General features: G+C 34.3%; 5 protein-coding genes and 1 long non-coding RNA gene across 9 annotated transcripts; 3 read left to right on the top strand and 3 right to left on the bottom strand.

The window, feature by feature from the left end:
* Positions 1-379: 379 nt before the first annotated feature.
* Positions 380-9087, top strand: LOC105157014 (isochorismate synthase, chloroplastic). Of its 3 annotated transcripts, none has more exons than XM_020692576.2 (16): positions 380-654; positions 733-924; positions 3678-3946; positions 4830-4947; positions 5355-5471; positions 5536-5682; positions 5900-5974; positions 6073-6141; positions 6333-6451; positions 6562-6619; positions 6779-6889; positions 7253-7337; positions 7501-7598; positions 7775-7867; positions 7981-8051; positions 8740-9087. In XM_020692576.2, exons 1-15 carry the CDS (start codon positions 541-543, stop codon positions 8041-8043), a joined length of 1728 nt encoding a protein of 575 aa, XP_020548235.1. In that variant the 5' UTR covers positions 380-540; the 3' UTR covers positions 8044-8051; positions 8740-9087. The 3 variants fall into 3 exon arrangements, with proteins under 3 accessions (XP_020548235.1, XP_020548234.1, XP_020548233.1); XM_020692575.2 differs by having other exon boundaries at positions 8735-9087; XM_020692574.2 differs by having other exon boundaries at positions 8245-9087.
* LOC148788568 (uncharacterized) lies at positions 8432-10140 on the bottom strand. The gene is made up of 2 exons (XR_016064596.1): positions 9018-10140; positions 8432-8927 (listed from the first exon to the last, which is right to left on the bottom strand). It is a non-coding gene; the product is annotated as an uncharacterized LOC148788568 (long non-coding RNA).
* A 2924-nt stretch (positions 10141-13064) lies between these two features.
* Positions 13065-17004, top strand: QKY (C2 calcium/lipid-binding plant phosphoribosyltransferase family protein). Of its 2 annotated transcripts, XM_011073306.3 has the most exons (2): positions 13065-16008; positions 16094-16507. In XM_011073306.3, the coding sequence occupies exons 1-2, from the start codon at positions 13429-13431 to the stop codon at positions 16322-16324; spliced, it is 2811 nt and encodes a 936-aa protein (XP_011071608.2). In that variant the 5' UTR covers positions 13065-13428; the 3' UTR covers positions 16325-16507. The 2 variants fall into 2 exon arrangements, with proteins under 2 accessions (XP_011071608.2, XP_011071607.2); XM_011073305.3 differs by having other exon boundaries at positions 13065-17004.
* A 1356-nt stretch (positions 17005-18360) lies between these two features.
* Positions 18361-21004, bottom strand: LOC105157013 (hypersensitive-induced response protein-like protein 1). Its single transcript, XM_011073303.3, has 6 exons — positions 20846-21004; positions 20110-20301; positions 19734-19854; positions 19522-19613; positions 19334-19430; positions 18361-18929 (listed from the first exon to the last, which is right to left on the bottom strand). The coding sequence occupies exons 2-6, from the start codon at positions 20296-20298 to the stop codon at positions 18565-18567; spliced, it is 864 nt and encodes a 287-aa protein (XP_011071605.1). The 5' UTR covers positions 20299-20301; positions 20846-21004; the 3' UTR covers positions 18361-18564.
* Positions 21005-31187: 10183 nt separating this feature from the next.
* LOC105157084 (putative polygalacturonase At3g15720) lies at positions 31188-38453 on the bottom strand. Its single transcript, XM_088878855.1, has 9 exons — positions 38322-38453; positions 36375-36521; positions 36152-36307; positions 34190-34204; positions 33891-34101; positions 33383-33464; positions 33183-33291; positions 31521-31634; positions 31188-31421 (listed from the first exon to the last, which is right to left on the bottom strand). The coding sequence occupies exons 1-9, from the start codon at positions 38451-38453 to the stop codon at positions 31188-31190; spliced, it is 1200 nt and encodes a 399-aa protein (XP_088734981.1).
* An 8316-nt stretch (positions 38454-46769) lies between these two features.
* On the top strand, positions 46770-49148 carry LOC105157011 (FCS-Like Zinc finger 8). The gene is made up of 2 exons (XM_011073302.3): positions 46770-48555; positions 48783-49148. The coding sequence occupies exons 1-2, from the start codon at positions 47789-47791 to the stop codon at positions 48889-48891; spliced, it is 876 nt and encodes a 291-aa protein (XP_011071604.1). The 5' UTR covers positions 46770-47788; the 3' UTR covers positions 48892-49148.
* Positions 49149-57236: the final 8088 nt, after the last annotated feature.

Below are 57236 nucleotides of genomic sequence, written 5' to 3'. Positions count from 1 at the left end.
GAAAATAGTATTTTCCATGTCACCTACATAATTCGTAATTTTAATTTTAGAAAAAAAATAATTGTAATTTATCCATATATGTATCTATTCTATACTATTATAAAAGAAAATTTTTTGTCGTACCAATTTCTAGAAACCCAAATTTAACGTTTATTTTATTTCTTCACTTTAAAAAGAATTGGTCAGATTATTAGTTTTAATATTTTTAATAATCTCGCAATTATATTTTTTTTCTCTTAACTACCCATTACTTCACATTTCTTTCTCCCTTTAGTTCTCCACATATATTATAATTTATTTTTTTTATAAGTTTTTTTTATATAACTAGTATCTATATATATGTGTGAGTACACATCTAGGTGTAGTTATGTTTCTAAAATTAATTAACCATAAATTATTGTCACATCATGGCATGAAGTTCAGGACGCTGTCCTATGTGCATATAAATATACAACAAACTTCCCTCCCTTTGTCGCCCATAACCTTGGGGAGAACCAAGAGAGCAAAAACACACACAATACACAAACACACTAGAGTACAATGGCTACTACACAATATTGCATTAGCCGTTTCATGGACATTGACCCCATCAAATGCTCATTCTCATCCTCCCCGACTCCACTTTCAAAACAGTCACTCCACTTGTCCAATCATGTAAGAACACCAACCCCCTCTTGTCTCTTTTACCTTTTAACGACATTCGTATCGATATTATGCTTTGTTTTGCGATAGAAATGTCATGAACTTGGTTCGTTGTCCATGAATGGCTGCGGAAGTGATCCTAGAGCCCCCCTTGGCGTCATTGAAACTCGAACATTCCCTATTGTTTTGACACCGGCCTTGGCGGCCGACCGCTTGAGCTCAGCCGTTTTCGACCTGAAAACGAACCCGTCGACGTTGGAGTCCGGGATTATCCGAATTGAGGTATGTAGTTCTTGACCTGAAGCCGTTGTCCAAGAATTGATCATGGGGTTTGGATTGTGGTAATCAACGTTCATGTTGTTAGAACTAAGGTATAGCTTGGGGAATGAACTCATTTGTGGGTATATGCCACGTGGTTGGTTGAGATGGGATGGTTGATCCTCCAATCTTGTTCCTTATCCTACCATCACCGCTGGCTTTTACATTGGGATTGAGATGATGGGATTAATGGTGATGATGATATTGCATGTTGGGCAAAGGAGTACATTGAACTGTTGTCAGTGCGTTTTTCGAAATTCTTATTTAAACTATATACTAATTATATAATAAGTGTGATACACTTGCCGTATAATGGGTAGGTATAATTCGGGAGTTTGGCGAGACCTAAACCCGTTTTATGACAAATGTAACACACTTATTATGTGATTGGTGTACAGTTCAAAAAAATGACCAATTACACGGCAAGTGTTATGGTACTTGCTGTGTGATTGATTTGATTCGACCAAATCTGATTTAAATAAGCATTTCCCGTAAGTAACCGGTTCAAGCCCGCCAAACGTAAAATGGACTAAAATTTTTATTTTCTCTGAATCGAATTTAATCAAATTAAATTTTTTTGGGATATAAATATATTAATTTTTGCAAGTAAATAGTAATACTTTTGCATATAAGTTTAAGTGGAATTATTAATCTATAAATTCAACTAAAAAGTTTACTTGTGATCATGCAGCATTTATTTAGCAAAATCACATTCATATGTCTCATAATTAATTCTAGTCTAATTAGGGACCGCTGACATTATTAATTAATTAGGCATAGAGAATTTGTGTCTATGGCATGCAATTTGATTAGGTTAGGAAAAGTTTCAAAGGTCGGGAGCTGTTTGGGTGATCTTATAATTTTTTTTTTTTCTCTTTACATACATATTTCTGAGGTCAGATTTAAAAAAATAATAATAAAATTTTATGAAACGCTGATAAACTTACGAAATTGCTTACTTTTAGTCTTCTGGTAGATTTTCAGATAATTTTACCCATATGAGTGCATATGGACTAAAACTGTCTTTCAAAAGTTGTATAGGGGTAAAATTGTCCGAAAATCTGCCAGGGGACTAAAAGTAAGCAATTTCGTAAGTTACTGGACCTAAACAAAAATGGACATAGTTATTGGACTAAAATTAAAATTAGACATATTTAGCGGACTAAAATAATATTTTTCCCCTAAATTTATTCATAAAATTTAAATAATGTTATCTTGCTTAAATTAATGTACTGCAATTTAGCATCAAAGTATGGGCTCTAAATTAAATATTATTGGCCCTTTATTTAATTATCTTGATTGATTCAAAGAATTAGTACATCTTGATTTGCATATCAAAGTTTGACATTTTTGACCCATTTTTCAATTCAAAGGGAATACCAATAATTAACTAATTTTTTATCTAATATATTTTGATGTAGATCAATAATTGAGTATTTTATATAAGTAATTTGTATATATACTGCAAAAAAATTGAGTTTTTACTACATTATAATTCACAGTTTAAAAATCGTGGTAAATCAATATTATCAACCACGATTAAACATAATTAAAGTAAAAATTTAAATTTTTATCACGATTAATCAATATTCGCCATGATTTTTGGCCATAGAGAAAACATTTGTCATAGCTTTGGCCATAGCTAATGTTTTGGCTACGCTTACAGAAACAACGGCCGATGGTCGTTGCAAAGTCGTGGTTAATTTATATTTTCTATGATTTTCTTCGTTTGACTATTGTAATTAACTATAAAAAAAAATCATATTTTTTCTAATGATTTTTATCTGTCTATATATGTTAGTAATTGAAATACATTTGTGATGTGTGTGCATATAATTTAAATTTTTTATTATACTTTTTAATTAAATGAAATAGAAGAAAAATAAAATAAATAACTGATCAAATATTATAATTAAGATAAATTCACTTTGAGAGTGCATGAATAAAAATCTATTGATATAATTAATTAACTAAACATATAGTTATTTGAGGAAAAAAAATATATATATAAATAAGGGTATATTAGACAATTTATATTAATCGACAACAATTATAATATAATTATTAGTAGTCAAAATATGAATAAAATTCTGATTATATATAATTAGTGACATATATAGAGTTACAATATTTATTTGACTAACAAATATGAGAAGGTTTTTAGATGAAAAGTTTCAATTGAATAATATATACATATGCAATGAAATTACTAAAATACCCTATAAAATAAGCAAATTTTTTTTATACATATACAAAATTAATTTGTTTTATTAATTTGGTCAATTATTTATTTAATTTTTATTCAATTAAATTAATATAATAAAATTTTTAATTATGCTCGTGCACGAGGGTGTTTCAGGAAAAAAATTAATTCAAATGTCAAACCTGATCAATATACACTATAATATATATAGATATTGTATGTTTAATGTTGTATTTTTTGAAGATAAAAATTACTATTCATTAACAAATCATATTTTTTTATATTATATATATATATAAAAGTGTATATATATATAACATAAAAAGTTCAAAAATAATAAACCACACAAAATATAAAAACAAAGAGACAAATATTAGATGTGTTTTGTCGTGTCTCAAAAATTGTCAGAAAATAAAAACAAACATAACGGTGAATGTTTGATTCAATTGATGCACTTACTGTTTCTGTCGGAAAGAAAAAAGGAGAATGATGACAGGAGTGTGGGTTTGTGAAGGTGCCGATACAGCAGCAGATAGAGGCGCTCGACTGGCTTCGTTCGCAGAGCCAGACCACTCTTCCGCGCTGCTATTTCTCCGGCCGCGATTCCGGCAATATTCCTCTTCTTCAACACGCCAATGGCAATGGCAAAGGCAACGGCCACGCTTCTTCTCATGACCATGAGGATCCTCAACAGAAGCTGGTCAGTGTTGCTGGCCTGGGTTCAGCCGTCTTCTTCCGCCATCTGCGGCCATTCTCTTTGGACGATTGGCGTTCGATCAAAAGGTATAATGTATACTCTCTCCCACCCAGTTTCTTCGGCTTTCATCTTTTGTTCTAGTTTGGTGTGATAATATTGTAGCGTTGAGTTTTGACTCAGGAGTTGGTTTTCATGAATTGCGTATTTTAATGGAGTGTGTTTGCTAGTTTAGGAGTTGATAGGTGTAGAATTGGGATTTTGAAGGAGCGATTGCTGTTGTAGCTGTTAATACGTCTTGAATCTGTATGGTCAGAACACTCATTAATATTTTTGTTGGCTTAGTTCTGCTCTGCCAAGCAATGGAAGTTTTTGAAACAGTAGAGCATTTGCCAAGAATTGTAATGTACGCAATAGGTTTATGGGTTCTTGTTAGTGGCTGGGGTGTGTCATCAACATTAAGGCCGGCTCTTGTTTAGTCAACTTACTCTCTAGTATCTTGTAATTCAGGGATATCATATTCAATCCTTATTTGATAGAGTTGCTGGTAAAGTGAAGAACAAAGGAGTAATCTTGGTGTTTTACGAGAATGGTATGCTTTGACAAGATGTCGTGGATATGTTGCAAAAGCAGCTTCTATCCTGCCTTTTTGTGCAAACAAAATTGATGAAGGCAATCTTTAACTGTATGGGTTATCTGAACATCAAATTTTTAGTTTTTGATGAAGGAATGGACTTGAGGGTGGTCGTAACTTACATTTTAAAGCATTCATAACCACGCTCGCTTAAACCACAAAACAAGCCTGATATGTGATGTGAGATGAAATCCTGAGTAATTGACCTGGTTGCAAAATTAAAAATTGTAGTCAGATTATTGAAATGGAATAGAAAATGGCAGAAGATATTAGTTGATGCATTTCATTCTAATGTTATCATAATTCTGAAACCTAATTGTGTCTATACCTCACTGAAGGTTCTTATCCAAAAAGTGTCCTCTAATCCGTGCTTATGGTGGAATCCGCTTTGATGCAAGGTCTAACATAGCCCCCGAGTGGGAGGGTTTTGGTTCTTTTTATTTCATGGTTCCTCAGGTAAATAAATTGTTCGTTTCTTTTCATTTTTTTTGAAGCAAGTTAAAGCTATTAACATATAATTATGAAGGGACAGCTTCTTGTTTGTAGTAAACTAGCCATTGTGATACGCATTATTTGCGAGCATATAATCTGATAGATATGATGCACATTTTAAAAGCAAAGATCAATATTTGATTAAGCAGAGCAAGTGATGAATTGGCAAAACTGGAGGATAAACATGACAGTATAGCGGAGGTTAAAAGATGTGGGCCATTTGAAATGAATATAACTCATTATATTGTTACAAATATTTAAGGGTATAATTTGTATTTAAGATTTGGTGTTGCGTGGTCACAAACCACAAGTTGAGAGTGAGAAGTGGCTTTCATTTTTATATTTGTGTAGATAACATGTTGCTATTGCAGGTTGAATTTGATGAGTTTGAAGGGAGTTCAATGATTGCTGCAACTATTGCATGGGACAATCGCCTATCAAGAACTTATGGACAAGCAGTTGCTGCACTTGAGGCTACAATGTGGCAGGTCTGACTTTCATTTTGTCATTTTGTTTACTCTCGTCAGCCTAATTTATAAATTTGAATTGCAGATTTCATCAGTTGTCCGAAGATTAAATGGTAATGGCCGTCGTGCTGTTATGCTACACCAGACTCATATTCCTAACAAAGCATCGTGGGACTCAGCTGTTAAACGAGCTTTGGACTTGATGACTAGGAAGAATTCAACGCTTGTTAAGGTTGCAGATTATGACGTGCATGGCTTTTCTTCCGAATGCTTCTTACAAAAACATGTCTGATTATAATAGCAAGTAGTGTCAGGGTTAAGAAATACAGATAGGTGCATCAGAAAATTTTCTTATTTCTCTCAAGAGTTCATTTTGGCTAATTCTCTTCTATAGTCATTCTTTATATAGCTCAACTCTGAGTGCATACATTTGGTCTTGAAAAATACAGGTTGTTCTTGCACGCAGCAGCAGAGTACTAACAGCGGTAGAGATCGACCCTTTAGAGTGGTTGACAAACTTACAGGTGTCATTTTGTGTTGAGATTACTTTTTTGGCAACTAATGAGTTATCTTGATCTATAGGATGAAATGATATTCAGTCTACAATCCTTAATCCTTGTAGGTTGAAGGGGATAATGCTTACCAGTTTTGTCTTCAGCCACCTGAATCACCTGCATTCATTGGAAACACAGTAAGTAACTCACAACATTAGTCAGAGCCCTTTACACCTCTCCAAATTTCTTCCATGTTGGTGGAGCTTGTGATGTTACGCAAGGATTTGACCTATTTTTCTTTTAGACATTTAGTATATAGATTTTTATGTCATACCATGATCAAATTTAATGATTTTTTTTTTTTCACTTATGCTCCTCTCATGAATAGCCGGAGCGCCTATTTTATCGAGACCAGCTTAGAGTTTCCAGTGAAGCTTTGGCTGCAACACGAGCTAGAGGTGGAACTCCGTCTCTGGATTTACAGATAGGACATGATTTACTTACCAGGTTATTTCCATTCCACTCTCAAATGAACTGGCTGTTCTTCTGATACTTCAATGTTTTCATTGTCTCAAACTTATTCTGAGCCATAATTATTTTTTTGAATTCGTTTGTAGTGCTAAAGACGACCATGAATTTGCTGTAGTAAGAGAAAGTATACAGAGAAAGTTAGAGGCAAGTGAAGCTTATACCTTTAGCAGATCTCAACATTATATCTCTTCTTTATGACATCTTACTGCACTAGCACCACAGTTGAAGCAATTACATTGTGCTTCTTAGAGTTCCTTTTATGAGCAACAGTCATTACTTTTGTTTCTTGATTTTCCATTTTAGAATATATGTTCCAGCACGATAATTGAACCAAGCAAAGCTCTACGGAAACTTCCACGTGTTCAACATCTTTATGCTAAACTGACAGGCACACTGCAGAAAGAAGATGATGAGGTATGACCAGTATTTGAATTTTATGTTTTCCAAATGAACTAGCTGCCATCTTGGTTGGCCCGGATATATCTTGCTCTAACAATATATTCGATTGTAACAAAAATGAAAAGTAAGAAGAAGAGGACGGATTTTTTTCTGAATGAGATAAACTATCACCCAATCTTTGCCCGGTCCTGCCATTACTTTATATAAATATATAGATGAATTTACTGAGCTTGGGTCCTGACCAGCTAGACATACCACATATTACAACCACAAGATATTTTGAACTATAGATGCATTCTTGTTTTATTTCATAGCTTACATCATAAGTTCATAAAATCACTTGTTCAATTTCCAATAATATAATTTGCCTCTATTCAGTTTAAGATTTTGGCTTCCCTTCATCCTACTCCTGCTGTTTGTGGGCATCCTATGGAAGAGGCACGAATTGTAATATCAGAAACTGGTAAGCGCATTCCGATACATTTCATTAATTGTCAGCCATCAATATCCTTGCTTTTGCTCATTCCTTATTTTCTCCATACCTTTTTTATTCATTCACCATAGCCGCCTCCTAAAGAATCCAATGACAGGACATATATTAGATACTAATGAGCTACACTATGCAGAAATGTTCGACCGAGGAATGTATGCTGGCCCTGTCGGGTGGTTTGGTGGTGCAGAGAGTGAGTTTGCTGTGGGAATAAGATCCGCATTGGTTGGGAAGGTGAGGATACTAGCATCTATTATGGAAGATGTACCCCTATAGTATTTTCTGAATTCTCTGTTCTATAATAAGAAGCTAGCCTTAAACAGAAGATAGAATCAAAATATCTCTTTCAGATATATAGACAACACAATTTAGGCAACTTATTGACGAAATATATTGATTTGAATCACAAGGGTGTTGGCGCATTACTCTATGCTGGAACCGGGATCGTACAAGGAAGCAATCCGGCCCTGGAATGGCAGGAACTGGAGCTGAAGACATCACAGGTTTGTGCTTTCACTCCATGCATCTGCAGTAATAATCAGCCCCATCTTTTATCCACGACGACATAGCAATCACTTTAACAAGAAAAATCCTTATTTTGTTGCCTCTTCTACAGTTCACGAAATTGATGAAACTTGAGGCCCCTCTTTTGGTGATGAGGGAGAAAATTGAACTGTAAATTAAAAGGTAAGGGCCTGAATTCTTTAAACTCGTCTGGGCTCTAGTAGCTTACACCAGGCAGATCTTTTATTCTTTTGATTTTTTGAGTTTATTTTCGTCTACCATTCATTTCTCGTACACAAATATTTCATTGAACGGAACTTCTGTTAGATCTTAGTTCTGAATGATCTTAATTTTCTGGAAAATTTTCGGGTGACAGATAGCCAAAGAAAAGATATGATTTAAGGGGAGGACCGCATTGGTTCCCATGAATGGTAATTTGAAGCATTTACTTGCGATGAGAATCAGCCGTCTATTTTTTTTGCATATATATAGCTGGTTTTTCTGTCAGCCATTATTTGATCAAACTGTATATACACATATAGAGAGACGGAGAGCGTAGGAGATGAGTTCTTGAAACCAAACATTCTGTATATTCTTTGTTCGATTCCTTACAGTAACATATGATGTAGCAATAACAGAAAATAATGTAATAACGCTTGATTAAGCTTTCCTTTTGATACTGCAATTTTGCTGCCATTTTCGTTACTTTCAAGTACTGGAGATAATTTACAAACACTTCTGATAAATTCAGGTTATGTTAACCTGAAATTATTTGAAAATTGTGTCAAGTACTAGGAAATCACCCTCTCGATCATATATACTTCTCTTGCTAACTTACCTTTCTTTTCTTATCGTGCAATGTAAAGGGCAGAACATCAAGTGAGCTTACTTTGCAAACTCCAAGGTTTTGGTGTGATCATATCAGGAATTTCTGCAAATTTGTGTCCAGGATGATCACATTTTCCCGAATAAGTGCTTCATTTCTTCATAAGATCTCTCTCTGCAATCTCCATGTCCGGTTCTTGAGCACGTTCTCCAGTCATGTAGTCTCTTCGTTACCTGCATTACCAGGAAAAAAATAATACTGATCAGCCTACTTACACACACATACACACACACATATATATATGTATATTGTCTTTTTATTACATCCTGTAACCAGGCAAGAATGAGGAGCTGTTCCTCAATCTCAATGTAAAATTCTAATGTTTTCTACCAAGTTATGGTATAGTCAAGGTTTTCTTGAGCAATAGCCCACATGGTTTTCATTGTTATGGATGGGTATACTCTGGAAAATGTTTATCAAACACTAACACTAACCAATGCGTGTCAATTCTGACCCGGCAGGAAAATGTAGCGGGTTGGTTAAATTAGGTGGCAAAGTTGGGTTTGAGTTCAATCATACCGGAATATCTAAGCAGTTCGGTTTTCGGGTTGGCCAATTCGATCAAATAATCCAATGGAGTACCTGATTAACTCGACTAAAAAAACACTTTTAAGCCTCTATCCCTGTTCTTGATGCAAAGGCAAAAGGCTAGAAATCAGAAGCTCACATGCGTATCCAAAGCATATGGTTTCTCTGTTCTTTCAACTCTGTAGTAAAATTAAACACGTAAACAATTATTACTAGGCCATGAAATATTAATGATAATTGACTCTTAATTCAGTGTATCAATTTTCTGTGTATGTTTGGTAGTTTCTTGCAAGTGTACGAACAATTATCCATGTTCCCATTGATTTTTTTCTTCAATTAAAAATCAATTACTCGATTAGTTTGTTTTAAAAAAAAAAAACTTGCATTATTTACAAAAAATTTTAAATCTCTCATATCGATATTTTTTTTTAAAAAAGAGAACTCGATCGGATAGAATTTTACAGTGTTAGATACCTTAAGGTATTTGACCTGATCTACCCGAATCTAATACATCCGACCCAATAACCACCGCTACTATCAACGCGTACCTCACAAATGAAATTACTGCCATAGGGTTTAAGTATAATTATCCTAAAAATGAAGGGGGTCTATAGCAATTAACCCATGAAAGTAGTGAAAAACATAACCAGAAAAGAAAGTAATGGAAAGCATAATCTTTCAATCAATGTGTAATCTTTGGGATTAAGATGCAAAGCAAAGAATAGTCTTTGTCCTTACTTTGGACAAAACCAAGAAGAAAGTTAGGAACAAACACATTTATTATGATCTTGCAAGTAAAGCTAAGCAGCCCATGCAATGTTTCTTCTGCAACATATAAATTTACATGATCTGTTCATCATCAGCTAATACTATTTGCATTGTAGATTCTTACATAAATACAGGAAAATTCTTATTACTGTCAATGGAGAATGTGTGGGGAGTCAACGGGAAGAATGGTAAGAGAAGCACTGGAAATATGGTATTTGAACATGTAGTGCCTTCTTCCTGCTGGACTGAGGATGCTGATTGCCACCGTTTGCTGATTGATCTTCCCGGTACGGGGAAATACTTTGAAAGTATATGTTTTTATTGGAAAGAAGAGGATTTTTGAATAATATTCGTGCGGGATATTCTAGAGTGGTACTTTTGAGGACTTGTGCAGAACAATTTAGTTATAATGTTTGTTTGGTGTTGAATTTATCTGATTTATGTGAGTTTTTGTGATGTGTAAGGATTCAAGAAGGAAGAAGTGATGGTTCGAGCTGATGGTGATGGCTATGTAGTAGTGGTAAGCGGAGAGAGGGAGACGAACTGTAACAAAGTCGTCCGCTTTGTGGAGTCTTTTAAGGTACCTGCAGATTCTAACAGTGAGGAAATCAGTGCCATTTTTGAGGATGAAATCTTTTACATAACTATACCTAAGAAGAAAGATGTCCCGTCTGTTCGTGAAGGAAATCAGAACAGTGTGTCTGATCATTCGGACAACGTTAACAGTGGTAATGCTAATAACAATGCAATTGATCAGAGGCACCAAGGAACAACCCAAGAAGAAGAAGAAGAAGAAGAAGAAGAATTTCATGATGCGGAGTTAGCACATAAGTGGAACGAGAGCAGTCTACATGAGAAACTATTGAAGAAGCTAAAAGAAAACAGAATCGTTGTCTTAACAGCTGTTTTAGCATTTTCACTAGGATTTCTTGCGTCTCGTTTTTGCCAGTCGAATGCACAGGTTGAAAAATCTGAATGAGTTCTGGTTTTCACTGTCCTCCTTTGTTATCAACTTCTACGGATATTGTCAAAACTGCACGTAGCTCAACTATTTTTCCTAACAGAAATCCAGAAATCTTTCTTACAACATTATCCGAAACTTTGTAATGTCTAGAAAAAACACATAAAGAAAAACATTTCATTAGTAGCTACAGAAATATCTCATGCGTCCCATGAGAAATTTACAAGCATCAGTGCAAGAACTTTTTATCTTACAAGGATCAGATTCCAAAACAACTCCACCAATTCGTAAAGGTGAAAATACTGCACTGAGATCCTTTCATTTCTCAAATGTAAATGAGGAAGAAGCTTCTTGTTAATGTGTCTAAAGTGTGTGAAGAAAATATTACATGCCCGAAATGTAGTAAATGTATGCTTCAAGCCAGAAAAGAATCAAAGAATAATAGACACATTATATGTGGTCTGAACAGGAAACTATAAAGGCAGATTAGGTATTATGAGTTTGTATGATTTCTTACTGCTAAACTCGTTGCAAGAACGCACTAATCAGTAGTTTATTCGTGAATGTTCACAAAGGAAGAGTATTAAGACAACATCATTATCCAATCAACTAAACTATATACTTCCCAACTGCAGAAGTCAGACAATTTAGTGGGAATCCAATCACAAAACAAACAAGTTTGTGTAGTTAAGAATTAGGCGATTCGGACATGTCCCAGAAATGGTAAGAAGATATAGAGCCACACAAAGAGACAACTTCATCTGCACAATAATCCTAGTTTTCCACATAATGTGATGAAAATAATGAAAACTGAGTCTTGGCAGTGTTGACAAGGGAGTTGAAGATTAAGAACCTGAATCAATAAAGAAGATGCTTTTGTGCAACTTTTTCCACTGTGCTGCTGGAAACTTTTGACAAAAAGGAGGTAGACGCGTCGGAGGCGGAATCATGTGCTTCTAGGAGCATCTTATTGCTGCAAGATATAAAGGGTCTGGTTTAGTCAATATTTCTACATAGAAAGCTTGATAACGGAGCAGATCTCACTGATGCACAGTAGGGAATAAGCTATTTGGGAAGAATATATGCTCTTCCTTTGAGTTTAAAGAGCAATGTAATCTGTTTGAAAAAAGCATTATATATACAGAAAGTTGATTGGGCCAACACATTTTAACCATATGCCTCATTGTTCTTTTTTCCTAAACCAGGTACGATTGCAGCTAATGCAAGATTAAAGCAGATTGACATTCTTGAAACGGCTAATTCCATCGCTGAAACTGTATAACATGTTGGCTCTGAGATAATATGATACTGATATCAGACTGAATCTGCAGCAACAAGAATGATATGAGCTGCTGTATTTTCCCATCTTCATCCGATGCCCTTGAGGACGGTATTGGTTGCTTTAGCCGTTCAAGTTCCTTGTTTCCATCTTATATGGAATGGTAGCATATACCGTTAGAGAAAAATGTTGATGAAATTTAATGCAAAACAAGATTCCATTTATCTTAACATTCTGCAGGGACATTAAACTTTGTTTTTACTACATTTTCTAACCACAGTAGAACAGAACAAACTACAGAGCAACCTCTAGGTATTACAGGAACAGAGGGCTAACAATCATACTTTGCAGTCTTCTTAATCCAAGAATAAGTAGTGAATAACACAGAAGGCTAGGTAGAATCTAATTGGTGTTTTGGCTGTTCTAGACATTTTATTACTACCATTATCCTAAAAAATACTTAATTATCCCATGAAGTAGATCCAATGTCTCTTTGTTCACATAACAGACTATTGGAGCATAACTTCAGACAAAATCCAACTCTGTACCTGCAGCCTTTCCAATTCAACAAACCAATGACAGCATTATATAATACACTCATGCAAGAAAACCATTCTCCACTACCAAAGAGTAAAGCCAAATAAAAACTATAAAAAGCATTATTATTGAAACTTAAATATTATAATCAAATTGTAGTGTGAACAGGAAGATGTAGCCAAGAAGCTCTATTTGAGGACCCAAAACCATAAAGGAGGTACAAAATGAAAAGTGGGAGTGATAAAATATGGAAAAGCAAGAAAACTTCAGTGGAGAGAATAGAATCCAATCTCCTCTCTCTCTCTCCCTCTCTCCATCTCACACACACAGACACAGTGCACAAACAAATTACTAACATTCTGCTGTCACATTCCGCATCCACATCCCAAGACACTCATACCCACCATTTCTAGTCACAGCTAAAAAGGGGCCTCCCAAGAAAACAAACGAAATCAAGAAAAGAAAACAGCAGAAACAGTTAAACCAAGCATTGCTATTTCCAAAAGAGATCATTTAATACCGAAGAGAAAAGCTTGAAAAAAAAGAAAACCAGAAGAAAGCACCTCCATAACCCACACCAACTCGACATCATGAAACCGTGATGATGTCGTCTGACCATCCTCCGCCGCTCCCCGACCAGCCCAAGCCACCCACCACCGTCCGCAGGCTTATTGTCGAAGTGATTGAGGCGCGAGACCTCCTCCCAAAAGATGGCCAAGGCAGCTCCAGCCCGTATGTTGTGGCAGATTTCGACGGTCAGAAAAGGCGAACATCCACGGTGGAGAGAAATCTTAATCCTGTATGGAACGAGGCCTTACAGTTTGTAGTTTCCGACCCGAAAACCATGGAGTTTGAAGAGCTCAATGTCGAGGTTTTTAATGATAAGAAGCTCAGCAATGGGAATGCAAGAAAGAACCATTTTCTGGGGAGAGTGAAGTTGTATGGATCGCAGTTTGCTAAGAGAGGGGAAGAAGGGTTGGTGTATTTTACATTGGAGAAGAAGAGTGTGTTTAGTTGGATTAGAGGGGATTTAGGTTTGAAGATTTATTACTATGATGAGATGGTAGAGGAGGAGCAGCAGCAGCCGCCGCCACCCCAAGAGCAGCAGCTCCCGCCGCAACCGCCGCAGGAGCAGCCACAGGGGCCGGAGGAAGTGATGAAGAAGCCAGTGTTGGTGGTTATGGAAGAGCCTCCACCTATGCCACTACCGAACCATACACCAATGGAGCCACGAGAGCATTCACCGCCCCTGGTCAGGATTCATGAGCCTCCACCTGAAAATGGGCCTCCGCCGGAGAATGTTCCGCCGCCGGAATTCTCCCCGGATGTGAGAAGAATGCAGATGGGAGGCAACGGCATGAATGGCCCCATGGGCGGAGAGCGGGTGAAGGTAATGCGGCGTCCGTCAAATGGAGACTACTCGCCAAGAATAATCTCAGGGAAGTTCGCCGGTGATGGTTCGGAGAGAATTCCGGCTTTCGATTTAGTCGAACCGATGCAGTACTTATTTGTAAGAATAGTTAAAGCCCGGGGGCTCTCCCAGAACGAAAACCCGCACGTGAAAATCCGCACTTCGGGCCATTTCGTCCGATCGAAGCCCGCGACTGTTCCGCCGGGCAGCGATCCAGCAAACCCAGAGTGGCACCAAGTATTTGCTCTGGGTTACAACAAGGAAACCGCCGCCAATTCCACTCTCGAAATATCCGTTTGGGACGGCCCGTCGGAGAAATTCCTCGGCGGCGTCTGCTTTGATCTCTCCGACGTACCAGTACGGGACCCACCTGACAGCCCACTGGCCCCTCAATGGTACCACCTAGAAGGCGGCGCCGGCGAAGACCAGAACAGAGTTTCCGGCGATCTGCAGCTGTCAGTCTGGATCGGCACACAGGCCGATGACGCATTCCCAGAATCCTGGAGCTCCGACGCGCCACAACCCTTCGTATCTTACACGCGGCCAAAGGTGTACCAGTCGCCTAAACTATGGTACCTTAGAGTCACCGTCATTGAAGCTCAAGATCTTCACATAATTCCCAATTTGCCCCCACTGACGGCTCCTGAGATTCGGGTCAAGGGGCAACTCGGGTTTCAGTCAGTCCGAACCCGGAGAGGGTCCATGAGCCACCACACCTCCGCGTTTCACTGGAACGAGGACTTGATCTTTGTTGCTGGGGAGCCACTCGAGGATAGTCTCATTTTGCTTGTGGAGGATCGCACGGGCAAAGATCCAGTGCTTCTCGGGCATGTCTTGATTCCCGTGGGTTCAATCGAGCAGCGGCTTGATGACCGCCACGTGGCAGCAAAATGGTATGGTTTGGAAGGTGAGCCAGGAGGGGGTGGGTCCTATTGTGGGAGGTTGCATTTGAGGATGTGTTTGGAGGGAGGGTATCATGTGTTGGATGAAGCTGCCCATATTTGTAGTGATTTTAGACCAACAGCCAAGCAGCTTTGGAAGCCTGCAGTTGGAGTGTTGGAGCTAGGAATTCTCGGTGCTAGGGGATTATTGCCTATGAAATCCAAGGGCAATGGAAAAGGCTCTACTGATGCTTATTGTGTGGCCAAGTATGGCAAGAAATGGGTTCGGACTCGAACCGTTACGGATAATTTTGATCCAAGATGGAATGAGCAGTACACATGGCAAGTCTACGACCCATGTACGGTCTTGACGGTGGGGGTGTTTGACAATTGGCGTATGTTTGCCGAGGCCGGTGAGGAGAAGCCAGATTGTCGCATTGGTAAAGTACGGGTACGAGTTTCCACATTGGACAGTAATAAGGTCTACATGAATTCGTACCCTTTGATGGTGTTGTCGCGGAGTGGGTTGAAGAAAATGGGCGAAATTGAGTTGGCTGTCCGATTTGCTTGCCCATCCTTGTTGCCCGACACTTGTGGTATTTATGGGCAACCGTTGCTGCCGCGCATGCACTATATTCGTCCTCTTGGGGTGGCTCAACAAGAGGCATTGCGTGGGGCTGCCACGAGAATGGTGGCTGCGTGGTTGGCTAGGTCCGAGCCGCCATTAGGGCCGGAGGTAGTCCGGTACATGTTGGATGCTGATTCACACAGTTGGAGCATGAGGAAAAGCAAGGCTAATTGGTTTCGGATAGTGGCCGTCCTAGCTTGGGCTGTCGGGTTGGCAAAATGGTTAGACCATATTCGGAGGTGGAGGAATCCAGTTACAACGGTACTAGTTCATGTTCTATACTTGGTCCTTGTTTGGTACCCGGATCTGATTGTTCCGACCGCATTTTTATACATATGTTTGATAGGAATTTGGTACTATCGGTTCAAGCCAAAAATACCAGCAGGCATGGATGTTAAACTCTCTCAAGTGGATACGGTTGATCCAGACGAACTGGACGAGGAATTCGACACGTTCCCAAGTTCAAGACCGCCTGAGGTCGTTCGGATCCGATATGATAGGTTGCGGATATTGGCAGCAAGGGTTCAAACAGTGTTGGGTGATTTTGCAACTCAGGGTGAAAGAATCCAAGCCTTAGTCAGCTGGAGGGACCCCAGGGCAACAAAATTGTTCATAGGAGTGTGCTTTGCAATTACGATAATTTTATATGTCGTGCCACCTAAAATGGTGGCAGTGGCCCTCGGATTCTACTTCCTCCGCCACCCTATGTTTCGGGATCCGATGCCACCGGCTAGTTTGAGTTTTTTCAGGAGGCTTCCTGGCTTGTCCGATAGGTTAGTATAGTGCAATAATTTGGGATGAAAATGTGAAAAACCACAAATTGTGGGAGTGGTGGGGGTAAGGACTTGGAGGTCTGAAAAACTTTTGCTAAGCCCCTTTTTTTAAGGAAAGGGTGGGATGTAATAACCTTGGAGGAAGTGAAAAAAGTGGAGAAAATTGTGGGGTTGTTTTTTTCTTAGGCAATTGAGTTCATTGACCAATTATTGAAAATAAGGAAAAAGTAGAGGGGGTCAGTTGAAATGAGGGGGGGATTTTAGTGTAATTTTGTCGTCAAAAGTACAGACATTGATTTTTGATTCTATCTTATGTGTGTGTGTTTATATATATATCTATAATCATGGGTTTTTACCTGTGCTGAAATAATCATAACTGCTGAAAATAAAAGTGTCAAAGGTGGTATTTGGCACTTGACTGATACTGCACACACAGAGTGCTGATTGTTACTATTGTTGCTAGTGACAATTTTGGCACTACATAGCTAATATTGTCGATCAAATCAAGAGCTTAAAGTCGCATTTTCCAGCTGTGTTTATTCAAGTATCTTTTGTTAACAAGAACTGCCCAAAAAGAGCATCATTAATTGAATAAAACGTCCCATAATGTCTTTAAGTGGACTTGTGAGGTGTTCTCATGTGGATAAATTAAATTCTTGAATTTGGGCATTATAATGTTGAAAAAAGAAATGAGTCCTCCTATTACTTACATCATTTAACAACTACTATATATATATATGGTAAAATTGTAATTTAACCCAATAATATGATAAATGAGTAAAAAAATCTCTACAAAAAATAAAGTAGCAAATTATCTCCTATATTTTAAAAAATGAAGCAAATTACCCCTATCTAAACCATTAATAGGAGGTAATTTGATTCATTTTTTGAAACAAGGGGAGGGGGGTAATTTGCTAATTTTGAAAGCTGACACCAAAAATTCGTGTAATTACTCAAAATAATAGAGGAAGACAGTGTAATTAACCCTTGATAACGTTACTCGTTTCTATTAATATATGTCCTCTGGCCTAAATGGATAATTCATCTTTGCGGACAGGAAATTCCCAAATTTAAGCAAAACAGGAAGTTGGATTACATGCCAAAAATTTCTTGAAAATGCACGAAAATAGGATACTCTCACATTCCCACCAGCCCATCACTTTCTGGTTTGTTTATGTCCAATCTTTCTTGCATTTCAGTTTTAAGTATAAATAATCAGCCGCGTTCCCGTTGAAGCATGAATCATTACCAGAACATCTGGGAATGAAGCAAAAATTCCACGACAGCCCAATGATTGGGAATTCTAGGTTGTGTTGAGTGTCTTCTTCTGATGAACATTTGAATGAAAAAAAAAACAAAATACAAAAAAATGCGGTTTCATATTTGTGTCTGATGGTCAAATTACATTCTGCCCTTTTCACTTCAGGTGTAGGTGAGCTGCGAGCCGAGGGATGGGATGAACGACAGATAGTCAGAGGAACAATGACACGACAGCCAAAACTGACGAGGAGAAGAAGCATGAAACGGAAGAGAAAGATGAGTGCAAAGACGAGGATGAGAAAGGAGAGGAAGATGAAGAGAAAGCTTCTCACAAGGAAAAGGAAGATACGGATCCAGATGAGAAGACGGCGAAGAATCCTTAAGATCAGAAGGATCCAACCACAGTGAAGGTCCAGTACGACAAGATCGAAAGCAAGATGGCAAAATCTTTAAGCAGATTAATAAAGATGATAACTTTCTTTTTTTTCAATGGGTGAAGTAGCTGTAGGGTATGAAAACTAATATGTTCATGTATGTGCTCTATACTTGACAGAGAAACAGAGTAATTTTAAAAAATGTATATGAAAACGTAACGATTTTACTGCCCAAACACTTCTCAGAGCACATGTACAATTTCAGCAAACAGAAGTTAACTAGACAACTAACGTATAGGGCAACGGTATATCCACAATGTAAAGAAAGAAATATTTAAACACTCGAAAGACAGGATGCAACGTCGACAAAGCTTATATAAAACCTCAAGTCCCGAGCAGGAGTGGAGAAGTTAAGACAGGTTAGGCTGGGAAGCCTGGAGAAGTCCATCACGAATCTGAGTTGCCACATCACGAACGGCACCCGGGCCATGAGGAATGAACACAGCCGACGATTTGGAGGTAGCGCCGATTTCTTTCATTGTGTCGAAGTATTGGGTAACAAGGACCATATCCATAACATCTTTTGCAGTGGTGCCAGGGACGTTAACTGAGAAGCCAAGCACGCTGTCTCTTAGTCCGTCCACAATTGCCTGACGTTGGCGAGCAATACCCAAACCTGAGAGGTATTTCGCCTCTGCTTCACCTTCAGCTCTTTTGATTTGCAGAATCTTTTCGGCTTCTGCTTTCTCGTTAGCAGCCACCCTCAGCCTGGCAGCTGTAGTGTTGAAAATTAGTTATAAATTGGAAGCACATGCAGGTCAAAATGAAAAATGATGAATTGAGATCCGTATTTGCACATAATCTTAGTTCTATGGTTCAAAATGTGGCTTATAGCTTACTGCTTGAACAAGAAGATTATGAATTGAACCTAGAAACTCCAAAGCAGTAGAGTACACCAGAAGTAATAGTATATATTCCCCCAATCCCAAAATATTTTTAGTTTACCCGTTATCGTATATAAAGTAATAATTCCATGTATAAAAGATCCTCCGAATTGTTAACGTTGTGTAGAAAATTAGTTTTGAATTATTTTGAAGAAAACAAAGTATGGAAAATCAGAACAGTAACCTGGAGACTGGTCTACCAGAATTGTCTGAAAATGCAAACTCTACACTTTACCTGCGTTGATCTCATTCATAGCTCTCTTAACGTGCTCGTCTGGCTCTATGTCAACAATTAGCGTCTGAACAATTTCATACCCATACGCAGACATGGCCTGCAAACACACATGAAAAGAAAATCAACACTAGATATTCAAGAATGATCTTCATCGACTTCCATTAGCGTCGCTACAGAAGTGTCTTTACCTTTTCAAGTTCATCCTCAACAGCCTTGGCAATTTCATTTTTCTGCTCAAAAGCATCGTCAAGATTGAGCTTTGGAACGCTGGCCCTTATGACTGGATAATCAGAAAACATTTACAGGTCATCAAAGTTGTGCACAATAAACTTAAGTCATTCGTAATTAAATATCTAAGCAATGAACCATAATGGGGTCGACTGGAAGAACAGAAATGTACCGTCAAAGACATAAGCCTGAATCTGACTTCTTGTGTTGCTCAGTTTATAAAACGCATCACTCGCCTTATCTGCAAGCGCTCGGTATTGAATTGAAGCCACTACGTTCACAAATACGTTATCCTGAAGACCAATTGTTGTTCAGGTTTATTAGTATTGGCGTCATCAACTATCCAAAACAACATCAAAACTTATGCCCCGACAGCGTCCAATGACTTTGGACGAAACATTAAATGCAAGAGGACTACAAGAATTTAGCAACATCCAAGCAAAACAACTAGAGATAGACAATCTAAAAAAATCTACCCTTTTCTTGGCCATGAATGAAAATTTGAAATAGTTTCACACTAACAACAAAATTTCCAAGAAGAACCAAACCTTAGTCTTGGTTTCACATCGCACGTCTAATTGCTGCAGGCGAAGCGAGAGATGGCCAGCCAACTGGCTTCCTAGGAACCAAGGCAAACAGTGGCACCCTGGCTCTAGGACTTCATCAAATTTGCCAAACCGCTCCTTAATGGCGACGGTGGATTGGTCCACTTGAACACAGCAGAATAAGTTCCCCATATCCTACAGAATTGCGGACAAACACTGAATCTCAATACTTATGTATGACCTCAAAAGGTGGCACGCTGCTACTCCAGCCCAGAATGTTATTTATCAAAAATACCTCGTTAAAGACATTTATGAGTTGGATTCAGACATATAGACCAATACATAAGCCCTATAAATCAAGACAAGTTCTTGCTTATACAGAGAAACACAGACAAATAGTTTGAAGAAAAGGGTTTATTAACATGGGATCAGCGGTTTCATACAGCATGATTATCACCCATCCCGGCTCTAAATCTCTCAAAATTGAGCCCATCAAACATGCAATAATCGAGTGGAGAAAACGCATACAAGCAAAATTGAAGTGGCCGAACAGAACAAGCGTATCTATGGATTGACAAAACAACCAAACACATAGAAGAGTTCAAACAAGAAATTCAGCTCCTACAACTATGTTCTTGATTCCAAGAACCCAATTCTCCATGAATTTCCACAATTCCCACAGACCCCAGAATCATTCTTGAATCAAGATTCATCATCCAGAGAGAGAGAGAGGACTTACAGTTTGGCTAGGGATGAAATTGATTCAGAAGGCGCTTTCACAGTGTGTGTTTTTTCTCGCCAAGATATGTGTTTTGGTCGTGAATTTGCAATTATTATATATAGGGTACCAACACAAGGAATCCAAACATAGTGAACTTCTATCATAAGAAACATCACCTGTAATTTACCAATTTACAGAAATTTAAATACTAAAATAACTCAAAGTTTGGATTTTTGCATTTGTCACTATTTGGGGATATCGGCATTTGTCACAACCATGTAAGGATGGATATTTTTTTGTCCGTATGTTATATCCAAAACTAATTAGCTCATCAAATCAAAATAAGGAAAGGAAAAATGCAAGTAAATTTTCTTATGATATCGTAAATGAGCAAATTATTCTCTTATGAAAAAATAAATAGCGGTTTGTCTCCCTATATTTTTTAAAATACAACAATTTATCCCCCTATAATTTTTGAAATGAAGCAATTTACCTTCATTTTAAAAAATATAAGGGAGTAAATTGCTATATTTTTTTTATAAGGGGCTAATATGCTCATTTTCAATATCACAGGGAGTAAATTACTATTCACCCAATAAGGAAATATATACATTATCTAAGAGTTGTTTGAAATAGTTCAATTTAAGTGTTTATCAGCTTTCTTTTATTGAAATTTAACTGAATAAAGTATTTTTATTTACAGTTTTATGTTTTTTAGCCTCTTAAATTGAGCTTTTTCCATTTAACTGAGAAATTTTTGCAAAGTACTCAAATTTCATTTTTTTTTTAGGGTAGCTACTTCCCTCGAGATTTGACATAATTATAAATACCCTTTTATTTATTGATAAAGTATAAATATACCCGTCAATTGCAAAAAGACTATGTAGCCCCTAGACGATGAAGCGAAAATTACTATTTTACCCTTGTTGATTTAAAAAACATTTGCAAAAAAAAATGAGAGTTAGTAAAGGAAATAATTTATAGGATATATTAGTCTACAAGAATATTTTAGGAAAAATGAAAAAACTATAAAATTATGATTTCTAATACAAAAGAGCATTTATGTCAGTTCACCACATAATTGGTTGGAACCCTAATAGATGTTAATGAAATGAGCTCGTTGTTAGATGAATGCTAAATTGATTCAGGTACTTCTAATTTCCCAACAAAAAAATATATTTGTAATTATGTCAAATTTTATGATAACGAGATAATATTTATAAAGAAAAGAATCTTTATTTGCAAATAAAATTTTATTTTTAATATATTTAAAAAAAAATAGATTTCTAAATTTAGAAAAAAAAGATTAGAAAGAGTAGGGTTCATGAGATGAGAAAAGTTCAATTTAAAAGTCAAGTAGACAAAAAAGTCATCTTAAATCATAAAAGATGTCTATGATCTTATCCTTACAATGAATGGAGTTGGAAAATATCAAAGTTGACCAATGAGCGTTCAGGAATTAACTAGGGGAAAACTTTAAGAAACCGTGTGAAGATATTAATGTATCATAAAATTCTCAAATCAAATTTAGTCGAATCAAATTAATTATATAGCAAATGTATTATAATTATCATGTGATTATTAATTTTTTTTAATTATATATCAATAATACGACAAATATATTATATTTAATATATAATTAATTCAAACACGATGACACCCAATCTCGGTTAAAATTTCCGACATGATTGTTCTTAATTTCCTTGTCAATGTTTAAGGAATTTCGTGGAATTTCTTGCACATTGTTGTGACAATGACCTCTTCTTGGAAGTCATATATATGTTTGGATCAATACTCGAAATTTAATTTAATTTATTGGTAGAATCGCATTTTATACTTATTTCATGTAATATTTTGATCTATTTTGCGACCAAATGCTCCTAATTAAATATTATTTTGTTGCATTAGGACAAATGAAATGGAAAATGAAGAAAAGCACCAAAATAAAAATTCGGACAAGACTCAAACTCAATTTTGACAAGAATTTGGAGCTGCTTGGACTACCTTTTGATAAATGAGGAGTTTAACTAGGATTATAATTTTATTTCCATAAGTCTTTTAGTTCAATTAAGAATTTACTTTTAATCCTAGTAGAATTAGGTATCTAGCTATTATAAATAGGTGATGTAATTCACTTTAAGATACAACTTTTGAACTCTTCTATTTCTCTTTATTTTTATAATATTTTTTTGTTTTGTTTTTCGTGCGTTCTTTCATTAGCATGTCTAGCTAGTTCTCTTATTCCAGTTGAAGACTTGGTGAATGTTTAAATTCAACGAGTTGTGAAATCTAATTTATGCTTTCTACTTTTATTTATATTGGTATTTGTGTTGTTCTCTGTGCTTTTATTACAAATAATCTGATTCATTGTGAAAAATATTTGTCTAGCCAATTGAACTTGCAAATCCGTAATTGTTTGTTTAGTTCGATAACTAGTGGTAACATAGCATAATTGATTATGTAGAAGTTTTCGATTATGTTGTGGGGAATCCACAATCTAACTTAAATAAATCCTCGTAGGAATTTATTGGTTAGAATTGGGCCTTTCTAGTTTTTAATACTGTCTGTAAATTAAATCTTGGGGACGTTCCCAAAGTTGTTTACTGATTAGGGATTTAGTCAACGGACGTTCCTTAACTATCCACAAGGTAAGGAAATATGAGGTTGTTAGGTCGTACCAATGGCCATAACCAATTTATCTATCATGAATGATTGTAATCTTTGCATCTATGATCGACCGTGGAATTAAGCATGATCCTATCTTTAACTGGAATACTCTTATCTTATATTTATTTCTTCTAATTTTATTAGCTTTTTAGTTTAATTTAGTTTTTAATTTTTATTCTTCTTCACAATCATAAACCCCCTAATTATTCTTACTTTTGAAGGAATTAATTTAAAACCAATACCTGTGGATTCGACCCTACTCACACTTCTACAAAAGTGTTCGTAGGAATTATTTTTGGTGGATTCGACACCCATCATTTATATTTATTATTATTATGGTCATTATTCGCTAAGCTATTAGTATTATGTCATGACACTAAATAAAAATTAAATTTTTATTATATTATAAAAGGACTACAGTTTAAAAATTGTAGTAATTTCATACTATTAACCACAATTAAATATAATCAAAGTAAAAACTTAAAATTTTACCATGATTGATTAATATTCACATGATTTTTAGCTATATCCAAATCATTTGTCATAGTTTTAGTCATGTTTTGACCACACCTATAAAAACAACAATAATTAATGACTATTGCGAAGCCGTGATTAATTTGTATTTACTATGATTTTTTTAATTATAATAATTAATAGCGAAAAATTATATTTTTTCTAATGCGTGCAAGGAAGAATAGATGATACATGCACCATATATAACTTAATTAATTTGAATAGTACATAATTAATTAGACCAAGTCTAAATTTATTGATGGACTGAGGCTCCAAGACTAAAACCCAGAAATAATTAAAGTATCTAGCTAGTGTTCATTGGAGAAATGAACAACTAGTTTTAATTCTATATGTTTGTCAACCCATATATATAATAATTGTATTTTCATTTTTTTCACAATAAATTATTGTTACGTAAGTATCATAGTTTATAGGGTTAATTATATTTTGTCATTCAAATATGATTATTTTTATATCTAATATTTTTTTCGTGTCAATTTATTATATCAACTTTTTAAAATTTTGCACATATTCATTTAGGGAAAAATCCAGAAATCCTTTTGTGATAATAGGAATGATAAAAAAACTCCCTATTAAAATTAAAGTATCAAAATCCCCCTATAATATAAAATAAAGTTAAAAAAAAATCCCTCCGTACAAAAATTGGCCACACGCGCTTTAACTGTAATTTTCTATATGAAAGTACCTTTTTTTTAATATTCTTACCCTTCTCTCACATTTAATATATATTATATTATATATGTATTAATAATAAAATATTATTTTATATAATAATCAAGTAATTATTTATATAATAAAATATTATTTTAATTAAATTAATTAAAAATTAATTATATATATACAAAAAGGCAACAACGTCTTTGCCGCTGCTGTTGCTGAAGAGGAGGGCGCGACGCCCTCCTCACCGACCTGTCGCCCAATGCAGCGAGGGCAATTGCCGTTGCTGGGCGACACGGTCTCCCTTCACTTCTGGGCAACCAACGTCACCCAAATGGACGTTGGGGAGAGGGGAGGGGAAGGGAAGGTCGCCCAAATGGGCGGTGGGGGGAGGGAAAGGGGGGTTGGAGGTGAGAGGGGTGGGTGCGAAGCAGGTGGGGATTGGGGGGAAAGAAGATGGGGTGGGGTTGGGGAGGTGGGGTGTGGGGTTATAATTGTTATTTTGAATTTTTTTATAAATTATAATTATATATATTATAAATATATTTTAATAGTTATTAATTAAAATAATTATATATTAATAAGCCTAGTTTGACCGGTTGACTAGAATGAGTATTTTAGTCATTGTTTCTAAAAAAATAAACTCAAATTGACTAGGGGCAGTGTGATTATTTATTTATAATATAAGGGTAATTTTTTATATTAAAAATTTATAGGGGAATTTTTGATATTTTGATATATCATAGAGGGTCAAAATAGATTTAACCCTATTAATTTATAATTATTTTTCAATCATGGTTTTTGTTGAAAATAAATCACATACAATGCATATATGATATTTTATATATATACACAATATGTGATGCTTTTTTGGTAGAAAAATCAATTAAAAAAAATTCATATATGATAAAGAGCAAATTTCGCAAAGTTGAGATGGTAAATTGACATCAAAGAAAGTTTCGACGACAAAGTATAAAAATGGGTATGATTTGAATACCAAAATATAATTTACTTTAATTTATATATACTTTACAATATATTTAAATCTTTTTTCTGAAAAATAAAAGTAGACAAATAATATGCACAATTTGTATAGATAAATTGCAATATCAATTTGTAATGAAAATTTCGAATTATTTGTCCGAGGCATGCAAAGCAAGTGAAAATCTACAAAATTTACGAACATTCCGAAAGTTATTCATTAGCAACTCACTCCAAAAAAAATTACTATCGACTACAATATTAATAATTATGATTAAAAATCAAAATAAATAATAATATTAATCACAATTAAATAAAATTAATATAAAAAGTCAACTTTTCTATCATAAAAAAAAAAATTATTTACCACAACTAAAAGCTATAGTAAAAGTATTTGAGCCATGATAAATATTTTAGTCACCTTCGCAAAAAAATCACGACCAGCCGTCGTTGCATGACTGTGGTCAACTGCTATTTATTATTAATTATGACAATTAATTATGGTTAAAAATGTAATATTTCTTGTAGGGCCAACATATTTTGAGGAAGATTAGTATTTTTCTTTATTTCCAAAATTTATAAAGTTAGGGACCACAAAACTAATTAACAAAAACTTAAAATCCTTATTATAATTTAAAGTAATGTGACCTAATCTAAAATTATTTTCTCTTCCCTAACATTTGTATTCTAAGATTTTAACTTTTTTTATTTATTTTTGTTGTTATTGATGGGCTCGAAATGAACATCATTCTCAAAATGCCAATACCATAAATAATATAAATATCTCTTTCTTGTCTTGCCCCAATGTTTCACTAAATTAATTATCAACTTGCTGTCCTATAAAATTTTCACAAAAAATATCACAATTATTCAAAAAAAAAAAAATAAAAGAATAATAATCATATATATATATATATTGTGAAAGTTCTTGAAAATTTCAAAAACTCCATACTTACACAATTATATTAATTATTGGAGGATATTTATAATTTTTTTAATAATGAGATAATAGTTATAAATATGCCAAAACTTTCGGGATTTTAATGTAATATATGTGCTTTTAAATGATTATCTCGATACAGTTTAAACTTTTAAATGAGATGGTAGTTTAATATGACATCAGTGTTAGACCACTAGAAAAAATATGATTTTTCACTACGGTTAATTATTATAATCAAAATGAAGAAATTCGTGAAAAATATAAACAAATCAAAGCTTTGCAATGGCCATTAGCTGTTATTCTACAAATGTGGCCAAAGCATTAGTCATTGCTAAAAATCATGGCGAATATTGACTAAACGTGGTAAAAATTTAAATTTTTGCTTTGATTTGTTTAAATCGTGGTTAGTAGTATTAATTTACCATTATTTAGCTGTAGTCATTTATAATGTAGTGAAAATTCAACTTTTTTGTAGTGGATCGAACATGAGGTTCTGGGTTCGAATTTGATTGCCACCCATTTATAAAGAAAGGTTTCACCTGTATGATTTGTACTGGAGGGGATTGTGTTAAAGATATTAACAATAAATAATTTTTCTATGTAACAACTTAAATTTTCTAATAAATTGGTCGTTTAACACATCTCTTTTTGAGATTCAATTATGGTCTTAAATGCACTTTTTTTGTCCCGTAACATAAGTCATTTGGCATTTTCGTCCTTTAACTTTATAAAGTAGAATTTTGGTTCTATATCTTTCTAATTTTTGCGTTTCGATCTTTTTTTTCGTTGGATTTCACCCATCTCGCTTGTATTTTTGTCCTTTACTTTCTATGCTAATATTTTGATTGTGCATCTTTTATATTTTTACGATTTCAATTCATTATTTCGTTAGAGTTCACCCTTATCACCAGTGAAGGCGAATTTGGTGTAAAAATTTACTACAATTATGAGTAAAAATTACGTTTAAGCCTTGAATTGTTGGTGGGGGCAGTTGGACCACTTGTTGAATATGGCTTGTATTTGCATTGTGTAGATAGTATATCCACAAGTTGTTGTGTGTGAAAGATGTGTTGGTTGGTGATTTCGACTCGTTTGGGACAGTGGTTGCACACCAGTTAGCAGTCACCAGAATTATGATTTCTTGTTCATTTTAGGACAACATTGGAACAAATTCATTTTTACGTGCATCAATCAAATTGTTTGGTGGGGTTGATTTTATTCATCTTTCATGTGATTCTGAGAATCTTGTTTGTCGGAAATTGAGCCCTAAAACAGTTACATAATTTGGTGAGATGAAATAATTGATGAAACCTCTTTTATTCTTTTGCGATTCTTGGAATATATGATGAGATATTCTAAATTAAATTATTCTAGTATCCTTACAATTATCACAATAGTAGAATTTACCCCTTTTCGTACTAGAAAAAATATACCTTTTTAGTATGATTAATTATCATAAATAAAAGTAAAAAAATATTATAGATATTAATTAATTACATATGCACAATGATTATTAATCGTTGTTTCTGCAAATGAGGTCAAAACATTTGCGACAGGTAAAAATTGTGGTATATATTTTGGTCATAGGTTAAAAAAAATTGAATTAAAGTTAGAATAATGGTGTAAAATGGTGATGGGGTGTGCGTATTCGTGCGGAGTGCAAATTATAAGCTGGAAATAACTTAAAAATTGAGAGAGAATAATGCAAGAAAGTGAGAGTTTGAGTGTTAAGAATGATATTACCATAAACTTGCACAAGACCTCTAGTAAAAGGCTTGTACAGAGTTGGATAGGGGGTCCATTACTGAGTGCCATACGCCATTGGAAAGCTTTTTGAGTCACTTGTATGCACGACAAACCTTTGGTGATTTGAATAGGTATTGGCTGAGATCCGTGAGTTGGACTATATCCTACCAAATCTGTCTACAATTTTGGGAATTAGTTATTCTTAAATCTTCCAGCTCATTATCTATCGATTTACCTAGAACCACTTTGAGGTATTTTAGGGTGATATATTCAAATATTTTGGCAAGTTATATAACGTATCCTCACAACTAGACGGTGACGTGCCCGACTGTAATGAGCTTATTTCTTAGGCTTCCCAGCTCAGTAAAGTAGCAAGTAGGCTTGTGGCCCTTTCTTCCATCCTGGTGGGTTTTATCTTTCCTGCTGATGAGCCAGTTGGGTTAGTATGTCTAGCTTGTGGGCTTGGCCCAATAATTTTAGAGGGCATCACACCTCATTTGAAAATTCTCCGTTTGCACCTCACCCCCTTGCTTTCAGGTTTGGACGAAAAATATTGGCATTAGAAAAAATAATTACATAAATTGTTTTGTCTCACCCGTCATTTAGCATTTTCAGGTATATTTTTGTATTTATAAAGGAATAAATATAATATATATATATGTGTGTGTGTGTGTGTGTGGAATATGGTTAACATCATTATATTTTTTTCTTATATGTGCAACATTATAATTACACAGAATATTAAATGTGGGGTCAAATTAAAAATTTATGTAATATTTTTTGTTAACATCAGCATTTTTCTTCTAGATCTTAACGACAAGAAATCAAGTATAAACAATGAATTTTCATAAATATGTAAGTGTAAGTTTAGAACTTCTTTGAAGTAAAATACAATTTTAAATTTTTAGAGGGATTTAAGTGTAATTAACCCTAATATTTATCTGTCTTATTTGTCATAAGGTTTGTACAGTTAATCACGTCTATAAATTCTTTTTATTATATCTTAGTATTTCTCTTATTGCATTTCTAAATATTATATGACCTATTTCAAATATAATGCAGTTATATGTAAAGGTATATAACTTGAAACGGGAAATAGGCAAATATCCTTAGTTGCAAATGAGAAGTTTGAGTGGTTTCTAATCTCAAATTAATATAGTGAGGTGCATCTTCATAACAAAATCGTGAAATTCATATAAAGTTAGATAAGACAATACTTCACATAATGGGACATTGATCAAGTCGCAAGTTACATCATTTGGCGTTGTTTCTCAAAACTATGCCATGTGCCCCCATGCCCTTAATTTGGGAGTTAATGATTGTTTCAAATAAGTTGCATATGAAGAGTTTGAATGACTTGTAAGCCCTGATGCGTCATCTCCTCAGCGGGAAGCCCAAGACAAAATCGTGAGGATCATACGGAGCCAGAGTCAACAATAACCACGAAATAAAATAGTGATTGAATTGCAAGCCACATTATAGAATTTAATTTTGTAATTCTAAAAAGCATTTTTTTATCAAGAATTATAATAATAATTCATAAGGATCATTGAAATTAATCATCTCTATAAAATCCAAATAGATTTTAGTAGTTTTTTTTATATATATAAATTATACTCAGTTAAGTCAGGATTAAATGCTGCAACCAACTTCACTATCTTATTTGTGTAGGTAAAATTCATTTTACCCATGTGATATCCAAAATATTCAAATAAGTCCCTATAATAAAAAAAATATCATATAACTTACTATAAAATTTTAAAAAGTGCACATTACCCCCTTGTCTCTAGAATTATATTTCATGCGCCCAAAGTGTGGTTGAGTATGTATATTTTGCCCCTAAATGACCAAACTACCACTGACTTTAAATTATACATATTTTAAAAATATAATATAAAAAAAATATTATTTAGTTATATGTGTATATATATATAGAAATTTAAAAAATATAAAACAGAAAATACAGATAACTTGCCGACGGATGGGAGATTGGCGGTGGATGGGGTCTTAAAATACTCGTCGTCAGGCAGGCTTTCCAACGATGGTAGACTCATGTTGAGAAATGGTCAAACGGTTGAGAAAAGATCAATAGAAGATGAGGGCTCGAGTTAGGGTTTTCTTAGCAAAAAATAGATATAACTTGCAAGCGGATAGGAGATTTCCGGTAGGTGAGGTATCTGCTTTCCAACATTGCTAAGCATGTGCCGAGAGGTGGTCAGACGATGGAGAAAAAAGCAATAGAAGATAGGGGTGCGAGTTAGGATTTTTTGAGCGAAAAAATTGAGATAACTCACCAATGGATTGAAAATTTGCAGTAGATGGCGTATCAAAATTCTCGTCTTTTAGATGGCTTTCGAAAGGTGGAGATATTGGAGGAGAAAAAAACTAGAATTAGGATATATACATACAAATATATAATTATTTATATTATTAAAATAATATATTTTAATTTTTGATATGCATGATTAAATCTGAGCCATTAATTTAGATCAAATTAAATACAAGCAATTGACTTAAAAAAGGTATTTTTATTATTACAACATCAAACTCATGTTCAGATGCACTAGGGGCCAGTATGCACCTTTTTAAATTTTACAAGGGGTTATATGATATTTTATTTGACTACAGAAGCCTATTTGAACATTTTAAATATCACTTGGAGGTAATGTGAATTTTACCTCATTTAGCTAAAAGAAAGTTTAAATACCTCGTACTACATTTCACATACGTATCGAAGCACAAAATCACTTTACTTAAACTATGTGGTCGTACTGAACCAAAGTCATCATCCGAGGAAAATCAAAATAGTACAAACACAAATAGGTAATATCCACATCAAACCAAATCCAAACAAGATAGTCTAGGAACGTTCTTCCCTTGAGCTTTCCCTAACACGTTTTTACACTCATAAGTCGCATCATTATCATCTGTCGTGCGGATGTGCATGTCTTCAACAACAATATCAGTGCATGGAAACGTCTTACTACAGTTCAACACGACTGCAGTTTTCTTTCTTGATGTTCCAAGTATCTGTCTGTAAGTGACATTGTTGATCTGTACTGCTGATTTCTATTAAGAAAGGAACAACATTACTTAGTACTTTTTGTCTTTCTGAATGAACATGTATGTCGAAGAGGATATCCTTGATGATTGTATGACAGAAGTAACCTTAGTTTTGCACTGCTGATGATCGCAGTAGAATTGATCGATGATGATTGGATTGGTCGTGTCGTGGTTCACGATTCTCTCGAAGATTATGTGTCTAGCATAGCCTCTGCCTCCCTTCAAAAAAAAAAAAAAGAAATGTAATGAAAACTCATCTAACTTATAAAATTATCGATAATTGACCCACAAATGAGCTAACTTGTTGTATAATTAGGCTTAAAGATAATTTTCGTCCCCTAATTTCAGGTCATTCTCGTTTTAGTCCCCTAAATTACTAGAGTTTCATTTTGGTCCCGTAAAACTGAAAAAATCTAAAATTTTGGTACAAATTTGATCGGAAAGTTGAGTCACTCGTCGGAAAAAGTCACATGCCAAGCATGTGACTTTTTAAATTGGAGCTTGCATTGTGATTGGTTGAAAAAGACGATGTGGTGAAGACATGGCCTGAAATTAGGGGACTAAAACGAGAATGGCCTAAAGTTATGGGACGAAAATTACCTTTAAGCCTTTTATTTTCAGCCAATCGCAATGCAAGCCCCAATTTTAAATGTCACATACCTGGCATGTGACTTTTTCCGGTGAGTGACTCAACTTTCCGACCAAATTTGTACCAAAATTAAAATTTTTTCAGTTTTATGGGATCAAAATAGAACCCTAATAACTTAGGAGACTAAAACGAGAATGACCTGAAATGAAGGGACAAAAATTGCCTTCAACCCGTATAATTATATACCAAATAGAAAAATAATATTTTATCCCATAATTTAGGGTCTTTTCGCTTTTGATCTCATTAGTTATGAGTTTTAGCTACAAAAAAATAAAAAATTAGTGAAAAAAAGAATCAAGGGACAAATTTAATATTGTCACTAATTATGTATATTTAATGAGAAGAACGTTTATTTTGTCATTATAATTTATTTATGATTTTAAGAATTACTATTATTTTGCAAAAATTATTATTAGCAAAAATTAATGACAAAAAAATATACACTAAATTGAAAATACAATAAGTAACTTATGTATTGTGACGACCTAGTGACAATAAATAATAATTGTCATTATAAATGTGTCACTTATTGTATTCAGTGACAACTCTATTTATCATTTTTGTCACTAATTATAATAATTATACAATGATAAAAAATTATGTACTTAATTATATTTTTAATGATTATTTTAAAATTATCAATTGATAATTTTGTCAGAAATATCATATTTTCTTGTAGTATTTTCATTTTTGGTCTCATAACTTCTAAAAAGTAACACTTTTGATTTTAACAGAAATTGACATGTGGCTATTATAACACTTTTGGTTTAATTCGTTACATAATTCTCATTTTTGGTTCCATAACTTTCAAAAAGTATCACTTTTTGTCCTATTGCTTTAAAAAATAGCACTATCGATCCATGTACTACTTAACAGTCACATGACCTTTACTGTTAAATATCTAACAAAAAGGTGTCATGGAACCAAAAAATGCTACTTTTAAAAAATTATGAGATCAAAAGTGAAAAAACCCTAAAGTTACAGTACGAGAGATGCTATTTTTCCTAGGATAAATCTTTCACAATTTGTCACGATATATATAATCTAAAGAGAGTTACAATTCACACAACAAACAAAGCAACCTTACAATGTGAGGAGGGATTTTTCCATATTATTACCTGCCATGTCTTTATTCTGGCGCCATTCTTAGCTCCAACGAACACAGAATCACTGACACTAACATACTCAACCTTATCATCTGCCCCATTCTTGCCTAAACTTCCAATGCTGCAATAAGACCAAGAAAACATCTTAAATCTATACTATCTATACCAAATGTTCTTCGTCAAGAAATCGAAACGTAGTCACAGAGTCGAACCTTATACCGTGTCCAGGTCCACATACTACATTGCTAACCGTCACAAACGATGATCCATCGACTATTGAAATGCAGTCGTCCCCTATATTTTCGTACATTACAAAGTTGTCAAGACAACATTGCATCAATTCAAACTCGTGGTAATAAAAATAAGGGAAAAGTATTATTTTAGTCCGCTAAGTATGCATAAGTTTAATTTTAATCTGATAACTATGTCCATTTTTGTTTAGGTCGAGTAACTTACGAAATTGCTTACTTTTAGTCATCTGATAGATTTTTGGATAATTTTACCCCTATGCAACTTTTGAAAGGCAGTTTTAGTCCATATGCACTCATAGGGGTAAAATTATCCGAAAATCTGACAGAGGATTAAAAATAAGCAATTTCGTAAGTTACTGGACCTAAACAAAAATGGACATAGTTATCAGACTAAAATTAAAATTAGATATAGTTAGCGGACTAAAATAATACCTTTTTTCTAAAAGCAATATAGTTTTCCAAAAATTACCAGTCCCAATTTGAGAATGATCAATGACAACGTTAGTACAGGCCGTAACATGAATGCCATCAGTGTTAGGACTTAGTTCTGGAGCGTCTATCGTTAAGTTTGAGACGGAAAGCGTTCTTATTCCGTTAAGGACAACGTGCATCCTCGGACTGTCCTTAAACGTTAGACCGCCTCCTAAGTGAACGTTGTGCGAGTATGAGATCTCGAAAGCCTGCCAGTTCAAGTGGGATTAATGGATCAACACTTTTTATCCTTTCTTCAGAAGGGGTTGAAAGAGTGTAAGTGAGAAGTGGACTTACAGTTGGTCTGTGTTTCTGTTAAGAAAGAGAGACAAAAAAACGAAAATCATGTTAGAAACTCAAATGAAAACTCTGCAGCACTAAAAAATTTTAGAGAAAAGTATTATTTTAGTCCGTTAAGTATGCCTAATTTTAATTTTAATCCGATAACTATATCCATTTTTATTTAGGTCCAGTAACTTACGAAATTGCTTACTTTTAGTCCTCTGAAAGATTTTCGGACAATTTTACCCCTATGAGTGCATATGGACTAAAACTGCCTTTCAAAAGTTGCATAGGGGTAAAATTGTCCGAAAATTTTCCAGAGGACTAAAAATAAGCAATTTTGTAAGTTACAGAACCTAAACAAAAATGAACATAGTTATCGGACTAAAATTAAAATTAGACATACTTAGCGGACTAAAATAAATTTTTTCCCAAAATTTTAATTTAAATCAGGTGTGGTTGAATCAAAATTAATTCTATAGCAAGTATATCACACCTATACTAACATAAAACAAAAGCCACTTCTTATTTTATAACCGGGGGTTTGTAAATACTACAAAATAAAATTTAAAAATATCAATTATACCCTTAAATATTTGTACCAATATAAATATATATTTAGAAAAATAGTATTTTTAGTCCTATAAGTTATGCCTATGTCACTTTTGGTCCCATTCATTATAGGATCAACACGTTTAGTCCCATAACTTACAAAAATTAGTACTTTTGGTACTCATCACTTTTTCATCCACAATTTAATGGTGTAGGTCACGTGCCTAGCATATTGCCGTTAAAGTATTTCTGATTAGCGGAAAAATTGACCATTTTTCGAATAGTAACAAATAGGTGCTTCATTTGGCCTATTTGTTTCACTTGTAAAAAATATGATTCTTTGTGTTATTCTACTTGACTTCAACTTATAGAAATATGAGAATGATGAGTATCAATTTTTGTGATAATTATTTGCCATGACTTAGAACCATGGTCAAAATAACAAATATTTTAGCCACCCTCACAAAATCATGACCAACAACCATTGCGGGACCGTGATCAATAATTATTTGATACAACTATTTCTTATTAATTATGTCAATTAGCTGTAATTAAATATTATAATTTTTTTTTAGTACAACTTCATGTAATTTATGAGCAATGAGTTATAGTATTCAATATATCAAGATTCAAAACCATAATTAAATGTTATATTTATTTTTGTATGACATACTAAGAGTAAATCCTTGGAAATCTACTTACTATCATATAAACATGAGCAACAAGAAAATTTAGTAAACATGCCTAATTATCAAAATATCAACTACTTATAAATGAACTGACAGCTACTATTAAAGACTAATTCTCTAACATATTAATAGTTTTAAATCAACCAAAACATAATTATTATACTATTTAATCCAACAATTCTAAATCAACCAACAAGTTTAAAGAAGTTAAAGAAACAACATTTACTATTAAAAATAAATTAAAGGGAAATGTATTATTTTAGTCCGCTAAGTATGCCTAATTTTAATTTTAGTTCGATAAGTATGTTCATTTTTGTTTAGGTCTAGTAACTTACGAAATTACTTACTTTAGTCGTCTGGCAGATTTTCGGACAATTTTATTCCTATGCAACTTTTAAAATGCAGTTTTAGTCTATATGCACTCATAGGGATAAAATTGTCCGAAAATCTGCCAGAGGACTCAAAGTAAGCAATTTCGTAAGTTATTTGGACCTAAACAAAAATGGACATAGTTATCAAACTAAAATTAAAATTAGGCATACTTAGCGAACTCAAATAATACTTTTCCCTAAATTAAATACCAACATCGTACGTAGGACTGAAAAACTCGCAACATCTTAATTATGAAACATAAATCTCACCAATTAAACAAGAAATCGTTAGTTACACAAATTGCATGTAATTCGATAGACGTTAAAATTTGAGATCGAAAAAAACAATTCAAACAAGGCCTTACTTTTCTGTGCCACCATCGGTGTCCACGGCCATCGATTCGGCCGTGTCCACGCACCGTCAGGCCAGTGACTCCGTGAAAATGAATCCATCGGCGACAAATATTGTGTTTGCATTTCCAATCCGAGGGATGATAAGGTGCTACTAAATTTCCATATACCTGCAACAAAAATAATAATTCCAAAATCATATTTAAATATAAATATTTAATTTTTTCAATTTCAGACCTCAAATTTAACTCTCTTGGAGTTGCATGGGCCGTTGAACTCCAACGGTCGGATCAAGAACGTCTTGTCCGAAGGAACTCGCAATGTCACTGAGGAAGAAGAAGAACCAGAAACTGCACAAGTTTCTTTCCATGCTTCTGCAAAAGCCTGTGGAAAAACCATGTTTTAAAATTTCCTGACGTTTCCATTGAAATTGTGGAAAAGTTTTTATTTTTCATTTCTTGGAAACGAAAGTAGACGGTAGTTTTGAAATTATTTAGTTTCTTTCGAAACACTCCCATAATGTTAGAATTCGTTTTTTGAGTGTTTTGTTGTATTTTGTGGAGATAAAAAGAGAAAGACAAAGATAAATAAGTGTGTATTAGAGATAGTATATATGTTTGAATTTATTTTTGAAGATAATTTAAAATAAGTATTATATGTTTAATGTTGTGTTTTGGGAGACAAAAATTACTATTTATTGTCAAATCATTATCAAATCATATATTTTTTTATATATATTTATGTATATGTGTGTGTATATATATGTATGTATTTATGCTAAAATAGCTAAAAACACTTAAATAAGGTATTTTTGAATGATGGCAAACATTGGGTATGTTTTAACTTGTCTCGAAAATAATCTTTGCATTTTCTAAAAAAAATTTTCTTTTTTCTAACTGAAGACTTATTTCATACTTTCAGCTATAAATATATACATTATTGATGTCAAACTTATTTTAATGATAATTGATCTGATACTACGCTAAACATAGTATAATGTTATCTAAATATATATCATGTAATCAAATTATATAAATAGATGCGGTTGAACTAAACAGAGATTGAGGTAATATTTTTAAATTTTATTTTTTGATTATTATATATGTATATTTAATTTTATAATTTTTCTCAATGAAATGTGTTAGCAACGAAACTTTAATCCATGAAAAAAGCAAAGGCATGACTACACTGCTCTTTTTTTAAATTTGATGTAGTTACACGTAGATACTCTATAATTTAAAAAATTACATCTAGCACTCCTAAAGTTTATTTATGTATAACAAATAATATAAACAAATTTAATATTTTTTAGCTAACGAAAAAACTTATTTGTTAGATGGAAGCAAATATCAAAAGTACTAGATGTAATTTACCAAACCACATGAATGTATATGTAATTACACCATATTTCAGGGGAGGGGAGTGATTATTCCAAAAACAAAAGCAAGAAACAAGTTAAACCCAAATTGAGTTTGATCAAACCTGAATCAATTATATAACAAATAAAATACACTTGCGATGTGTTTCATATGTAGTTCAGAAAAAATAATCAATCACTGTAACACTGGTGTAGTGATTGATTCATTTGAACTAAACTCGCTCAAATAAAAATTTTCTATATATATAGTCCCCAAAACCCTAAAAAGGCCTTATTTGGTTTCGTTTTCTAGAAACATGACTGTGTATATTACTAACAATATATACAGATTATTCTTTCTCTTTCTTGCAGAAACAAAGAGAAACGTACAGTAGGTTGACAACAGAAGTTTGAACAAAATGGAAACATAATATTTGGTTTCAATTTTGCTTTATCTTCGAGATGGGCCAAAACATGGACAATGTTTGTCTTGATTTGTTTTATCAGTTTTGATGGTGTTTTGAGATATTTTGAAATAGTGCCACATTTATTTTTGTCAAGTGTACACTAATTATAGACCCTACAACTAAAAAAATTATATACATATTTATATTTATATATATATAAAAGACATGATTTGATAATTAGTAGTAGTTTTTATCTCCTACTAAACAACATCAACATACCATACTTATCGTTAAAAACAAATCTAAACATACACACTATTTCTAACACATACTTATTTATCTTTGTTTTTCTCTCTCTATCTCCACAAAACACATCAAAATAAGTTAAAAATGAAACAAAACACAATGAAAGTATCTCACATTGGTGTCGTCGGTTTGTCCGTCGCCAACTGCGCCGTAATGAAGAACGTTGAAAACTCTAGAAGCAGAAGTTGTTAGAAGTAGGACAGAAATTAGAGACAACAAGAACAAGAATGAAGATGAATATGCCATTGAAGAAATTTTGGTAAATTAAGGGGCACGTAATATATATATATATATATATATATAGAGAGAGAGAGAGAGAGAGAGATAACTATATGTACATATGGCTGTAGTTATCTGATGCAATGTTTGCGTTGGGGGGACTTGATGTTGTTTTGAAATTCATGTAGCTGTAGAGTTACTGTCTGAGTGGGAAATATACCTTTAACGAATTTACCTAGACTAGTTGTCAGTGGTGGGATTTATAATTAAAACAAGGGTTAAATGCATGGGGTTATTTGCATTTTGTTTCTATCCTTTTTTCTTTATATATATTTTTTTATCTATTTTTTTTAATTTTGTTGTGTTTTGTATTTTTAGAGAAATAATGGTAGAATAATCTGTCCACATGCATTTATACCTATGAGGGCGGTTCAGAATTGGGTAAAATTATAAGGGTTTGATGTAGATACTCCTAACTTTTTTTTTTAATTTTTTAAAAAAGGTACATAATAAGTTAAATAAACAGAAAAAAAATGGAGAAATTTTCTGCAAAATGGTGAAAAGGTAATTTCAGAAAATTCAATGTTTGATATGCAGACAAATCATTTTACATTACAAGCCAAATGTAATGTTCGCGCAGAAAAAAATACACACATATGTTTGTTGGTGTCGCCAACAATATAAATTAATATACACATGATTTATTTTTTTATTTTTTGTTTTTTGGTTTTGATTAATTTTACCTCTTTTTATACAAATTGAGTGTATTCGGTCTTGTGGTGAAGTTGCGCTCTTTCGTGATTTTTTCATCTGAGTTGCTAGAGCTCAATTTCTTCATTTGGATCAGTGAGTTTTTCTTGTTTTTCCATCTGAGGTTTTTCCAATCTTTGTAGTGTATTGCTGATTTTGTGGTTGTATTGAAGTTTTTTAGTTGTGAATTAAAGTTTAAGTCGTTTAGTTAAGTTTTAGGGTAAATTACATTTTTGGTTCCATAAGTGGACTTGTTTCCAATTTTGATCCCACACTCAAACCAATTCGCATATTGAGTCCCATATATGGCTTTTTTTTTTTTTTTCAATTTGAGGACCTTTGGGGGATTTTCATCCAATTGATAATGACAGCTACTCTCTCCGTTATTTGCTGTTAAATGTAGAGGAAAAATGTGGAGATTTGAAGGGAAAATCAGCAACTTGGTGGGAAAAACTTTATACCATTTTCCTTCTATTTAAGTCTTATTTTTTCATTTATCTCTTGCATTTAGTAGAAAAAATATCACAAAATATGGCTGCTAATAGAGAAGTTTTTTGTCATTGTGGAAGGCTTGCGATTTTAAAACCTCATGAACCAACGACAACCCAGGTAGGAGGTTTTTGGGTGTACAAAAAAAGAACCGGGTGTGATTTTGTTGGGAGGACGTCTGGAACATGTTTTCTTTAATTTTTGTTTATGGAACCAATTTTCTTCTCAAATTCCGTTCTTAATTTTGATTAATTTGAAAAACTTCCGAAGCTTCCGGCTAAGTTTCATCTTTCGAAGCTTCCGACTACTGACTAACTGGTACAAAAAGAGAGATTAAAACTCTTGGAAACTTTCTATCTCTCCCGCAGGCAATTGGTTAAACCACTGTTATGCCCCCCTAGCGAAGGTAGTGACAAAAGCACGGCATTTGATCCTATCCATGTACTTGTGGAGGAAGGTTTCATTCTCAAAGTGCGAGAACGCTCTTGTGGATTAGTAGTGCCATCATATTCAGCAATGGTTGAGGTACGACAATTTTCTGGGAGTCCGTCTGCCATCACTGTGTATGTGAAGGGGACACTTTGCTGCTCATCTTCGGGAGCCCCTGCAATTTGGTACTGGACATCTTAGAGGCCCTTCTAAAAGCATTCCAAACGCGCAAGCCACTGCGAGCGGATCTCCTGAGAAGCCAATGGGGGGTCCTTATCTTTCAACCACTGGAGGCGCGGGTACGGGGATGCCTCCCTCAACTTCTTCTTCAGGGGTGTCCACATCAGACGGAGTGGTTGTGCAGGTGGGGACCAGTGTTGCCACCTACTCTCGAATAGCCGTCGAAACTACTACTGAATAGCTCCCAACAGGGCGGGGGATAATTTTCTCGAGGAAGTGCTACGTCTTGGATTGTTAGCCACAGAACCTACAGTTCTAGGAGGTGGTGGCACTGGTGCTAAAGGTGCTGGGTTAGAACCTCTAATGGTCAGGGCTAGGGATGTCTCTACAAGAACTTACAAAGCCAGAGCGTTGCCAACTGCCTCCACAGCTTTCTGCTTGTTTGCGGTGTTCCTAGGAATCTCCATTATAACTCACGTCTTAAACTCTTTGTTCTCACAGACGACGCCAATTGATGCGTGAAAAAACAACACTGGTCTAACGAGCTTGGACTTTGGTGATGGGCTCGGGCCAACACATAAAAGGACTTGAGAGACGAAACCTGCAAATCAACATCTTAACACTCCGACACTCAAGTTAGTATTGAATTTAAGAGAAAATAATTGCGAAAAGTAAATCGTAATGAGAAATTGATTTATGATTATCTAATCTATGAGAAAATTCGTGCTAATAGTGCAATTAGAATGCAAAGTAAGAATTGACAGTAATATTTCAGAGTTTAGAAGGTGTCCCTTGCTTGGGGACTAAACCTGTATTTATAAAGGGATGTCTTCCTGCAATGAGAGTCTTCACATTTTCCTTAATTTCCGGATAAAGAGGGTGAAAGTTGTTTGGATAAGTCTTGATCTGTCTATCTGCTGTTAGGTTTGTTTTCTGAAGACCTCTATTTGAGTTAGGGGAGATATTTCATCCGTGAGGACTTCTAGTTGTTGAGGGAGTCCCAGCTGCCAAAGAGTCCAAGGCTTTAGGGCGGGGCGGCTTCTCTAGAACCGTATCCTCTATGCTGGCTGAGGGGGTACACTTGGTGAGCTAAGTGTGTGCCGTGTGGACATGTGGGCACATGCCTTGGCCCAAACATCTTTGGTTGGGCCTTTGTTCTGGGTTACTTTCATGGGTACATTAAGTCTCCTCCTCCTTGCATGTTGTGGACTTCATTGGGCGGTTTCGTGCTCTTGGGCATTTTTATTCCTTCTTGGACTAGATTTATCTGAGCCCCATGTATCAGTTATAATTTTTTCAATTTAATTTTATTTGTTATGATTTCTCATATTGCATGCCATATTTTTTATTTTCGGCCTCATGTGCATTTTTCGTCCAATAATTAATGAAAAATCTACAAAAATTCACTTGAGACTATTAACGGCTTCGTCAATTTTTGGACTAAAAATGCACGTAAGAACTAAAATTAAAAAAAATAATTCATAAAATATAATATAAAAGATTCTAACATATGGGGCAAACATGCTATTTTCTTAAATATAAGCTACTGACTATTATTACAAACGCCTGCTTAGAGTAGCCGGTGGACCAAGCAATTGGGATGGATTAAGAAAAAAAAGATCCCATGTAATGGGCTCGCCCAATGTGCTTATGGGCCTAGTAATTAATTTCTTGGAGGCCCAATATTTGCTACTGTAGTGTTTCTTGCAACCTCATTTCTTGCCTATTTTTTTAATATTTAATTTTATTTTTTTAATTTATCATGTAACTTCCCACTCTTCTATTTTTACGACTTCCGTAAGTCGAAAAAGTTGTAATTTTGTCAAGTTCAGAATACTTTTCGGGACTTTTAGATTGATGAATTGAAATTTAAGGGGAATCAAATTATTTTATTTTTAAAAAAATTAAAAATTTATTAATATCCAATAAAATATAATTTTAAATTAAAATTGAAGAATTTGAAATTTTTTAAATTTAAAAAATCATCCAAATACAAGGTTAGAGAAAAGAAACATTACTGAAAATCCATAAAGTACAATTATATTATCTAGAAACTTGAACATATATTTTAGACTATTTATTAAGATGATAGAGATTTCATTTAAAAATATAATATTTATTTTCTGCAACACATTGAGTGTGTTCTTATTGCAAGCAAAGGAAAATTTTAATTTAAATTAAGCTTGGCTCAATCTGAATTAATAATTATTGTGTGATTAATTACATGAGACATATATCACGTTTATTTTATAATTAATTTAGTTCAAGTAAATTTAATTTGAATAAAAATATTGGGTGCAAATAATACTAGAATTAGGTGATAAGTTTGATCCATCATTTCAAAAAAGGAATATATATATATATATATATATATATATATATATGATGAAGATGTGATAGTGGGCATGATTTTCTTGATCCTTCTCATTAGTCTTCATGAAATGACACCTTACCCTTATCACGAAAATTATGCAACTTTGATTAGAAATTTAATATAGTAAATTAGGTAGATAGTCTTTTTACAATAATAAACAATGTAAAATACTATATTATTTTTAAGTATTGGTCAACATATAACTATACAAGCATTATTAAGATAAATACTTCCATCTACTAGATTTATGAGTTATGTAAAATTTATTATATTTTTATAATTCTCGCCAACTATTTTAATTATCTTACTAATTGGGTCTTTCCGAGAATTTTCAACAAATTCTAACCCGATTTTTAATTGCTCTATTATAAAATCAAGAAAATACTAAAAATGTAACATATCTCGTCGTGTTTTAATTGCTGTCGAATTGCTGTCATGATCACCTGTTGGATTACACCTAACAAAGCTGGAGAAAGCTCTCTTGAGGTGACGTCCGAAGAAGTGCTTCGTCTTGGAGGATCAACAGTAAAGTCCACCACTGCAGGAGGTGGTATTGGCGCAGACAAGGCTGGGCGGATCCTCCACCAATCAGGGTCAAAGAAGTTCCTGCAAAGGTTGATTATTGCCGGGTGTCTCACGGCCTTTTGCTTACTAGTGGGGTTGCTGGAGTTCTTTATGCTAACTCACGTCTTTAACTCAAGTTCATACAGGGGCGCTAATTAATGCATGCGATTTTAGCACGGGTCCAACAATCTTAGGTCTTGATGATGGACTTGAGCTAATTAAGCATAAGAACTTGAGAAATAGTACCTGCAAAACAACACGTGAGCACTCTAACGCTCAAGTTATTTCCGGATTTAAGAATATATAATTGTAAAAGTAAATCGTGACGAGAAATTGAGATATAAGTAAGAAATTCACGAGGAAAATATGGTTAAAATGTGAGTTGATAGTGGCAGCAAGAATAGCAAAGCAATTTTCAGATTTTGGAAGGTGTCCCCATTGGGGGATGGTACCTGTATTTTTAGCGGGGACGTCCTCTTCATAGGGACTCTGCACTTTACCTGTATTTTCAAAAAAAGAGGGCAAGATACCCGTGGATAAGGCATGATTCCATCTTATCTTAAGTTGTTCAGCACGTCTTTCCTTGGGGGAGGACTCCTATTTTGTAGGTAATTCTTCTAGGTCAAGGAGTCTTGCATTATGTTTAGATTTGTGTTTTAGTTATTTTTTTTTGTGTTTTGAAAATAGAGAGAGAAAAATAGAGATAAGTGAGTGTATGTTGAAAATAGATGATATGTTCGGATTTGTGCTTTGAGAAAATTTAAAATATTTTAAAATAAGTGGTGTAGGTTTGATGTTGGGATTTGAGAGACAAAAATCACTGTTCATTGTCAAATCATATATTTTTATATATAAATATGTATATATATAAATATTTTATGTTTAATATTTTACTTTTGGGAGACAAAAATTACTGTTTATTGTCAAATCATGTCTGTTTTATATTATGTATATATATAAATGTGTATATATATATTATATATAGAAAGTTGAAAAATAGAAAAAACACGTAGATAAGGTGTAAAAACACAAAAATAAACATTGAGTGTGTTTTATCTTGTCCCGAAAAATGCGAAGTAACAAATCCAAACAAAGCCTTGAGTTTTGGGGATCCCTCCCTTCTCGTGGGCTAGGTTTGAAGGGCAGACCCATGGTCTGGCTAGCCTTTTACTGGACTTCCCTTTTGACCGAGTCTGGTAATCCTTCAATGGGTCGTCTTCATTATGGACTAATGAGCTCGGCTTGAGCTTCGTGACCTCTTTTCGACCAAGTGCTTTTCGACCATATACATAAAAAACTAAACTATTTCCTAAATTGTGCGTTAATTCCCACGTAATTAAAAACATTGGTTATTGACAATAGAAGTTAATTGTAAGAACCCTAACAAACACACATGACATAGGCCCAATTCTCCTCGATGGGTTCGCGAAGCGTGCCTCTTGTTTTTTCATTTGTGTAACAAATAAATAATAATAATTATAGTAATTGTATTTATATATATATAAATATATATCATGTGACCGATTGATGTGAAATGTATGATGTGTGTGTGTATATATATATATATATATAATGTTATTAACTTGGATTTCAATCAAATTGAAATTTCATTCTAGCTAATTATTTATTTATAGGACAGAATAAAGAAGGTGAGGGATACTTGTGGGGTCATATTGCAATTTTTCAAAGATGGTGGTTAAGTATCAAAATCAAGGGTCCTAGCGTAACTGTGAGTATTTGGCGGCCCCCACATCATAATCCAGCAGTTCAATTACTGTGATGCAACTGAGCATGACAATTGTTCGGGTTTGAGGCGAAATTGAGAAAACTCAAAATTTGAGTTGTCAAGAAATTTTTAAACTCGAGACCCGACCCAGATCCAAATTCAATAAGTTGGACTACGTGGTCATATTAGAATTTGGAACCCGCCCCGGAACTCCAATTAAAACTTCAAAACCCATACCATTTGGGGAGAATTCGGATCGAGTGCGAACCCAATGCCATCCCTAAATAAGATGGTTTTAATTTTTAATTCTTTCATATGCCATTATTATAGAAGAAAAGGGGACACCACATCTCTTTTCACAGAAAAAGGGAAATTAATTGAATTTTTTATTTCAAATTTTATTTTATTTTTTTATATTTAGATATATATACAAGAATTATATTATTTATTTATTTTTATAAAAAATTATACACAACTTTCTTTCACCCATGCCTGTGTTATGCTAACGCTAGCTAGTCAACCACTAGAGATGGGGGGTTTCAATATTTTTTGTCATCTATTTTATTTAATTGAATTTGGTCAAAATAAATTGTATATTAGTTATATCTATATGTATTATGATATTGTTATATAATTAATTCAAATTCGATCAAATACGACTCAAATAAAAAAATTTCGTTAGTCTAATAACTAGTGGCGTGTGAAAGAGAGAGAGGATAAAGTCTTTTTTTTTTTTTTTGTAAAGGTAAATTTCATTAAGTAAAAAAAACATAATAATACAATACATCTTGCTTAATCTAAGTAGTTTCCTCGATAGGTCAAGGAATCCGCCATAAGCGATAAAGCGCACAAGTGCTAATAGCAGTAGGTAATTCGACACTAAGAATACTATGCTGCACATCTCGAACCATTAGCACACCCACAGTGCGTGTATCTCCATCAAATCGCCTAACGTTGCGCTTACACCAGATATGGTACACATACGAGACCAAAAGAGCGCGGTAGGCTGTAGAAACATAGTGGATAAAGTCTTTTAGCATCGTCTGCAAATTATTTAAAATAAGCACTTATTAATTCATTAATAAAAATAATATGTATAGAACATTATTGCTTTATATTTTCATTTTTTAACAATTTAAATTAAATTGATTTAAGTAAAAAACTATAAACAATTTTTATAAATTTCTGCCGTTTATTCATAAAAACAGTAAATATTCAATCATTTTCTCAAATTATTCAGCTTCCGATTATTCATCTCCACTTTATATTTTTTATTTTTAAATACTATCAATTTTTACTATTGTTTGACTATAGACTTTCTCTATAATTTTTTTAGGTAAATTATAACGAGTCTTCGTGATATTTAACATAACTATAAATATTCTCTTATTATTTGAAAATTTATCAGCACTCCCTGATATTTTGCATGATGACAATACTTTCTTATTGTTTGAAAATTTACTAATACATTTTGATTTGTTATAGAGAATCGATTAAAATGTCCTTAGGCTATAAATTATAATTTTATTTATTTTTTAAAAATATTTAATTTGTTTATGGACAAGAATGGCAAGGGAAAATTTCACCTTATCAACTTATTTTACTTTTATTTAAAAAATATAAAGAAAAAGAAAATATTAAGAACAAAGTGATATGTTTACACGTTTGTTCAATAATTACATAATTCTATCAAATATTAAAAAGTATTGATAATTTTTAAATAATTATATCAAATATCACGATAATTTATTATAATTCACCTTTTATGTTTTCTTTTTTCCCTTTGAAGCTATTACAAACAAACCATTCTTATATTCAGCACACATCCACGCCCACAGCCACAATCACGGCCTGAGAGAGAGAGAGAGAGAGAGAGAGAGAGTAATACTCAAGAGGGAGAAAGAGAACCATGAGTAGTTTTCTTCTGGCAAAGAAAACCCACTGATTTTCATGCACAACCCTCTTTAACAAAGCAATTACAGTGGGCTTGTTATCAATTTTACAGAAGCTGAAAGGTGAAGAAGAGAGGAAAAATATGATCTTTTTAGTGGGGGGCAAAGAAAAAGTGTGCCCACTATGAGTTAAAAGGCATTGAGAGAGAGAGAGAGATCACTCTTTCTCTTACTCATATTTTATTTTATTTTTCTCTTCAGGTACTGTCCCTTGTCTGCATGTAGTGCATTGATTCTTTATGATGAAAACAATGAAAAGAGAGCAGTTCTTGCTGAATTAGTAATAGTTGGCAGGGGAGGAAACAAACAAAACAGAGAGGAAAAGGAAACACCCCCCCCCCCCCCGAAGGAAAAAAAAAGGGGAAGGAAAGAAAGAGTGAAAAAAGATATAGAAGCTTTATGTAATCTATTTTGTTTGGATGTGTTAATGCCTAGTACTGATGATGACTACTGAGATGGGTTTTGAATGTCGGTTCTAAGAGTGTAGAGAGAGGGTTCCTCCGGAGGAGAAAAATACTGAATAATTACTAGAAATTGAGGGGAAAAAGCTCAAGAATTTGCTCTTTTCCTTCCTAATCTCTTTCTCTGTTCAAAATTCAGTGTGTTCTATGAATCTTTTGGTAGTTAAACTGTCGTAGTTAGTGTTAAAGGTAGAGTCTTTCATTGTATTCAAGGCTTGAATCATTGAACCTGTTATTTCTACCATAAAGTTTTCTTGGAGGTGGTGTTTTTGCATCTTTTTGCAACAGAGGGGAACTTTCAGGTGTGTTCTTGTTTCTTAGTGTGTGTTTTTGTGTGTGAGAAGTGTTTGATTTTTATGCGTGAAGTGGAAAGTTGATATCTATCACCTTTATTCTGTGTACGGAGGAGTGATTTGGGTTTAGTTCTTGAGCTGGAGATGGCAGATTATGGCTCTTCACAATCTCCTAAGGGGGATTGTAGACAGCCCAGTTGCTCATATTTGTGTTCACCTAGGTTGTGCACTGGTTTTCTCTCAAAGGGTTGTAGTGACACTGAACTGATCAGTCTAAGTAGTCCAACTTCAATTCTTGATAGCAAACCATTTTCTGCTGTCAAAAACCCCTTTTGGTCTGATAAAAACACACCCAAAACTCCCAAACAAGAATGTAAGAATCTTTGGGAGAAATTGGACTCAAGAAGGGTTGGTCTTGGCCTTGTGGATGCCCTCATTGATGAGAAATCTGAACCGAATTCGTCGAAATGCGATAGCCGGATTATTCTTTTTGGTTCACAGTTGAAGATTCAAGTCCCTCCCCTGCATCTTTCCCCTAATGAGTCACCAAAATCTCCTTGTGATTTTGGGATCAAGAGCAGGCATCCTCATGTGGGTTCATTTTCATCTGGATTATCCCCTTCTACTGTGAGGAAACCTCCATGTGGTTTTTCTAGCCTCTCTGCTAGTGAAATGGAGCTCTCAGAGGACTACACGTGTGTGATATCCTATGGCCCGAACCCGAGAACTACCCATATATTTGATGATTGCATTGTTGAGAGCTGCTGTGGGGTTGTGAAGATCTCCGAATCAAGAAAAGAAAACAGGTCGTTGTCGGATCAACCGTTGAGTTATCCATCCGAGAGGTTCCTCAGTTTTTGCTACAATTGCAAGAAGAATCTTGGACATGGGAAAGATATTTACATGTACAGGTCTAGCTGCGAACTCAACTCATGATCATGTGGTTAACATTTCATTTTGTTTGAATATGTATGTGTATAAAATGGTTGATCAATCTCGTTTATTTGTAAATCGTGAGTACTTTCATGTGAAGATATTATCGTGCAATTTATCAATGCACGTTTTATCAACAATTACACTTTTACGTTTAAGTTTAGGATGTCCTTGCAGTTTGTTTTTGACAATGATGTTCTTTCAGGGTTGAGAAGGCTTTCTGTAGCAGCGAATGTCGTTACAAAGAGATGATGCTCGAGGAGGAGGGGACAGGAACCTCGGAGGCAGACTATGTTTATGGTACTTCTTCATGACACCTAGTTAACTTGCCTCATCAGGGTAATATTTACGTTATCCCGATAAGTTTTTCAAAATCATTGTTGCTCGTTCCATGAGGTGAACTGCGCTCAGACACACATAAATGAATGAAATTAAGATAGTATAATGTTCCATGATTTGAGTTGTTTTGGTGTTTTTACGTAGTCTTTGTTGTAGATGGACTTCAAATCCAAGATTTTGGGTTTGGTTTTGTCTGAAAGAAGGATGGATGTGTTGAGTGATTGGTATATTATGTTCTTGGTGTTTGAAGTTGATAGAGATGATGATCATAATGATATTTGCCTAGGAGCGTGTTTGGCTAAACTTATTTAAAAAATATCTTATAAGTCCGAATATCTTATAAGATGCTTTTCAAAATTTATAAGATACACTGTATATAATATATATGTATAATATATAATATAAATGTATATATCACTTTAAGCGGCGGTGGTGGCGTCTAGACTGTTCTGGATGACGTTGTCGCCGCCTGCTCACAAAGGAGGCAAACTCGCCGTCGCTCCTTTCTGTGGCCCCCGCAGAAGGGGGCGTCGTTGCCCTTGTCGCCATCGCCCCCTCCAGGAAGGGGCGGCAGCTAGATCTAGGGTGACGTCTCCCCTGTAGCTCTAGAGAAGAAGGGTGACCTCCGTCAGCCAAGCACCATCGCCTGCCACTACATGCCGGAGAAGGAGAAGAAAGTAAAAAAAAAAATTATTTTTTTAAAATAAAGTAAAAATAATTTAAACTTTTTAAAATTTTAAATACTTAATTTAAATATTATTTATAATAAATAATATAAATTAAAATAATTAATATTAATTTTTAGATACTTTGATATTTAATTAGTATATTTTATAAGTAAATAAAATAATTCAAATTAATAATAATTTAATTGAATTAATAATATATAATTATTATAAGTAACTTTTATACATTGCATATAAATTTTGAATTTGAAAAGTGAAACTTTGTATCTTAAATTTGTATTATGATTTTTAAATTCAAAATTTTTTAATTTTTTAAAGAATTTATATACTTCTTTAGGTGTTTATATATTTAAATTAATATATTTCATAAATAAATATAACTTATTATAATATATTTGGAATCAACAAATAATTTAAATTAATTAAACATATTAAAATAAAATAATAATATAAATAAATCAACTTCAAATATATTTAAATGTGAAAGAAATGGGCAAATTGAATATTATATACTTAAAGTAACCCCAAGAAAGGCCAAAAAATGAAGTCCGCTCGCACAGTAAACGAGTGTCAGACACTCTACTTTAATTTTTAACGGAGAGAAGGTTTTTTACTATATTTTACAAAATACAGCGAATTTTCTACTTATTAAATTAACACAGGGGATTTCTCGCTATTTCACCAGAACACAGGGGCTGTTATTCAATTTACCCTTTTTTCAATCAGTAATATCATTTTACATGTAAGTAATTGGACATAGTTTTCGATCTAAAATTACTTGTATAATACAAACAATATATTCAACTAATTTTTTATTTTTTTTTAAGTAATATCATTTTAGACCTAAATACTTTAACATAGGTTTTGATTTAAAATGAATTATATAATACGAAAAATACATTCAACTAATTTTTTTTTCAATAAGTAATATCATTTTAGATGTTCCAACATAGTTTTTAATTTAAAATATACAAATAATACATTAAATTAATTTTATTTTTTTTTCAAAAGGACAGTATCATTTTAAAGGAAAAATTATTTTAATAATAAATACAAGAAAAATAAGAAATTACCAAAATAGCGTGGTTTCAAAACTTTTACAAATCAAGGCATAACTGCTGCTTGAGGCAACGGTTCTTGCCCTTTAAAGAAAAAACCATGAAAAGTGGCCAAGCCAGGTGCTTAGGCTGACTTGTTGAGAACTGCGAGGCGAGACATCGGTTCTCTAGAGAACCGATATCCTTCTCGACAATCACGCGGAAGATTTTGCATGCATGCAAAATTTATTGAATTTTATAGCGGTTCTTCATGTATTAATATTCCGCTACGTCCTCTCCTTGTTCTTGTGACTTGAAGTAACAGCACCGAGCAAATATTTTTAAAAAATAATTATTATTAGAATATATTTTATCGAAATATTAATTTCAATTCTAATAATAAATTTAATATTTTTTTAAATATAACGGGCAAAAAATTTAACAAAACTGACATTGCATGTTTATTACCAAAACGGGAATGGGCTAGGGTTATGAACTTATAATCTGATGATCGAGTCGATTCTATGATTATAAGTTCATTCCATACCGAATCGGGCCGGAATAGGGTTATATACATTCTCAATGGGTCATTCGAGCGTATTTAAATAAATACTATGTTTACATATGGATCCCTACGTCGTTCCATTCCATTTAGGATTAGGAATGGGCGTAATTGGACCTGCTTTTTCCATATCTTTCATTATTTTTAGGACCCTATTCACCTCTTTCAGCTTCTATTGAATCGAGAAATAAAATAGGTTTGATTGGCTTTTTCATATATACATAAGGCATTCTCCGGATAATTCAAATCAAAGCAATTGGATGTCCAACTCGGGCCTATATGACCGATCAATAGAAATACTCCACCTTTGTCATATATTCCATGATCTATAATTTATTTATAATTAAAATTAATTTTTCTTAATAGTTACCAATTAGTCTTTCGATTTTGTGTAAAATCCTACGAACGCCACATGAAAATCCAAATATTTAATAAATATTGTTAAGGTTTAACTTTTTAAAACTTATTTTTAACTCTTCAAATAAAAAATTACAAACTTAAATTTGTTTTATTATATTTTCAAATTGAAAAGTTCTATAAAACTTATTTATAATTTTGGTTTTTTTTAAGTACTATTAGAAAAGAGTCTGTTTATTTTAAGTTAATTAATATGTTATTATGTTCGCAAGAGTTCAAAGTTTTCATTATTTGCATAACAGAATTATTATATATCAGCACAAAATAATATAGAACAATTTTTTTTTTGTTTGGAAAAAGGACTAGTTTGACAATTTTACAAACTTAAGGAATAAAATCAAACTTATTGGCCATTTCACCCTCCAAAAGTATTAAAATCCAGCCACATCTTTGCCGAAAAATTATCAAATGGACCATATTGAGATAAAAACTAAAATTTAAAGATGTTAAAATCAAGAAATAAACTTTAAAAACTAAAATAATTCTAAACAAAAATTTAAGGGATCAAACATAACATTTACTCTCTCTGTCTCTCTCTCTCTCTACATATATATGTAGAGAGAGAGAGACAGAGAGAGAGATCGGCAGGGGTGGGCAGATCTAGACACAATGGGGCGGCGCATTTTGGGGGGTGACGCTGACTTGGGGTGGGGTGATGATCTGGGTGGAGGAAGGGGGTGAGGGGAGGAGGAGGAGGAGGAACAGGGAGGGGGAGGAGTGGCGGCAACGACAAAAGGGAAGGGGGACGAGGAGGAGGAGGAGGAGGAGGAGGAGGAGGAAGGGGAAGGGGTGGCGGCAGTTCAATAATAAAGGGGAAGAGGGGCGGCGATGGGCCTAGGAATGGCGTGGTGGCGAAGATGGCATCGGATAGGGTGAAGGTCGACGACGGACATAGAGGTTGTGGTGATAGACTGAGGGGAAAAGGGGCGGGGGCGGTGGTGGCCGGTGACCGGTGACGGGGAAGGGGTGGGGTTTTCTGTTTTTAAATTAAAAAGTATATATTATTAAAAATATTATATATTTTATATAAAGATTAATATTTTTACTATTTAATAAATATTTATATATATATATAATTGTTAACAACTATTGTATATAATGTATTATATAAAAATAATATTTATTCTTTAAGAAATCATGCCCACTCGCAAGAGGGACGAGTACATTACACACCCCCTCTAAGAGAATAAATTGTTCCAATTCTAAGAAAACAAGTAGGTAATTTGATGTTACTTATCTTACAGGGGGTATTTTGCACATTATCCATACATATGGAGGTACCTTGCATTTTTTTCTAAAGCAAATGATAAATTAAAATAAATTTCTCAAAGATTTGGCATTATTCATTATTTAAAAAATTATAAATGCTCCCTTGATATTCAATAAAATTATACAATTTTTGAATAGAGGTATGCAATTGTCGATTTGCTCCTATTGTATTTTTTTTCTTTTTTCAAATAAATTATAGAAAATCAAATGAGGTGAATGAATTTTTTTTAAAAAAAATTATACAAAAATAACCCATTAAGCCCGTAAAAGAAATTTCAATATTTTTTAAAAAACAGATAATATTATAATTTGTAATCCATCGCGATTCTAATTCAAGGAATACATGCGCGCGCAAGCATACATCAGTCATTCATTTTTCTCCCCGAGAGAAACTCATTCCTTCCATTAACCGCTCGTGCTTTCCCACTAGGAAAGCACTGAAAGTCGTCCGGATGCCTCACTCCATTTAGCTACATTCTTTGGGGGCTTCTCCTTCCCCTCAGCTATGCCAGCTCCCCTCACGCTTTTTGGGTTTACGGGTAGCTGGCTAGGAGTCGGGAAAGAAGCTGCCCCATTTGCTTTAACCGTTCCTGCCCCTCACCCGAGGGTCAGTCACTGCCTTGGAAGCTGGAGTATGTCGTTCGCGCCTTCGGCAGCTCACTCGGTTTTCTCAAAAAAAGCATCCCGGAGGTGAATTTGTTGAATTTGATTTTCAAATGCAGAAACTCACAGATTGAAGAGGTAGTGAATGGCCTTATTATTTCTCCTCATCATTGCCAACACCCTTTTCAATTGCCTTGAAATGCATTAACTTCAATTTTGAATGTAATGCTGCAGTTTTGTTCAAAATCAACCTCCCATTGCACTTGATTGAGATGAAACAGCAATTTTTATTCAAAATCAGATTTCGGTTTTTGAATGGGAATTCATGGCCATCAATTTGTCTTCATTGCCATGTTTAATTGCTGGTTGTTTTGGAAGCCTATATAAAGGCTTGCATTCTTTCATTTGAGAACACACACAACAATTCTCATTCTCCCTTATCACTCTCTCAATTGCCCTCTTTCATTTGGCATCCAAATTTCTTTCAAATTTTGGTATTTGAATATCTTGTTTCGATAAGCTTCTGAGTGTTTGATCGAGGTGTTCTTCGGTATAGTGCTAAAACCGAAGAACTGTAACCGTCTTATCCTGGGAGAAATTACGTTGAACCCGGTGCACTGCTGATACGGGGCGTATATTTTCTTCAAGGCAAGCAGTTATTCTGCGATTCGGTTAAATAAATATTAACGACTTCAAATTGGACTGAGAATTGTTACGATACAATTCTCGTTGTAAGTTTTCTATTTAAATTTCTTGTCGTAAATAGCGTTTCTAATTGTGTTTTGTTATTTGTTCCAACGTGGTTTTATTGCTTTTGATTTCTTAAATCCGATTGTAACATTTCAAAACATCGTTTCGATTGCTTGAAATCAAATTATTTTTCCAACAATCTTGAAGAAAATATACAGGTTTTGAAAAAAAATCGGATTTTGTGTTGGAACTGTTGTAGAAAACGCTATTTTTCCAAAAGCATTTTTGAAATATTACTTTTAGTTTCCTAAAGTACTAAAAGATGGCCGAGCCGATTTCTGTTGCAATTCCGATCACACAAAAGGTCGACTTGACCGGTTTACCGGACAAGTTTTCGGGCCAATTTTTCAAACGCTGGCAACAGCGAATGAAAATTTGGTTGACGATGAAAGGACTTTTGTCAGTGATTCAGGTGATCAGACCTGAACCTACTGATACCGATCCCAAAACTGTTGAGATAGCGCAGTGGACAGAAAGGGATCAAATAGGCAGAGGAGCGATTTTGTCAGCCCTGTCAAATACGCTCTTCGATGTCTATTGTTCTGATTCTTACACTGCTAAGTCTCTATGGGATGAGTTGGACCAGAAATATAATACTGAAGAGCAAGGGCTCGAAAAGTATTCTGTTTCTAAGTTCATGAGGTATCAAATGGTTGAGGACCGGTCTGTGGCTGAACAGACTCATGAGATTATCAACCTTGAGCATGCTCTGGCTGATGCTGAGATGAAGCTTCCCGAGAAGTTTCTGGTCATGTCTATAGTGGACAAATTTCCCAAATCTTGGGAAAATTTTGGCATGACACTCAAGCATCAAAAAGGGAGATTGTCTCTGGATGATCTTATGATTGCTATCAGCATTGAGGAAGAACATAGAAATCAAACGCACAAGATGCCTGTTGAACATCAACCAAGGGCCAATTTCATAGTGGGGAAACCAAAAGTGAATAAGATTAACACGAACTCGAAAGCCATCACTAAAAGCAAGGCCTCCAAAAATAAGAAACCAAAAGCAAACAAACCATGCTGGAACTGTGGGCAGGTTGGACACTGGGCTAAGCTTTGTCCTAATAAAAAGGCCAAGACTGGGCAGGCAGTTGTCAACATGGTTGTGGGAGGTCCTAGCGGAGCTAGCACCTCAGGAGCAACTGATGGGTATGTATCTATACAACCTGAACTCTTGACTATTTACGAACCATATGATTGGTTGATTGACACTGGAGCGAATGTGCACGTTTGTGCTGATAAATCTCTCTTTGTGTCTTATCAGGCCATCAGTGGAAGGACAGTAAGCATGGGGAACTCCAGTACAGCTGAAGTACTTGGGATAGGAAGCGTGGACTTGAAGTTTCCTTCAGGGCGCATTCTGTCGCTGAAACGAGTTCATCATGTACCCACTGTCAGAAGAAACATTATTAGTGGTTCTGTAATAGTTAGGGAAGGATATGAATTAGTTTTCAAGTTTAATAAAGTTGTTATTCAACAATTTGGTGTTTTTGTTGGTAAAGGCTACTTAGATGATGGCTTGTTCAAAGTTCGAGTTGATAATAATAAAATTGATGTTTCTGATTCTATTATATTGAATGTTGAATCTTCTACTCTGTGGCATAGTAGGTTAGGTCATTTAAATTTCAATTCGATCAAACGAATGATGAATTTGAATTTAATTCCTAGTCAAAATATTGAACGAAATCACAAATGCCAAGTTTGTGTAGAAGCTAAACAAGTTAGGAAACCCTATCAGTCAATTGAAAGGGATTCGGAAATACTTGATTTAGTTCACACTGATATTTGTGAGTTCAATGGAGTTTTGACCAGGGACCACAAACGATATTTTATCACTTTTATAGATGATTGCAGTAGATACTGTTATGTGTTTCTCATGAAAAATAAGGATGAAGCCTTAGACAAATTTATTTTGTTTAAAAATGAAGCAGAAACCCAAACTGGTAAGAAACTTAAAAGACTAAGGTCCGATAGAGGAGGAGAATATGAGTCGAGTAAGTTCAATGAATATTGTCAAACATTTGGCATTATTCATGAAGAGACTCCTCCTTATTCCCCTTCGTCTAATGGAATGGCTGAACGAAAGAATAGGACATTCAAAGACATGATTAACAGTCTCCTACTAACCTCTGGGTTACCAAAGTATTTGTGGGGAGAGGCTTTGAATACGGCTTGCCATATTCTGAATAGAGTCCCTCTGAAACACAATACGAGTACTCCTTTCGAGTTGTGGAAAGGTAGGAAACCAAGCCTGAAATACTTTCGAGTGTGGGGGTGCCTAGCAAAAGTGCTAGTCCCAGAACACAAACGAAAGAAATTGGGTCCTAAGACTGTCGATGCTGTGTTCTTGGGCTATGTGGAGACAAGTTATGCCTTAAGATTTCTGGTTATTAAATCAGAAATTCCAGGCATTGAGGTCAACACAATAGTCGAATTTCGTGATGCTGTATTCCTAGAAGATGTATTTCCTTTAAAAACAGGAATACCTTCTAATGTTTCGCTTGATGATTCACTTACCTCCACATCTATTCCTGAACATGTGGAAAAGATGTCAAATGTGGGGGTTGGTCCTAGTAGTTCTAATCAGACTCATGAGGAGTCAGATGAACCTAGACGGAGTAAGAGAGCTAGGATCGTCAAGGATTTTGGAAGTGACTTTGTCACTTACAACATCGAGGATGATCCGATAACTTTCAAAGATGCTATGGCCTCTTCAGAAGCCAAGCAGTGGAAAGAAGCTGTCAAAAGTGAGATGGACTCCATTGTTTCCAATGGAACATGGGTGCTAGTCGATCTCCCTCCGGGGTGTACTACTATTGGATGTAAGTGGATTTTTAAAAGGAAACTGAAACCTGATGGGACCATAGATAAGTTTAAAGCCAGATTGGTGGCTAAAGGGTTTAAACAAAAGGAGGGAATAGACTATTTCGATACCTATTCCCCGGTAGCTCGATTGACTACAATCCGGGTGCTTATAGCACTTGCTTCGGTGT

The sequence above is a fragment of the Sesamum indicum genome, linkage group LG3 (genome assembly GCF_026168435.1).
Source record: "Sesamum indicum cultivar Baizhima isolate 11 linkage group LG3, ASM2616843v1, whole genome shotgun sequence".
NCBI lineage: Eukaryota > Viridiplantae > Streptophyta > Magnoliopsida > Lamiales > Pedaliaceae > Sesamum > Sesamum indicum.
The sequence above is the reverse complement of the archived record's forward strand: the minus strand, read 5'-3'. Positions and strand labels throughout refer to the sequence as shown.

Coding starts and splice junctions, on each gene's coding strand:
- LOC105157014 (XM_020692576.2), top strand. CDS start 541: ATGGCTACTACACAATATTGCATTAGCCGTTTCATGGACATTGACCCC. Junction 4,948..5,354: donor TTTATTTCATGGTTCCTCAG/GTAAATAAATTG, acceptor TTGCTATTGCAG/GTTGAATTTGATGAGTTTGA. Junction 5,683..5,899: donor AGAATTCAACGCTTGTTAAG/GTTGCAGATTAT, acceptor TGAAAAATACAG/GTTGTTCTTGCACGCAGCAG.
- QKY (XM_011073305.3), top strand. CDS start 13,429: ATGATGTCGTCTGACCATCCTCCGCCGCTCCCCGACCAGCCCAAGCCA.
- LOC105157011 (XM_011073302.3), top strand. CDS start 47,789: ATGGCAGATTATGGCTCTTCACAATCTCCTAAGGGGGATTGTAGACAG. Junction 48,556..48,782: donor AAAGATATTTACATGTACAG/GTCTAGCTGCGA, acceptor ATGTTCTTTCAG/GGTTGAGAAGGCTTTCTGTA.
- LOC105157084 (XM_088878855.1), bottom strand. CDS start 38,453: ATGGCATATTCATCTTCATTCTTGTTCTTGTTGTCTCTAATTTCTGTC. Junction 33,292..33,382: donor GGACCTGGACACGGTATAAG/GTTCGACTCTGT, acceptor GTCTTATTGCAG/CATTGGAAGTTTAGGCAAGA. Junction 31,635..33,182: donor CCAGAATAAAGACATGGCAG/GTAATAATATGG, acceptor TTTTTTTTGAAG/GGAGGCAGAGGCTATGCTAG.
- LOC105157013 (XM_011073303.3), bottom strand. CDS start 20,298: ATGGGGAACTTATTCTGCTGTGTTCAAGTGGACCAATCCACCGTCGCC. Junction 19,614..19,733: donor TCAGGCTTATGTCTTTGACG/GTACATTTCTGT, acceptor CTGATTATCCAG/TCATAAGGGCCAGCGTTCCA. Junction 19,431..19,521: donor TTGAGGATGAACTTGAAAAG/GTAAAGACACTT, acceptor GTGTGTTTGCAG/GCCATGTCTGCGTATGGGTA.